At 44.7% G+C, this 65,068-nt stretch overlaps 1 protein-coding gene, 1 long non-coding RNA gene and 3 pseudogenes across 5 annotated transcripts; all 5 read right to left on the reverse strand.

Moving 5' to 3' along the window:
• Positions 1 to 2,639: 2,639 nt before the first annotated feature.
• On the reverse strand, positions 2,640 to 5,227 carry LOC145535402 (24-hydroxycholesterol 7-alpha-hydroxylase pseudogene; annotated as a pseudogene). Its single transcript, XR_014075399.1, has one exon. The product of XR_014075399.1 is annotated as a 24-hydroxycholesterol 7-alpha-hydroxylase pseudogene (transcript).
• A 4,285-nt stretch (positions 5,228 to 9,512) lies between these two features.
• On the reverse strand, positions 9,513 to 21,387 carry LOC145535403 (uncharacterized). Its single transcript, XR_014075400.1, has 6 exons — positions 21,212 to 21,387; positions 20,995 to 21,101; positions 14,728 to 14,885; positions 13,866 to 14,027; positions 13,297 to 13,549; positions 9,513 to 10,989 (listed from the first exon to the last, which is right to left on the reverse strand). It is a non-coding gene; the product is annotated as an uncharacterized LOC145535403 (long non-coding RNA).
• A 5,104-nt stretch (positions 21,388 to 26,491) lies between these two features.
• LOC145535700 (zinc finger protein 510-like) lies at positions 26,492 to 53,155 on the reverse strand (annotated as a pseudogene).
• On the reverse strand, positions 49,869 to 51,562 carry LOC145535409 (casein kinase I pseudogene; annotated as a pseudogene). Its single transcript, XR_014075404.1, has 2 exons — positions 51,352 to 51,562; positions 49,869 to 51,127 (listed from the first exon to the last, which is right to left on the reverse strand). The product of XR_014075404.1 is annotated as a casein kinase I pseudogene (transcript).
• Positions 53,052 to 56,228, reverse strand: LOC145535405 (Krueppel-like factor 5). 2 transcript variants are annotated; one of them, XM_081563835.1, is made up of 2 exons: positions 55,807 to 55,947; positions 53,052 to 55,725 (listed from the first exon to the last, which is right to left on the reverse strand). In XM_081563835.1, exons 1-2 carry the CDS (start codon positions 55,921 to 55,923, stop codon positions 54,559 to 54,561), a joined length of 1,284 nt encoding a protein of 427 aa, XP_081419961.1. In that variant the 5' UTR covers positions 55,924 to 55,947; the 3' UTR covers positions 53,052 to 54,558. The 2 variants fall into 2 exon arrangements, with proteins under 2 accessions (XP_081419961.1, XP_081419960.1); XM_081563834.1 differs by having other exon boundaries at positions 53,052 to 56,228.
• Positions 56,229 to 65,068: the final 8,840 nt, after the last annotated feature.

Raw genomic sequence — 65,068 nt, forward strand, 5'->3', positions numbered from 1 at the left:
CCACTGTGCCACCTGAGAACTAGCACAGTGTTAAAACTGAAAGAAAGTAAATGTGCATCTTCACTGAGTAAAGATTCAGTAAATAGGAGTAAGCCCATCCCTTGGTGGCTCAGTAATAAAGAACCCACGCGCCAATGCAGGAGACTCGGGTTCCATCTCTGATTCAGGAAGATCCCCTGGAGTAGGACAACCCATCCAGTATTCTTGCCTGGGAAATCCCACGAACAGAGGATCTTGACGGGCTACAATCCATAGTGTTGTAGAGTAGAACACAACTGAGTGACTAAACAACAAAACAATAAGAAATCAGAAGAAGTTGAGAATCTGTGTGAGGACATGATACATTGCTGTTCTTAACGGTATGCTCCAACCATGTGATTGTGGGTATTGCTTTTGACACTTTTTTAATTTGTGTGAGTCTCAGTTGCAGCACACAGGCTTTTATCTAATAGTTGTAGCGTGTGGGATCTAGTTGGCTCACCGGGACCTGAACCTGGCCCCCGTGCATTAGGAGTGTGGAGTCTTTGCCCCTGGACTTCAGGGGAAGTACCTGACATAAGTATTTTCTTTACTTGGAAAAATACTACTTTGCTCTATTCGATTAATGGGCTTCCCAAGTGGCACAGTGGTAAAGAATCTGCCTGCTAATGCAAGAGATGCAGTGTCAATCCCTAGGTCCAGATGATCCCTGGGAGAAGGAAATGGCAACCCACTGCAGTAATCTTGCTTGGGAAATCCATTGGACAGAGGAGCCTGGTGGGCTACAGTCCACAGGGTGGCCAGAGTTGGACATGCCTGAGTGACTAAAGCACTACCACCAACACATTATGTACAATAATTCTGATTTAAAAAGTAGGATTGTTGGGTCAAAAAGTAATCTCTCTTTAAAACGTTTTATACATGTTACCAAATTGCCCTCCAAAAAGGTTGCTTCGATTTGACTTCAACCGATTGGGCATGAAAGTGTCCATTTTCTTACTTCCTACCCTGTATTTGTCAGCTTCTTGCTTAGTCTCTAAGTTGTGCCCAACTCTTTTGCAACCCCTTGAACTGTAGCCCACCAGGCTCCTCTGCATATGTCCTTGGGGTTTTCCATGCAAGGATAATGGAGTGGGTTGCCATTTCTTTCTACAGGGGATCTTCCCGACCCAGGGATCACACTCGTATCTCCTGCTTGGCAGGCAGATTGTTTATTTTACCACTGAGCCACCTGGGAAGCTCATTAATCTAATAGAGCAGACGATTATTTTCCCAAATAAAGAAAATACTTAGGTCAGAGACTTCCCTCGTGGTCTAGTGGCTAAGATTCCACACTCCCAATACAGGGGGCCCAGGTTCAATTCCTGGTGAGCCAACTAGATGCCATATGGTGCAACCATTAAATAAGAGCCCGCATGCTGCATTGAAGATCCTGCATGCTGCAACTGAGACCCACACAAATTAAAAAAGTAATACCCACAGTCTCATGGTGGGAGCATACTCTTAAGAACAGGAATGTATCATATCCTCACACAGATTCTCAACTTCTTCTGATGTCTTTCTTATTGTTTTGTTGTTTAGTTGCTCAGTTGTATTCTAGTCCACAACAGTATGGATTGTAGCCCACCAGGATCCTCTGTCCATGGGATTTCCCAGGCAAGGATACTGGATGGGTTGTCCTTTCCGACTCCAGGGGATCTTCCTGAATCAGGGATGGAACCCGAGTCTCCTGCATTGGCACATGGGTTCTTTACCACTGAGCCACCAAGGGATGGGCTTACTCTGATTTATTGAATCTTTACTCAGTGAAGATGCACATTGACTTTCTTTCAATTTTAACACCGCGTCACTTCCCAGGTGGCACATTGGTAAAGAATCCGCCTGCCAATGCAGGAGATGTGGGTTCAATCCCTAGGTCAGGATGATCCCCTGGAGGATGGCAACCAACTTGAGTATTCCTACCTGGAAAATTTCATGGGCAGAGGAGCCTGGCAGGCTATATAATCTATGGGGTTGCAAAGAGTCGAACACAACTGAGTGACTGAGAACACCTTATCTGCAGATAACCTGATCGTACATGTAGAAAATACAGTGTAATTCACAGAACTACTAAAACGATGAGCAAATTTGGTGCGGTTGCAGGAAATACTAGACATTGGAGGGCGCTAACTCCTCCCCCAAAGACTTAACTAATTATCCCCAAACTTTCCACACTGAAATGAAACAAGGTCAGTAGGCCATAAAGTTATAGTTCTAGTGTTTCTGAGTTGTTTGATCTTCTGCAAGCTAAGCTTTTTACTTTGGGAGGAATCAGACCTACTAATAAAAGGTGGTGGGCAAACTAGAATTCTGGTGGGAGGGCACAGTTTTGAGTAGCAACCACCTACTATAGACCAATAGCCTTAAAAAATCCGTAGAAAAGTATATTTTTAACTCAGTACTTCTACCCTTTGGAATCTATCTTGAGGACATAACCAGTCAGGAAAAGACTTATAGAGAAGAATTGCACTGAATTATTATAAGGGGAAAATGGAAACATATTAAATGTTTAACACTTACATTACAGTACTTCTTTTGTGCATCCAAGTACATGTTTTTGAAGAAATTTTATTTTTATTTTTTTTATTTTTTCGCGAAGCTTATTTATTGTGCAACCAAGGAGGCAGACGGCATTTTATTGACTCTTAGAGGGCAAATCACGCTGTGATTGGGGTCAGATATTTCCCCCGAACATGATAGGATTTCTTTTCTGGATTTCATAGTAAATATTTCAGGCAAAGGTCTTAAGTAGTAGATTGAAATGTTATTTGACTTGACACGTCCCTTAGAGCTTCTATAAATTAGGAAAAATATTATCTCTTCAACTACAATTATAAACACCTTGAATCAAAAGGGTGCTTTCATCTTAGTTAAAATACAAATGAATAAATCAGTCAACATACATGTATTGAATATATCCTATAGAGAAGTGCTGTCCTAGGCAGAGTGGAGGATAGAAATGAGTGTCAGACATGATCCCTGACTTCACAGGTCTTAGAAAGTGATCATTTTATTCATATATTTGGCATTAGACATGTTTCTTAAATAATTAAATTAATAGTGGTTTAAGAATTCCAATTGCTAGTTAAGAATCATATTAAGAAAAAGAGCAACTTTCCAGAAATCATTATTTAATACTCTTTCAAGTCTAAGACTATTAGCCTTTTTCAAAATAGAAGTATGTTGTCTTCACAGTGAATTTAATGTATGAAAAATTTCATTCAAATGACATTATTTCTATTTAAAGTTTTGATATAATAATGCAGGGATCCCCAGTCACGAATCAGTATTGGGCCCTGGGCTGTTAGGAACCAGTCCACACAGCAGGAGGTGAGTGGTGGGAGAAACGGAAGACTCTGCCTCCCCCACTGATCTGTGGAAAAATTGTCTTTCATGAAACTGGTGTCTGGTCCCAAAGAGGTTGGGGACTGCTGCAGTAATGTACAAAACCAATGCCAACTTCTGAAGAATACCTCTTTTTGGATCACTGAAACATTTTACCCTGTATTGAGGCCTCAGTATCAATGAGAGTGATGTCAGATTCTTCGTCTACACTTCAAATACCAAATACACACGCCACCTGGACATTGTCTTGAACTAAATCCTAAAATAAAATTAAGTGACGTGTTCTTGTCAAACTCAGGTCTAGGTGCCTCCGGGCTACTGGATGGGGTTCAGTCATTCCTCCAGACGGCCCTGGCCCTCAGGCAGACATCATTTTCTTTGTTTAAACTGAATTCGGCATCGTCCTTCCGGCTGCTGGACACCCACCAAGTGGAGAGAACTCTGTTTTGGCAATGGGTCCAGAAGACTACAGTCATAATAATAAAATATTAAAATAATACATATTTGAATCTCCAATAGAGCCAGCCACCTTCCAGGACACTGGTACTTCCCGCTCCCAAATGCCATGAAGCAGTCCAAGAAAGCATGCTTCTCTAAATTTGCCTTTTTCCAACGTTCAGGCTTGAACAGGTCAGGTTCAGGAAAATACTTTGGATTTCGATGTAGCCAAAATGGAGACAACATCAATAAGTCACCAGAAGGAACAGTGTAATTCAAAATTTTAACTGGCTTCAGCACTTTTCGAGTGATGACACCAGGGGCTCGTAAACGAATGGTTTCCAAAATACACCATTTAATTAGAGGGAGTTTCTTCAAGTCATCCTCAGACACTTGAATCTTATCTTTACCTGCTGTGCCAAACACAGATGCTATGCCTTCCATAATGGTCCTGTGGATTTGGGGATGAGACAGGACAAATGCAAATGTCCAAAATGCAACAGGGACAGTATTGGACAGAGAAGCCCAAAGTAGTAAGAGCCCATAATTTGGACTCTTTTGTTCATTTGCTTCCATCTCTAGGAGATCCAGTACAGCCTGCATTACTGTCGGGGAATTATCTTTGGCAGATTTGTACGTTTTTATATCTGGGATGTTTTTCTCAAAAAGTGCCAGAAGCCATTTTTTGGATTTTGACCAGTTTCTGAAGAGGCATTCTGGCAACTGGGATCCATATTCAAAACCTTCATCATAAGCTTGAAAGTGCTGGTGAAACTCCCTGATTTTCCTCTCATCTGTGGGAAACAGACCTTTTTTAAAGAGTATGTTCACTGTGACTGGGTAAAGGAGGTGCCTCATAAACTTGTTCAGGTCTGTGGTCCCGTGAGTACCTAAATTCTGCAACTGTTCCTGTAATTCTTCAGTCAATTGTCCAGGGAATTTGTATAGGTTGAAAGTCCCCATTTTCCCTTTCACCGTGATATAAAGTTTCTCATGCAGTTTTAAAAAGATATTCTTTGCGATGGAGGCTGTACGATAGATGGGGTTTTGCACTGCTAGTTCAAAATTTACTTCTTTGGATTTTAGAAACACATTAATTCCCTCTTCTTCAGTAACAAAGGTCATTCGGGTGCCCATAACAATGACTGTAAATACTGGTCCATACTTGATTCTCGCTTTCTCTATAAATTCTAGAGGGGTTTTTCCAAACTCAAATCCAGCTCCAATCCAAGGAATCCAGCCCCCTATGCACGGCGGTCTACGCAAGTTCTTCCACTGAAGAAATAATAAAACAGCAACACAACCTAAGATTATAATCACTGCTGGGGAAATAAATTCCATGTTTTTGTCTAGCACCTTCCTGAGTCAGAGAAGGGAAAAGTCTTGCTTCTTCGCCCTGGAACAGGGCACTCACTGGACCACTCAACTTTTCCGCTGTTACTTTTGCAGTTTGTTGGACTTCTAAACTTTAGCCTCTTTTCCTCGCCCCAATTTTTAGGTAATTTTTGCATCATCTCTTCCTCCCACGTCCACGTCTTTCTCAAGTCCTGGCTATCCGGGACAGAATTGAAGAAATTTTAGAAAGAGGAAAAGCGTGTATGTTAAATTAATTCCAGGAAAAACTTAATCCTGAACTTTCAAATATTACATTATTGTTATTTATGAAGTGACAGTCGCTGATTCATGTCCAACACTGCGACCCCATGGACTATACAATCCATGGAATTCTCCAGGACAGAATACTGGAGTGGGTTGCCTTTCCCTTCTCAGGTGATCTTCCCAACCCAGGGATTGAATCCAGGTCTCCCACATTGCAGGTGGATTCTTTACCAGCTGAGCCAAATATTGCCACTGTAAAACTAAGAAAATATTCCAAAATACTGACAGCAGTTAATGCTGAATGACAAGACATAATACATTTTAATTTTCTTCCACTTCCTAAATTGTCTTCAATTACACTGTACTACTAGCCTATATAGGAGAAGGCAATGGCACCCCACTCCAGTACTCTTGCCTGGAAAATCCCATGGATGGAGGAGCCTGGTAGGCTGCAGTCCATGGGGTCACGAAGAGTCAGACACAGCTTAGCGACTTCCCTTTCCCTTTTCACTTTCATGCACTGGAGAAGGAAATGGCAACCCACTCCAGTATTCTTGCCTGGAGAATCCCAGGGACGGTGGAGCCTAGGATTGGGAGCCTGGGACACCAGCAGCCTGGTGGGCTGCTGTCTATGGGGTTGCACAGAGTCGGACACGACTGAAGCAACTCAGCAGCAACTAGCCTATATGAAGCCCCGAACCTTCCCTTGAAACCAAGGACAAAGGCAAGAAACTGTGGAGGTGCAGTATTTGAAAATATATTCAGACAGAGAATGATAGTTCAGCTTTATTTTTTGCTATAAGAAATATTGAAACACCCTTCTCCTCCAGCCAGAGGAAAACAACAGGGCCAAGAGTGCCCAAAGGCCAATATAAGCAAACTAACAGTTAGGCCCCCTTAATAAATCAGCAACCAGTGTAGGAATCAATGCCCTGGGGAAGGATGCACTGCCTAGGTTAATCTTAGGTGCTCTTTCTTGGCCTAGGATTAGGGATAACCAGGGGCACAAAGTACCCCGTAATTGGTTGGTTGATCCCAACCGATAGGAAAAGCTGCTTGACACAGGAGGTGATGGAAATACTGAGTTGGCCACCGTTTTTAGCAGTCAGCCAGCTAAAAAGGATGGAAAAAGAAACTCAAAGTAAATGTGGGAACTGTTCCTCTAATTCTCTCTGCCCCCTCAGCTGGTGACAGGCTCACTGCGCATGTCTACATCCTTAGACTTCACCTTTGCGGGGTCTCCAATTGACTATTAGAATGACCCCAGACACCTGCCACCCGCCCAGGCCCCTTTGCAAACTAACATCGTTGGCATGCTGCCATTCACTGTGAGCTCCTTCCCTACTGCCCTGTGGTAGGGCTGGATGCGTGGGCTCAGGGACTGGCTGGCCATCTCTGCCTCCATGGGTGGCGGGAGGAGCACTACGATGGAGCTGGTGGCAGCGAGGCTAAGGGACCCTCTCACACCAACCTTGCCTGTGCCTCAGGCCCACTCTTCATTCAGAGGCCTGTTTCCTTCTGGCTGTTATCACTTGTCTCCATCCCCACCCCAAGTCTGCTCCCCGGCCTTCCAGTCCCTCAGGCCATCTCCCCTCTCCATCTCTCCCTGCCACCCCTGACCCATACCCCCGAGGCCAGACCCGCCAGCCGTCTTCTTGTTCTCCCTCCCCGCAGCCCTTCCTATCCCCAGGCTGACCGTCTTCTCTCCATTCCAATGTCTAGAGTAGGCCCTTTCTTCCCTGCTCCATCCCCTCACCTCTGTTCCAATAAGATATAAATTGACAAGTTGGCTTCCTTGTGCTCCGGCCACAGGGGCACATGCCCACCAAGTCCCGATGCAGCACATACACCAGGCCCCGGGGCAGCGTGGCCACCGGGCTCTGGCATGGCTTGTCCCTCCAGCCAAGGCGAAGCATCTCCACCAGGTCCCGGAGCGTTAGATGCCTGCACCGGCTCTGGGGCTCCAGTTTCGGCCGCACCCGCCTCTCCCGCACTTCCGAGGCCCTGGTGCCCTTCAGGGCCATTTGGGTCACCAGGTTATCTGGGCCTCCCTGGCCTTCAGCACCTCCAACCACAACACCTCCACCGGCACCTGGGTCTGTGGCCTCCATGACCACACACGCTTCTCATCAGCCCACCACGGTCAGCCGGAGCATCTGAGGGGCTGAGGCACAAAAAGGAAACCATGCCCCTGAGCAGGTGATGTCATGATGGGCGCCGAGAACGCCTGTGCCATCAGGCCTTGACGCTGGCCCTGGATGTCCCTCTTAGGTGTTTATGAGCACTTCGCTGTTTCCCACCAAACGTGGAAACACCAAGTGAGCCCCTTCCCCTTACACCTCTGCTGCCACGTTCACATGTGACCAGCCTACTGACTTCAACTTCTGGAAGAGAGTCGAGCACCAGGGCCAAGCCCGGTCGGTCCCATTTGTCTCCCACACGTAGCTCAAGTCTGCGATCTTGTCTGGGCCTTAGGGCATGTGCAGGTGCATGCACATGGGGGTGCGCTGGGAACCAGCCCTGCAGTCCTGAGACCAAGAATGCGGAGTGGGCTGTGCCTATCCTGCCTGCCTGGGCAGGGAAGCAGGGACTGCTGTTGGACTCACTGGGGATGGCATGGGGCTGGGCTGACTGGGGGTCCAGGCTCAGAGACTGCAGGGACTGCAGGCTCTGGGCTTGCCCCGGGCCCCTCAGAAGCACTGGAGGAACCGGCTAGACTCAAGGGCTGGGGGAAGGGCCGTGTTCCCCTGGACACCCGCAGTCTCTTGCCCTCTGCTGGCACAACTCTCATGGCCTTTCCCTCCCCAGGAACAAAGTCTTGAGGCTCTCCGATGGCCTGTTCGTGCCGGGGCCCTCAACTGGGAGGTGACTCTGTGTCTGCTTGCTTGCTGGGTGCTGGTCTACTTCTGCGTCTGGAAGGCGGTGAAGACAACAAGCAAGGTACAGCCCGGAGTGACGACCGGGCTGAAGCAGCACTGCCTGGGCATGGGGTGCATCTGCCAGGGGCCATTGCTGCCATGGGAGGTGACTGCGTCAGGGGTTGTACTTCAGTCCGGCCCCTGAGCCCCACACCCTGGCCTGAGAGTCCTCTCGGCCCTCCAAATCCAAGGCCAGCAGACTTCCCCCACCCCCCTGTAGGAGGACAGGCACAAGCAGTGGCTGACCCTTCCCTGTGGGTGGGGCATTCCTGTCCCACCTTACCACCCTCCCACTTTCTCTCGATTCTGGCCCCCAGTCAGTTTTAGAGTGTGGGTAGACCCAGTCTATTGCCTGTGTCTGTCCCCTGCTCTGTGGCCAAGAGGACCCCAGCGGGGAGCCTGGACACATCTCGCCCTTAGGGGCCCACTGTCAGGTTGGGGGAACATTTGTAAGAATAGTCGTGCTGTAGAAGGGGGCTCACTAGACTACGATGGACTAGAGGGTGAGGGGCCAAGCCACACGACCCACTAGTGTGCCCCGTCTGTCCAGCCCACACCTGTACCTGTGCTCTTCCTTCGTAGTGAGAGCTAGCACTTGCTATGGTCCATGTGCTGTTGCAGGGGCTTTCCATGTGTTGGTCCACCAGGTCAGTTGTCAGACAGTATTGCCATGTCAGTCTCCTGTCTCCCATGATGCAGCTCTCCTCCAAACAAATCACATAAACCCACTCTCTCCCCAACACCAGCAGCTCCAAGTCTTGTGCATTTTGGTTTCTCCATTTCTCAAAACTGATGACTGCAGTGCTCCATCAGGCATGGGACTTAAGTTGGTTCTGAACTGTGAGATGTGCAAAGGAAAATGATAATGACAATGACAAATAATACGTGTGACAAGAGAGTGAGAGAGTATGAAGGAAAGACAGTGTATGATAGAATGAGTTCCTCAGAGATTTTACCACTGTGACAGGTGAATGGTTTTGAGTGAGTGTGACAGCCTGAATATGTGATTGGGACAGGAATTCAAAAGGACAGAATGTGGTGGGAAGAGACTAAGCTGCAGATGATAGTGATAGCAATAGTGAGCCCCCAAGATGATAGATGGTAACTTAACGTGCACGGTGAGTGGTGGAAGGTGCCACCGGATTTGTGGTCTGCAAAGGAGAAGATTTAATTCCAGGACCAGTCACTCAGAGATTTGTGCAGTAGGAATTTTATTAAAGTGATAGTGACAGAAAAAGCTTCTGACATAGACATCAGAAGGGGTTTGAAAGAGTACCCGCTTTGCTAGTTTAAGGAGAGCATTATATACTTTACTGCTAGCTGCTGAGAATAGGTTTAGATTAAAAAGATGCCTCAAGGCGGTGAAAATTTTGCCCAGGCCCTTTCTCGTAACATATATCCTGGGATGACATCTGCAGGATATTAACCAGAAGAAATGGTTTAACCTAGAGCTCAAGGCCATGGAAGTTTTACCCAGACCTTCTCCCATGACATAGGTTCCGAGCTCAAAAAAAGCATTTCATTGAGCAAGAGATTCTGCTGCCTACCAGGCCTCCATGTCTAAGGCAAAAGAATGTGAAAAAGAAAGAATGTTCACCTCTTCCTTAAAGAGCCTTGGTCCCGCTAGCAACCTGACTAAGTTAACTCTCTCACAGACACCATGACAGAGTGAGTGTGTGGCACAGAGTATCAGAGATAGAGTCTAGGGGAGACTGGGTGTGAGAGAGAATAAGTGTAGTGGAAAAAGCATTATAGAGTGACACAGGAATGTTACAGAAAGAGTGTGTGTGACAGATAATCTAACTCAGTATGAGAAAGCGAATCTCAGAGATAATATGTACTGAAGAAAATGGGTCTGCCACACAGGTCAGAGTGCGACAGGGAATGAAGCTGACCACGGGAGGCAGCAGCCTGGGAAGGTGGATCAATCCTCGGGGCCCATGGTTCCCTGAGGGTGGCCATCCCCAGGTCTCAGCCAGTCTGGAGGAAGTCAGCAAATTGACTTGGCTCAGATGCCCAATCACGGTCTGCCCAATCAGTTTCATCAGTAATAAAGCTGATCTATTTAGGTTGAAACCCATGTCAAGGGAGATGTGTCAAAGGCTGCAGATGCTAACCTGGACCTGTCTGGAAGGAGTGTGAAAGGACTCGCAGCAGGCATGAGTGGATGATGTCAGTGAACTTGTAGAGGAAATGATTCAGGTGGTCCAATTTGTAGAGCCGCACACTTTCATTCAGGCTTTCAAAAGACAGGTGGCGCTAGTGGTAAAGACTCTGCCTGCCAACATGAGAGACACAACAGACACAGGTCCCATGCCTGGGTGAGGGAGAGTCCCTGGAGAAGGAAATGGGAAGCCACTCCAGTATTCTTGCCTGGAAAATTCCGTGGAGAGAAGAGACTTGTGGGCTACAGTCCATGGGTCGCAAAGAGTCAGACACGATTCTCCCCCCTCCCCCACATATACACATGTAATTTTAATCCAGGAGAAAGCAGAGGTTAGAGAAGTAGTTACAGTTCAGGATGGAGCAAGACAAAACATGAGGAGGACTTCCCTGGGGGTTCAGTGGATGGGGATCCACCTGCCAACGCGAGGAACACTGCTTCAATGCCCGGTCCTGGAAGATCCAACATGCCACAGAGCAACTGAGTCTGTGCTCTAGAGCCCACGTTCTGCAATAAGAGAAGTGACGGCGATGAGAAGCCTGTGCTCAGCAACTAGAGTGTAGACACCACTCGCCACAACTAGAGAAAGCCCGTGTTCATCAATGAAGACAAGCACCGGCAAAAGTATACGAATAAAGTCAACATGATGAGAGCACAGCATCTAGAGTGTAGTCCCCAATCCCTTCAACTAGAGAAAGCCTGTTTGCAGAAAGGAAGACCCAGCATAGGCAAAAATAAATAAATAAAATCAACAGGAGGAGAGGGGAGCAGGCCAGCTTCTCCAAGTAAAGGGCAGTGCAGTGCTGGGCTAGGGACCCTGTAGGAAAGCCAAGTGGGAAGTAAAGCATTGCAGTTACTTACAGATGACTAAATGAGCTCTCTGTCCAAGCTCCCTGTGGGTGCTAAAAAGGGGGAGCCCTGAGCAGACGTTGTGATAGTTTTAGTTGTAGGTTTAGCAGATATTAATAGGTTTTCACCATCATCCCTGGAGAAAAACTGTGTCAGGCCAGAACCGGATTCTCATGGACATGTAGAGAGTAGGTGTGGACACTCTGGTCAGACATGTGGGAGGAAAGCCCAAAGATCGTACAGAGAGAGGGTCTAGCGTGTTGACTTCTGTCATCCATACACAAGTGGAAATTCATGAATTAAGCAGACCCACCTGAGGGTCTGACATTAGAGCAGAAAGACAGTCAGTGGGACGTCTAGGTGTCTCTGACTCACGCCTCCACAGTCGACACCATGAGGACACCCTCATACACCCCCACTGAGGGGACTGGTCACAGTTTCCCAGGAGCAGAAATGCTGGAGGTCAGGGATGTGCAGGCTTCACTGGATTCAGTCATGCCAGACTGCTCCCTGCTATGGCTGCCCCCATCTCCACTCCTACTGTATCCTGTGACCTTTGGGGGTTTCCTCCGCTGTAACTAGCCTGTTTGTATCCTGTCCCCATTTCCACAAATCGGAATTGCAGTTATCTTCTGGATTATCAGCAGAATATTTAAAATATCGGTATATTCTTGATATTAATCTGTTATGGGCTTAAAACAATATTTAGGAAGTAGTTCCCCATTCCTGGCTCAGAAGAATATTTTATTACATTTTCTACAGTAGCTTTATTTATTCGGTAACTCAAGGAACATTTTTTGCTGGACACTGTTCCAGGCCTCCATGGAGGTTCCAGTCTAGCCGGGACAGACTGTCAAGAAATGAAATAACAACTACACTAGATAGCCTTTGGGAATATGGTGACATCTCTGGCCGGAAGTGCAGCAGGAGAAAAGACAGGGAGCACTTGGAGGAGTGGTTTTCCCTTTTCAACTGGGTGGTCAGGGTCGGCTTTGTTGTCAAGCAGAGACGGAGTGAGGACTTGAGGGAGGTTTGGGAGCGTGAGGAGACCAGTGTGGCTGGAGCAGAGTGGGTGAAGAGGAGAGCAGCAGGACAGGGGGCCAAGACCTGACGGGGACTGGATGTGGAGGCCTCAGGGGACATGCTGAGGGCTTGTGCTCAGAGTGAAGTGGGAGGTGGTGGAGGGTGGCTGTGGGTTGGACTGTGTCCCCCAGAAAAAGATGTTGAAGCCCCACCCCCTGGAGCCTGTGGATGGGACTTGATTTGGAAATGGGGTTTTGCAGATATAATTAGTTAAGGTGAGGTCACAGTGTGTTACGGTGGCCCAAATCAAGTGACTGCTACGTTTATAAGAAAGCCATGTGAGCACACAGAGAGAGAGGCTGTGTGAAGACAGAGGAAGAGTTGGAGTGAAGTGTCTACAAGGCAGAGAAGGCCAGGTGCTGCAGGCCACCACCAGAACCTATGAGAGAGGCCTGGAACTGACTCTCCCTTGGCGCCATCAGAGGGAATCAGCCCTGCCAACATCCCAGTCTCAGACTCCTGGCCTCCAGAACTGTGAGAGAATAAATTTCTCTTGCCTGAAGGCATCTTCTTTGTGGTACTTTATGATGGAAGCCCTAGGAAACTCATACAGTTATCAACAGAGTGGTGATATAATCTGACTGATATTTTTGATTCGTGAAGTCTGGGTTCATATTGTTCTTTTTGTTTTTCATGCTTATCAATATTGACTTCATATGTGCAAGACTTGCCTGCTGAAAAGTCACAACGTTCTCATCTGAGTCCTTAACTTTTTATACTTTTAGCTTTTGCGTGTAGAGCTCTGAGCGTTTGACTGTAATCTTTGTGAATGATGGAAGGTAAGTACACAAGGCAATGGAGGTTTGCTTTCCCCATATGGATATTCCACAACCATTTGCTCAACAAAAGATTATCCACCCCCGCCCCCCCGCATTGAATTACCTAGACTCCTCTGCTGAATATCCATTGACCACATACATATGTCTGGAAATGCTTCTGGACTGTCAGTCCTGTCCCATGGATCCACAGCTCCATTACTGGACATGTACAGTAAGCTATGAAACTAGGCTGTGTTTGTCTTTTTATTTGTGCATAGTCACAAGTCTTCAGGCTATCATCGCGCTTCTGTTCTCACATAAATTTCAATATCAGCTCATCAGGGAGTTCTCTGGTTGTCCAGTGGTTGAGACTCTACCTGCCAATGCAGAGAACACGGTTTCGATCCCTGCTCCGGGAAGATCCCACAAGCTGAAAGGCCACTAAGCCTGAGCACCACAACTGCTGGGCCTGTGCTCTGGAGCATGACAGCTGCAACTACTGAAACTTGAGTGCCTAGAGCCTGTGCTCTGCAACAAGAGAAGTCACCGCAATGAGAAGCTTATCTGCTGCAACTAGAGCATAGCTCCCACTCATCATAACTAGAATAACCTGACGTGTGCAGCAACAAAGACCCAGCCAAGCCAAAATTACGTAAACAAGCAAACAAATGAATCTTTTAAAAAAGAACCTGCCTCACAATGCAGGGGACATCGCTTCAATCTCTGGTCAGGGAACGAAGATCCTATATGCAGTGGAGCAACTACTGAGCCTGGGCATCGTGACTGGAGTGCTTGTGCACTGCAACAAAAGATCCTGCGTGACACAATGAAGTTTCCACATTCCCCAAATAAGACCTGATGGAGCAAAAGAAAGAAATAAAGAATTTGTTTAAGAAATCAGCTCATCAATTTCTGCAAAAATCGTTGCTGGCATTTTGGAGGACTCTATCGAGGAGTTTGGGTGAAATTGATCCTTGAACAATATCAATTCTTCCCATCAGACATGATTGAAGAACATGCATATGATACATCGCTGCATTTTTAGGACTTCTTCAATTTTTCCCATGGTGGTGTGTGATAAATTTTCTGAAATGTTCCCTAATGTTTCATAAAGGGCAAGGAGCCCTTTGTGTCTGGATCTAACTAGGCAAAGGTGAAGGAAAGTTGCATGGCTCAAGGTAGCCTGGAGTTAAAACTCCCCTCCAGGTCCTCCCCACCGTTCTAAACAAAACAGAGAACTCTCTCACCCAAAGAAAAAATGGATATTAGGTTGATTACACCCAGCTCCAAGCTGGCCCAGCTTCTGGCCGAACTCCAGAACTCGTTGCCCCAGCCATTTAAGAGATAACTACTCCCAGCAACCTTGGAGAAGAACAGGCCCCCTTAAGACAGTAGCTTTCTACATACATGTCTATATATACTTACTCTTTTCTTAGATAAGTGCAGCAGCTCGCTAACCTGACTGCTGCCCCTTCTCACCTCATAAAAGGTGATCTGTTCCTGTAGAGTGCCAGTCTCATACTTTTTCAGAACCTCGCCTACTCTAACTCCGTACCTTACATTTTTGGTGCTGAGACGCAGGAGGTTGAGGTTCCTTCTCCTTCTCCACGGCTAGCTCTTCGGAGCGTGGAAGACTGTCGAGCTCACTTTCCTGCCCGGGCTTTCAAGACCTCCTCGAGAGGACGCCCTGTGCCTTCGTGAGCGGTACAGGTCCTGTGTAAGGGCTTTATTGGTTTTCCACGTACCCCGAGGAATACTGCCCCCCCTTCCTGGTTTCTCTACACTCTCTTTTTCTCGAGACCGACCAACTCCAGCAGAGAGGCCGTTTGCCATTCGACCGCTTTACATGCAACACTCCATTCAAGCCAGCCCCTAAATTAAGGTAAGATCCAATCTGGATGGTTTTTCTAGAGGCGCCCTAAAACTTAGCCCTCCCGGGTCCCGGGGACCTTTGGCCTATGGCCACTCCGTAGGCCAAAGTAGGGGATGCTCCACCTCGACACAGAGCTCTCTTCTCATAACTCCTATTTCAACTATGGTGACAACTCGAGCTCCCAATAGGAACCTCTGCTTGTCTTTCAATTATGGGGTCTAGCCAATCTGTCCTAAAGGATTCCCCTCTGGCCCGTGTTCTCAAAAATCTCAAGCCACTCTCTCTCACTGAACTCAAAGCTAACCGATTAAAACAACTCTGTATACAGATCTGGCCTCAATACCAATTAGACAACCAAGACCACTGGCCTGAGTTCGGGACTTTTGATTTCAATATTTTATCAGATCTCACTAACTTCCTCAAATGTAATGGCAAAGGGTCAGAGGTCCCATATGCCCAAACCTTTTGAGCCCTTCGGAGCAGGCCCTCCCTATGCAAGAACTGGTCCACCCACGAGGTCCTTCTATGCACCTTGCCTCCCAAACAAAAGGGCTCTTCTTCTTCAACTAACCACTGGTCATGACCTTCCGCACCCCCAGAATTTGACCCAGCGGACGAGCCCCCTCCCTATCTGCCACCCCGCCAACCCTCTCCTTCCCCCTCATCCAATTCACCTACTGACCCCAAAACCTCTCCTGACTCCCCCTCAACCCCGCCACCCCGTCTCCCTGACCACCCCTTCCCTCTTCCCTCCCCTCCTGCCACACGGTCACATACCCAACATATGTTTCCCCTGAGAGAGGGAGCAGGGCCAGAGGGCCCCACACGAGTCCACGTGCCATTTTCATTGTCAGATATCAGCCAGATAGAAGAAAAGTTAGGATCATTTTATGAAAATCCTACCAGATACAGAAAACAATTCCTGAAACTCTCCCAGGCCTATAACCTCACATGGAGTGACATATATTATATCCTAAATGCCTCTCTCACCCTAGATGAAAAAGAACGTATCCGGCAAGTGGCAAAAGCCCATGCCGATCACTTCCATAACCAAGACAGGGATAGCCCAGCTGCTGATGAGGCGGTGCCTCAATCAGATCCCCACTGGACTTACCAGCCCAGTGACCCAGGTATCAGGAGACTGAATCATATGATTACCTGCCTTCTAGAAGGAATGCAGAAAAATGCTCATATCCATGTCAATTTTGATAAAGTCAGAGAAATCACCCAAGGGGCAGACATAAATACAGCCTTATTTTTGGCATGCCTCACAGAGGCAGTCCAGAAGTTTACTAACTAAGATATCACCACCCTGCTGGATTACTCTACCTTCATCTTCAGTTCATCAGCCAGTCCGCCCCTGATATTAGACGCAAGCTTCGACAGCTAGACAAGGGTCCTGAGACCTCCCCCCAAAGAGACCTTCTAGAAGTAGCCTTCAAGGTGTTCAATAATAGAGAGGAGGAAGCTAAGAGAGAAAAAGACCGTGAGAGAAAAGCTAAATATGCCCTTTTGGCGGCAGCAATTAAGGGAAGAGATCAGCCCGGCCCAAGTCATCCCAGACTGGGACTTAAGACCTCCCCCCTGGACCCTGCTTCCGATGCAACCAGTCAGGACACTGGACAAAGGCATGCCCAAACCTGCGGCCCCCTACAAAAGCATGCCCAACCTATGGTCAGTGGAGACACTAAAAGGTGGACTGTCCCCAGGGACGCCCTGACAACACTGGGGAGGTCCCCACCTCCCAGACCTGGAGAGTGGAATGTTCATAGGGATGCCCTGGCACCCCTGGAGAGATTCCCGCTTCTCCCCAAAACCCCAGCCCAACCCTACGAGAGTTGTTCCAATGACGGGGCCTGGGTTCCAGCCTCCCCGTCCGTGTCCCAGACACGAGCTCAGAACTTAGGGTAGACGGGGTAATGGCCAGAAAAAAGACCTGTATTGTAATAGACACTGGAGCCGCTTTCTCTCTCTTAACTTCCTACTCTGGCCCAACTCAAGACTCAGAACTCACAATCAAGGGGGTCTCTGGAGTTCCCTTAAGGCCAAAACTCAGCCCTCCATTACTCTGTCAATTTGAAAAATCGACCTCATACGCTCATTCCTGATAATGCCTAAATGCCCAATGGCACTCCTAGAGAGACATTTGTTATCCAAATTGGGGGTCTTTATTACCATACCCCACCTCGATACAGTCTCTATATTCTGCATGAAGATGGCACCTGGACTGTCCCTCTCCCGCACCCCTGACTTTCTCTTAGATCTACCCGCCTTGGACCCCCACGTCTGGGACACTGATCACCCATCCATAGCCAAACATCATCCCCCAGTCCACATTACCCTAAAGGACCCCTCGAATATAATCACCCAACAAGAGTATTCTCTCACCCCCGAGGCCCACAGGAGACTTAAGCCTATCATAGACCGGTCTTCTTCAGGCCTTTATCTTAATGCCTACCCATTCACCACACAACACCCCTATTCTGGCAGTAAGGAAGGGACCAAACTCTTGGAGACTGGTCCAGGATAGGCAAAAAATCAATGAGGCCATCACGTCGACTTTCCCAGTAGCCCCTAACCCTTACACCCTTCTGTCTGCCATACCCCCGACTGCAACCCACTTCATGCTATTAGATCTCAAAGACACCTTTTTCACCATCCCCCTCCACCCCTTCTCTCAACCCCTTTTCGCCTTCACCTGGCAAGACCCCGAGACTCATGCTTCCCAACAACTAACAGTTCTTCCCCAGGGGTTCAGAGACAGCCCCCGCTTTTTTGGACAGGCTTTACAAAAGGACCTAGAGACACTCGACCTAGCCCAGAGTCATCTCCTCCAATACGTAGATGACCTCCTCCTTTGTAGCCCAACCCGAAAACTCTGCCTCCAACACACTGCCAAACTCCTTGGGGCCCTGGGATCCTAGGGTGATCGGGTGTTCCCATCCAAGACCCGGGTGTTCCCATCCAAGACCCAAGTAGTACAGACAAACGTCACCTATCTGGGGCTCTCCATGTCCCACCAACAAAAAATTATTCCCCCAGATATAATCCAGGCCTTAATTAACTGTCCACTTCCAAAAACCAAAAGAGAACTCCTGTCTATCCTCGGCCTCCTAAATTTTTTCCGTATCTGGATCCCTAACTTCTCCCTCTTTGCAAAGCTGCTCTATGAGACAACTGAAGGATGTCTGGATGAGTCCCTCTTTAACCCTTTCTCGCTGGCCAATCCTATTCGCCAGCTCACCCCGAGCCTCCTCCGAGTGCCAACTCTCCACCTGCCAGATCACACCAGACCATTCTTTCTCTTTGCCCATTCCAACCAAGGACAGGCCCTGGGGCTTCTATGTCAGCAGGCTGGAGACACCTGGGCTCCCATAGCCTATCTGTCAAAACAGCTTGACATGGTGACCAAGGGTGGCCTCCCGACATACAGGCCACGGCTCCTATCGCAGCCCTCGCACCCAAAGCAAATAAACTCTCTAGACATGCCCCTTTAACAGTCTGTTCTCCACACAGCTTCTGAGACTTACTATCACATCGGGCTTTCCTCTCCCTTCCCCCTTCCAGGGTACAGGTCCTATACGCCTTTCTCCTCAACCCTCGGCTCTCATTCTCCCCCTGCGCCCCCCTTAACCCCGCCAGCTTCTTACCCACATCCTCTACAACAGACCCTCTCCTACATAGCTGCAACCACCCTCTTAATACCTAAAGCCCCAAAACCAACCCAAAATGCTCCTCTAAATGTATGCTCACCTCATTCCTTCAAAGATTTACTCTCTCATCAGACTTTCCTTTCTCTGCCCCCTGCTCGACTACAAATCCTCCACACACACCTCCTCGACCCATCCCTTTCTTTTATGCCTTGTAAACCTCTTAATCCTGCTAGCTTACTCCCTACACCAGATCCAGAAGCAGAACACCTATTTCATGACTGTGTTCAGACCTTAGATATGACACTTAATCCCTTTGAACATATAACCGATCAGCCCCTTACTGACCCCAAAATCCCATCCTGGTTCATAGATGGCAATATGAACACTAATAGTCCAGAGACAGCCCGACAGAGTTATTCCCCCTTGCCTCATCAAGTTAGCCACACTCCCAGCTCACACATCCTCACAACAGGCTGAACTGATAACTCTTACACAAGCTTGGACCCTAGCCAAAGACCAAAAAAGAAACATTTACACTGACTCCAAATATGTCTATAACATATTACATTCTAACATTGTAATCTGGAAAGAGAGGAGATTGCTCGCTCAGAAGGACACACCTATTCTCAATGCTTCTTTTATTTCCGAACTCCTCCATGTGGCTCAGTTCCCCAAACAAGCTGCTGTAATACATTGCCGGAGACATCAGCAACATAGTCCTATCTCCTTTTATAACAATATACCAAATCACAAAACAAAATGACAAGCCGCCTCTGGTAGTCCTGTCTTTACTATAGCCAAAATTGGTGAGCCTAACATCCACACTTTACTTTCATATTTACATTCCCTTTTCCACCCCTCTACAAAAGTACTTAAGACTTGCCTTCAGAACTTGATTAAACTGACTAAAGACGATGTGACTTATTTCAATAATCTGACCCAAACTTCTACCATTTGTCAGCGGACAAATCCTAATTCTAACATTCGCCCCCCTCCTTCCCCCACCCACCGAATTTATAGATATCTTCCCACACAAGCCTGGCAGGTAGATTTCACCCACATGCCACCCGTAAAAAGGCTGAAATTTCTCCTAGTCTTTGTAGATACATTTTCTAGATAGATTGAAGCTTTCCCGACTACTAACAAATGAGCCCCTACTGTGGGTCAGGTTATTCTTACTGAAACTCTCTCAAGGTTTGAAATGCCTTCCTCCCCCCAGGCTGACAATGGACCCGAATTCACATCCCAAATCACCCAAAATATTGCACGAGCCCTTCAAGTTCCTTAGAGGTTTCACATTCCTTATCATCCCCCATCTTCTGATAGGGTTGAGAGAGCCAACCAAGTCCTAAAAAAAAACTCTGACCAAATTAACGATCAAACTTCATCAAGACTGAACGAAACTCCTCCCTTTAGCCCTCTTAAAGGTCCGGCCTTACCAAAAAAACCCTTAAATATCAGTCCATTCGAGGCCATGTATGGGAGGCCCACAATACCTTTGGCTCTTCCCCCCTCCCAAGACAGTCCCAAACTGCTTTCCCACCTTCCTTTTCCTTTACTTGCCCAGACACGAGATGCCCTTTGACAACATATGGATAACTTACTCCCCCGACCACATCCCAATCTTCCATACCCATCCCTTCAAATAAGAGACAAAGTCTATATGACAGTTCAGTCCCACTCAGATCTAACTCCAAAATGACAAGGACCCTACACAGTAATTCTGCTGACCCCTACTGCTCCAAAACTAACAACAAAATCACCCCTTGGGTACACATTACCCGGTTAAAAAAGGTTATGCAGCCCATTGATGAAAATGCTTACCAGACTAATACCTATTAAGTTTCTCACACAGGCCCTACAACTCTAAAGTCCTCACCGCTTCCACCGCCCCAAACTGGCAACAGATGAGCCTGTCGGTTTCATGGCTACAATTATTCCTGAGACAACTTCTTTTTTTTTTTTTTTTATAAATTTATTTATTTTAGTTGGGGGCTAATTACTTTACAATATTGTAATAGTTTTTGCCATACATTGACATGAATCAGCCATGGGTTTACAGGTGTTCCCCTTCCTGGACCCCCCACCCACCTCCCTCCCCATCCCATCCCTCTGGGTCATCCCATTGCCCCGGCCCTGAGCCTGAGACAACTTCTAGCAGAAAGCTGGGTCTGGAGTCCTCAAGGAGCCACGCTGGAACACATTGAAGATTACATCGCCACCCTGTGGCTACAGGAAGCCTTTTCTAACCTTTACCCCTTCTCAGACCATTCATTTTTATCATCCTCTTACTCACCTTTGGGCCTTGTTTGTTTAATCTTTTCCAGAGATTCCTCCAAGACTGAATCCGAGCCTTTTCCTGAGACCAAGTCAAGACTGTTGTTTTGCTTGAGACCCTGACGGCTAAAATAAAAAATCAACACTACAGGCCTTAGACTTCCTTCCTCCCGTACCACCAACCCCTGACCCTCATTTATCAGCACGAAGAAGCCCTGAACATTAAGGGCACCCACCTCTCTTTCTCTTTTTGTATATATTCCTTAGGGTCTGGAATGAAGGAAAGTTGCACGGCTGGAGGTAGCCTGGAGTTAAAACTCCCCTCCGCGTCCTTCCCACCATTCTATGCAAAACAAAGAACTCTCTCACCGGAAGAAAAACATGGACATTAGGTTGATTACACCCAGCTCCCAGCCGGTCCAGCCTCTGGCCCATCTCCAAAATTCCTTGCCCCAGCTGTTGAAGAGATAACTACTCTGAACAACCTTGGAGAAGAACAGGCCCCCTTAAGACAGTAACTTTCCACATACATGCCTATACATCTTTACTCTTTTCTTAGGTTAGTGCAGCAGCTGGCTAACCTGACTGCTGCCCCTTCTCGCCTCACTAAAGGTGATCTGTTCCTGTAAAGTGCCGGTCTCATTCTTTTTCTGAACCTCACCTTCTCTAACTCCCTTACCTTACAAGCAGTAAGTCTATTTCTCTTTCTTATCATTTATGTGCTCACTGGAGCATCACTTTTAATTTCCTACAAGAACTTTCCCTTTGCATTCATAACTTCAGTAACTGGTGTAAGAGGCCTAGCTTTCAGCCTGCCTCAAATTCTGATGCACCTTCCTCACTCAGCGTAACCATTTCTAGATGTTGATTTGAGCTGAGAGACTCTTCCTTTCACTTGAACACTTAGAGGCAAATTGTAAGTTTATCAACCGGCCTAATTTTCAATATTATTATGTCTCAGGGAAAGAGAGGCCTGAGGAGGACAGGAAGCAAGGCAGTTTGAACACATACATTTATCATCTAAGTTTGCCAACCTAGAGTCATGGATTAGTAGTAACATCAAAGATCACTGATCATAGATCAAGATAACAAGTATAATAATAATGAAAAAGTGAGAAATATTGCAAAAATTACTGTAATGAGTCACAGAGACAGGCAGTGAGCAAATGCTATTGGAAAAATGAATGGTGCCAACAGATCTGCGGAATGCCCGGTTGCCCACGAACTGTCAATTTGGTTTTTTTTGTAAAAACCCACAGTACAGAAGCAGACTCATAGACACAGAAAACAAACTTAATCGTTACCAAAGTAGGAGGTGTTAATTTGGAGTATGGAATTATCAGATGTACATTACCATATATAAAATAGATAAACAACAAGCACCTACTATATAGCACAGGGAACTATGTTCAATATCTTGTAATAAAGTATAATGGAAAAAAATTGAAAAAAAGAAAAAAAAACTCATGATATCTGTAAAGCACAATAAAGCAAGGCACAAGTAAAATGAGCGAAGTCTGTACTAGGAGCTGGGGGAGGGCAGATGTGGCTCGCAACATTTCTTCAGACAATAGTTTCAGAGGTGAGCAGCTACACTCAGGGAAAAAGGAGAGAAACTCATGACCAGCATGGACAGAAGCCAGGCACATGGTGACAGCTTTCGCTGGTTGGTTGAGCAAGGAGCAGGAGGGGATGTGAAACTTGTTGCAAAAGAAGCTGAAATGTCTTATGGCTCAGTCCATCTACAGTCTACCATGCCTACCTCAGATGCATTGAGAAACCACAGCCAAAGGACTCAGAGGTTTCTGTAGTAGATCCTTCCTGCTGTGGTACAGCTTCTTGGGGAGATTTCACCAAGACAAACTTCCGTAGGAAACCACAGATGAGGCAATGACTGGCATCCGGGCTCTACTGCCCCATACTGGATCTATAATGCTGATGAAGACGACATACTGCCAAGAGAGAAATTGACCCCCAAAATTCTAGATACATTCTTGAGATCAGCTCCACTGCCCTGAAAAATTTCCCTAGCCTTTATCTTAAGAGTGAGTAAAAACGGAAGTTATAGAGGTATAGATGGACTTCAAGATGTGCTATCCCCAAACATGGCACCTTGGTGTATAGAATACTCTAAGCGGAAAGACTCTGAGAAAACAGCTGAAACAGTGCGTTCCCTCCAACCTTCCCCCCTGCCCTTCTTCCCTGAAGCAGGTCATTGAACCCTCAGGTGAGTGGTTCCCTGGCTATACCCAGACTAAAAGAGCATCCTTACTTATCTCAGAAAACAAAGGGACCCTAAGAAACAGTTTGTGCTAAGTCTCTCCCAGTTACTAAACTTACTCTCTGACTTATCATATTCCTCCACAACCATCCAGTCTTCCTCTAACCCAGCACAGAACTCCTCAGGTCAAACTGTTGCTTCGTGTCTTCATTCCCTTATCAAGGCTCCCACATCATGTAAAACTTATGTGTATGCTTTTCTTCTGTTAATCTTTCTCTGTCAGCTTAAATTTCCCATTCAGCCAGGGACCCTAAGAAGTCAAGAAAACCTTTTTGCTCCCCCACTATAAATAAAAAGGGTAGCACATGCCCTGAATCAAAGTGGACATCTTTAAAAGTTGCTACTGCTCTAGTCTTCCCTTCAGGGATCACACACCATATTGAGAGTCCCTTGGACTGCAAGGAACTCAAACTAGTCAATGTTTAAACAGATCAACCCTAAATACTCATTGGGAAGACTGATGCTGAAGCTGAAGCTCCAATACTTTGGCAACCTGATGCGAAGAGCTGACTCATTGGAGAAGACCCTGATGCTGGGAAAGACTGAAGAAAAAAGGAGAAGGGGGCAGCAGAGCATGAGATGAATAGATAGCACCACTGACTCAATGAACATGAATTTGAGCAAAGCCTGGGCGATAGTGAAGGACAGAGGAGCCTGGCATGCTGCAGTCCATGGGGTCACAAAGAGTTGGATACAACTTAGTGACAGAACAACTGCACTAGTAATACCTCAGCTAGCCAATGGGCACAACTAGAAAGCCACATGGCCATGGCTGCAGAATCAAGGCATCCTCAAATTTGAAAGAGATGGCATCAGTCACAAGGAACGTGCTGCCCGATACAGAGCTCTGGGCATACTGAAAACATGAGATCCTTTGGTTGAGGCCCAAGCAGCTGCTGCGTTGTTCAAAACTAAACATAACGGTAAAGACTTGCCTTCTGGCATGGAGCCACACTCTCACTCTACACGCTGTCCCTTCCTTCCCTTGTATTCTGCAATTGGCCATTTTGAAGCAGTTATTGGGTTGGAGTGGGGCTTCCTGTTCCCAAGAGGGACCAAAGGCCATACACCCCCCTCTGAGTATTCTGGAGAACTTTGGTGAAGGGAGAGACTTGGACTTTTAAGGATCTGTTGGCGACATGCACCTCGACCGTTCTATCTGATCTCGAGGGGTGAGAGAGCACCCAGATCCAACTGATGGGGGTTAGGCCTGGAGAAGGGAAAAGGACCATAAAGTCGCCCTGTTAAGTCAATTCAATGTACACCTGACCCCTGAACAACATGGTTCTGAGCTGTATGGGTCCAATCATGCATACATTTTTTTCAAAATATCTACTGAAAACATTCTTTGGAGTTTTAACAACTTATTTGAAAAATTTGCAGATGAATCGTGTAACCTAGAAATATTGAAAAATTAAGAAAATAGCGGGTACATCCTGAATTCATAAAGTATGTGTAGATAACAGTCTCTTTTGGCATTTACTACCATAAAATATACACAAATCTATTATAAAAAGTTAAAATTTATCAAAACTTCAAGCACACGTTTATAATCCATGGCGCGGTTCACAGTCAAGAGAAATGTAAGCAATGGAAAAAGTCAGGAATACATTCTAACTGCATAAATTGAACCGTAGTCCATACCTACTACTGTAATCATTTCATAGCCAGCTCCTTTTGCACCTGCCATGAGCTCAAGACATGCAGGTATCCACTTAAACACCATGTGATAGTAATCATCTCTGTGTGAGCAGTTTGTTTTTCCAAAAAATTGTGTGTTGAAGTAATAAGCCATCTCCTGTGGTTCTCAAGTAGTTTTCATCATGCTTAGTGCAATATTGTAAACCTTGAATGACACCATGAACCAGACCAAACCACTAGTGATGCTGGAAGTGCTCCCAAGAAGCAGAGAAAAGCCACAGCATTACAACAAAAAATTGAACTGCTTGATATTTGCTATAGGTTGAGGTCTGCAGCTGTGGTTTCCCACCATTTCAAGACAAATGAACCCATCGTAAGGCCTATTGCTTTTGAAAAAAGCAAATTGGTGAAGCTGCCATTGCAGCTATACCAACAGGCCTGAAAACCTTGCACTTTTTGTGAAACGCTGTATCTGATTTTGAAAATGCAGCTGTAATGTAGATGCAGGATTGCTCTGAGAAAGGCATACCAAAAGCCTCTATATGATTCAAGGAAAAGCCAAGTCTTTCAACAACAACCTAAAGCAAAGGAAGGTGAAGAATCTGAAGCTGGGGAATGCAATGTCAGCAAAGAAAGGTCTGATAATTTTAAGAAAGAAGTTTGTTTGGCTTTTAAAATGTCAAGATGAGAGGAGAAGCAGCTTGCACCCACTAGGGGGCAGCAGATGCGTTCCAGATACCAGGCAGAAAAACCGCTGAGGAGAGGGATATCTGCCTGAAGAGGTTTTGAATACAGATAAAAGTGCCCTATTCTGCCGGAACCATGTGGAAAAAGACATTTACGAGTAAGTAAGAGAAGCAAGCACCGAGATTGAAGGCAGGGACGTCAGGACTGACTGACGGACGCTCCGTCGTGTCCGACTCTTTGCTTCCCCGTGGACTTTATAGTCCGTGGAATTCTCCAGGCCAGAATATCGGAGTGGGTAGACTTTCACTTCTCCAGGGGATCTTCCCCACCCGAGGATCATACCCACGTATCTTGCTCGTCTCCTGCCCTGGCGGTCGAATTCTTTACCACTAGCGCCCAGGTAATGGATATAACATACAAAATATGTGTTAATCAACTGTTTATGTTAACCGTAAGGCTTCCAGTCAACAGTAGACTATTAGTAGTTAAGTTTTGGAAGAGTCTAAAGTTATACTTGGATTCTTGCCTCAGAGGGGGGTTGGTGCCCCTAACCCCTACGTTGTTCAAGGGTCAACAGAACTGTCATTGTTGCTTCCATGACCCAATACATCACCGGGACAGTGTTTTGCATGCTTGTTCTAGGAATGCTGGATAAAGACCAAAGGGAATTCTCTGGTTCAGGGGCTGCCACGTGTAGAGAGATGACAGCAGAGTGTGCAGTGCATTCCCCAACCCATCTCCCTATCCTCTCCCAGGTGTCCGAAGAGAAACAGCAGAGAATCCCTGGAGGACAAAGAGAAGTTACGGCCTTGATTAAGACTAAGATGCGGCAGGTAGATTAGGACAGTAAAGCATCAATACAATGGCCCAGTCTGGCCAGTGGGAAAAACCAGCGCGGGGTGCAGGCTCACTGTGGATTACCGCCAGCGGAATGTATGTTGCTCCGGTGGCCCTGGCCATTTGAGACTTTGTGGCTGTAAACAAATGTACAGCACAGACTGATGGCACTGGGAGTGCTGTGTCACCGCCTAGGCCTTCTTTTCTGTCCCACTGGACTTGGAAGACACTCCTCCATGGGTCTCTTGCGCTCCTACACATCTTGCTGAGTGTGACAGGAAAGCAAGGCCCCGAGTGCTCTTTCCCTGGCATTTCTCAGGTTTGTGCTTACAGCAAATGACTCCAAGGCTGGTTTCCAGGCTTCTCTTAGGGAGCAGGTTGCCCAGGCTCAGGGTCCTTTCCTGTAAGGCAACTCAGTGCACAGGCAGGCATTTGTCAAGGATGATCTGCGTCACCTCTGCGGGAACTCAGGCTTAGGAAACTCACAGCCTTTTAAAACTCACAGCCGTTTTTAAAAAACGGAATCTTCCCTGTTGCTAGAAGAGAAAGAGACCTTTTCCTCCTTCCCTTTTCTTAGAACATTTCCTTGAGAAAACTGGTATTTATAAACCCTTCCTCTGCCCCTTGGGTACATATGTAAATCTGAAAAGGGTTCATAAGCCTTCTGTCAGCAAAACAACCCGGGAATAATTTTCTTTTGGGCCTAGGAGCCATCTCCTTGAACTATAAACACCAAAGCAGACAGTGCTCTGTCTCTCTGTCATCCTGGCACCTTAGCCTCAGGCCCTGGCTCTAAGCTGGAACACAGTTCAGTTCAGTTCAGTCCCTCAGTCCTGTCTGACTCCTTGTAACCCCATGGGCTGCACCACGCCAGGCTTCCCTGTCCATCACCAACTCCCAGGGCTTGCTCTAACTCATGTCTGTCGAGTCAGTGATGCCATGCAACCATCTCATCCTCTGTGTCCCTTTCGCCTACAGCCTTCAAACTTTCCCAGCAACAGGGTCTTTTCTAATGAGTCAGTTATTCACATCAGGTGGCCAAAGTATTGAAGCTTCAGCTGCAGCATCAGTCCTTCCAATGAATATTCAGGACTCATTTCCTTTAGGATTGACAGGTTGGATATCCTGGCAGTCCAAGGGACTCGCAAGAGTCTTCTCCAGCACCAAAATTCAAAAGCATCAATTCTCTGCCTCTCAGCTCTCTTTATGGTCCAACTCTCACATCCATACATGACTACTGGAAAAACCATAGCTTTGACTAGACGGACCTTTGTGGGCAAAGTAATGTCTCTGATTTTTATCACACTCTCTTGGATTGTCATAGCTTTTCTTTCAAGGAGCAAGCATCTTTGCATTTTGTGGCTGCAGTCACAATCTGCAGTGATTCTGGAGCCCAAGAAAATAAAGTCTCTCACTGTTTCCACTGTTTCCCCATCTATTTGCCATGAAGTGATGGGACAGGATGCCATCATCTTTGTTTTTTGAATGTTGAGTTTTAAGCCAGCTTTTTCACTCTCCTTTTCCACTTTCATCATGAGGCTCTTTAGTTTCTCTTTGGTTTCTGCCTTAAGGGTGGTGTAATTTGCTCATGTGAAGTTATTGATATTTCTCCCGACAATCTTGATTCCAGTTTGTGCTTCATGCAGCCAGGCATTTCCCATGAGGTACTCTGCATAGAAGTTAAATAAGCAGGGTGACAATATACAGGCTTGACGTATCCTTTCTCAATTTCGAACCAGTCTGTTCCTCCATGTCCAGTTCTAACTGTTGCTTCTTGACCTGCATACAGGCTTCTCAGGAGGCAGCTTAGGTGGTGTGGTATTCCCATCTCGTGAAGAATTTTCCATAGTTTGTTGAGATCCACAGAGTCGACGGCTTTAGCATAGTCAATAAGGCAGAAATGCATGTTTTTCTGGAATCCTCTTGCTTGTTTTATGATCCAACGGATGTTGGCAATTTGATCTCTGGTTCCTCTGCCTTTTCTAAAAGCAGCTTGAACATCTGGAAATTCTCGGCTCACGTACTGTTGAAGCCTAGCTTGGAGAATTTGGAGCATTAATTTGCTAGTGTTTGAGATGAGTACAATTGTGTGGTAGTTTGAGCATTCTTTGCCATTGCCTTTCTTTGGGATTGGAATGAAAACTGACCTTTGCCAGTCCTCTGGCCACTGCTGAGTTTTCCAGATTTGCTGGCATTTGAGCGCAGCACTTTCACAGCATCATCTTTTAGGATTTGAAATAGCTCAGCTGGAATTCCATCACCTCCACTAACTTTGTTCATAATGGTGCTTCCTAAGACCCACTTGACTTCAGGATATCTGACTTCAGGATATCTTGACTTCCAGGATATCTGACTCTAGGTGAGTGATCACACCATCGTGGTTATCTGGGTCATTAACATCTGTTTTGTGTAGTTCTTCTGTGTACTCTTGCCACCCCTTCTTAATATCTTCTGCTTCTGTTAGGTCCATGCCATTCCTGTCTTTATTGTGCGCAATTTTGCATGAAATGTACCCTTGGTATCTCTAATGTTCTTGAAGGCATCTCTAGTCTTTCCCTTTCTATTGTTTCCCTCTGTTTCTTTGCATTGATCACTTAGGAAGGCTTGCTTATCTTTCCTTGATACCTGCTTGTCATAAGAGACAGGAGAAGTCTGACTCTGCCTTCGGATAAAGACAATTAACTGGCACAGATGCCACTACCATGACCAGCTGAGCTTAGGATGAACTACAAGAGAATGTAGAGAAAATGGTGGTCTCAGGTCCTCTTGCAGGACCACTAGTTGTCGTTCTTCTTAAGAACATTCAGGTACTGGACTGTGTATGCTCAGTTAAGCAAAAGGTTGATTTCTTGCTACCTTTGCAGTCTGATTAGCAGATTGCGCATGATGCCAAGCACAGTCTGGTTTAATACTCAGTAATGAAATCATTCTGTCTCTATTCTCCATTTGTGGAGAAGATCTCCTGCGTTTTCAGGAGACTGTATTTTTAATTTTCCCAGTTTGCTGATGAGGCTGGGATGGCCTGAAATTTCCCGAACTGAGCAGACCAGTGAAGATGAATTATAAAATGCCTCCCCCTTAGCTCTTTGCTCTTTTCCAATACTACCTGCATGGATCTCACTGTCCAAATTCTAGATTTTTTTTTGAGTAAGCATGCATAATACAGGACCTAAAAATCCATCAGGGTCACCATCAGCTTTAATGGTGGGAAAGATGGGAAGCCCAGATGTTGCCTGCAGATCTCTCTTGAATGGCCACTAGAGCTCTAGATGACATTTGGAAGGGAATCCATTTGAAAGGAAAATGCAGGCTTATGTTGGCCTGAGGATGCTTCCATTAATTTGGATGAATTAACACATGCGGTGGTTTTTAGAAGAACCTCTTGCCCAGGTTTCCCTGGTGGCTCAGACGGTAAAGAATCTGCTAGCAATGCAGGATACCTGGGTTCAATCCCTGGGTCAGGAAGATCCCCTGGAGAAGGGAATGGCAACCCACTCCAGTATTCTTGCCTGGAGAATCCCACGGACAGAGGAGCCTGGCAGGCTACTGTCCATGGTGTTGCAAAGAGGTGGACACGACTGATCGACTAACACTTGCACTTTCATCCCCAGCAAAGGAATTACTTGTGTTTACAGGATGAGTATCATCCTAGGAAGAAGGTTAAACATTATTTGGGAAGATGTAGGAAAATGGAAGAGGAAATGGGAGAATTAAAGTCACTTTCTCTTTCTGCAAATCCTCCTCCTCCTTTCTCTGCTGTCTCCCCTCATTTTGGTCCCTTTCCATAGCATCTCTTTATCTTCACACCTCGATCAGACTTCTAGTGAAGGCAAAACTATGATCTTCAAGATGGGCAGTTAAATAGATTTCCCTGCAAAGAAGGCCAAGGAGACAGTAATGAATTATCGGCCCTATGTGAGGTGTGTGAGTCTCATGCCCCAGCTCTGACTCCATTTCGGGCTTAGCCTAGATCTCGGCCTTCAAGAGTATTTTCTTATCTACAAACTATATAGCTAGAAAAGCAGAGATGAGAAAGCAATACTGTTAAGGAGTAAGTGGGAACTTTAATAAAAGATGGTGTCCCCACCCCACCTCCCATGGTGGCTACAGGATGGGGATTTGTCACTTGGAAGACCAGCAAAAATGGTGCTAGGCTGAAAAATACAATATGGGAAAGGAAACCCAAGAGTCATCTAATTCTACATTTTTCCTGACTCAATGACAAGACAGTTAGCCTTCCCTAACCACTTTGCCAATGAAACTGATGCCATTAAGTGGCTACCCAGACTTGAAACAGTACAAATCTACATGCTGTTCAACTTCCCTACATTATTCACTGAGGGATTCTTTTTGTGGGCCCAGGAAAGACCCACAGAAGTTTGCACAAGTACCTGGCAGTGTGTTTTCAATTTACAGCCCCAAACATTGGGATGTGCCCTGGTAGCTGCACAGAATTCTGCAAGCAGCAGGCTGTGGTTGGTTGATGGAGCAGGCATGTCAGGACCGAAAAGCAACCCAGCATATCAGGGGGAAAGGTGGCCAAAAGACTCAGACTATATGCCACCTCCCACAACCATGGAAGAACTAATGACTTGAGGGACCCACTGAGAGGCCTGCAGATAGCCATACTTGAAGTCCTTCTACGAAAAGTGAGCTGGGAGAAATCACCCCACAACTTACCGGCCTGGATCCAGAGGCAGTTCAAAATCACCCACTAGTCCTAGCAACGTTTGCTTCAACCTAGAACAGACAATTGCATAAAACTTAGCAGCAGCTGCTCAATTTGGGGGCATGCTAGAGAAAAAGGAAGGAGAAAAGAAGCAGTTAAACATCACTGTGTTAGCCACTTGGTTACAGCTATTTTCTAAGGGAAGAACCCCTACTCTGGACAACACGTGAAGGGAGCCAAGTTAGGTGGGAAAACTGTATGTCATTATTACATTATGCCAAGACACTGGATGAGGGACTGGAGAAAGAGACTCCTGAGAATGCAGAACCTGCCGGAACAAGGGAATCAGGAAAGCCCAGGACGAAACCCTCAGCCAGGGAATACTAGGGAAAAGTCTCAAAGTCAACTGATTGAGGGAACCTTGGAGGTGGAACCCAGTGAACTACAGGTTTCAATAACTTTCCCTGAGGCTAATCTATGCTTGCCTTTTCTGGTAAATATTCATGCTGCAGAAGACTCTTGAGAGTCCCTTGGTCTACAAGGAGATCAAACCAGTGAATCCTGAAGGAAATCATCCCTGAATATTCATTGGAAGGACTGATGATGAAGCTGAAGCTTCCAAGGCATGATGTGGACAGGAGCAGGAGCAGGGTGGGCAAGATCAAGGGCAGGATGTGGGTGGGCTCAGAGGCAAAAGTGGGTGAATTGGGGGGCAGGGTTTGTGTGAGGAGCCACCAGGGAAGCCCACTTGGGTGGGATTGGGAGAAAGTGTGGCCTGGGTTCAGGGTGAAACCACCCTCCTCTTCATCTTTAGCACCTCACTTTCAATCTCTCCCCAGAGCCACAAGGCTCTTCTAAGATGTTTACAACCCACAGAGTAAGAGGTCCCAAGCCCTCAGTGGACCCCAAGGTGAGACTTTTCCTTCTCTATTTCATGACCTTCCATTTCTCCCCTTCTCCCTACCTGACCACCTTCTTCTTCTGGTTCTCCATGCTTGAAGTGCCTCCTATTCCTTCTTCCCTCTGCCTGACTGCTTTCATACCTACTGACCAATCTCGATGGGTCCCCTCCTCTCTTCCTGACCTCCCCTACACTCCCCCGCCCTACTGCTCAGGCATCTTCTAGTCTCACTTTTCTCTCTGCCTGGTTGCTGTTTCTTTATTGATAAGCTCCTTGCCTGACCACACCCCTCCAAACATTTCTCTTTCTGCCTGTCTCTCTCTTTCTGCCTGTCTAGCCTCCATTCCTCTCCTGCTCAGTAAAACCATCTCCTGTTCCTCCTGTCTCCTTGCGTGCCCAGCTACTTTCTTTTCCTAGCCCCTGCCCGACATTCCACCCCAACCATCCCTGAAAAGCCACCCTCAATTCTTCTCTTTTGAATTTCGGACTTCCCTTCATTTATGTTTTTGTTCTTGCTGCCTCACTTGTCCAGTCACCTTCTCCCTGCTTCTCATCTCCAAAATCCCTTCTTCTTTGCTTGATCAGCCCTCATCCCTCCACACTCCTGACCCCATTCCTCACCTCCTCTGTGTTTTACCAACCTCCATTCATCTACTGTGGTCCAGCTAGTAAAGAATCCGCCTGAAATGCGGAAGACCCGGGTTCAATCCCTGGTTTGGGAAGATCCCCTGGAGAAGACAAAGGCTACCCACTGCAGTATTCTGGCCTAGAGAATTCCATGGGTCCATGGGGTCGCAAAGAGTTGGACATGACTGGGCGGCTGTCACTCACATTCATCTACTTCTCCCTGTCAGACTTCCCCTCCATCCTTCCTCTCCTTCCTGTTTGATCTCTTTCTACTCTTCCATCCATCCTACCCATCACACCCTTTCCTACATCCCAGCTTAGCTTCTTCCTCCATCCTCCGTGCTTGATCATACCCGCTTTGCCCCCTTCTTCTTTACCTAGTAATCACTGAATTCCTCTCTTCCTTCCTGCTAGGTCACTTCCCGGCCCTCTCCTTCTGCCCGACTGCCCTCCAATCCCCCTCTTCCTCTCATTTACCTGCCTGATCACCCTCCATAGCCACCCCCCTCCATACCTCATCATTATTCTTTCTGCCCTCAGGCTCCAGATGATCAGGTGTGTGGTTGTCCACTAGTGCACAATGTCTTTGAGGTCACTGATGATTTCTGTCATCTCCCCAAATGCCTTTGCAACCTCCACTATTGCTGGGAGAAGCTGAGGCGTGCCGAGGTGGACCTAGAGCATGTTTGTGTGGTAGGTTACGAGGCTGAGTGTGGCTGAGGGGCAGCATGGGATCCTAGAAGCCCCTTCTCACACTTACCCCCCGCAGTTGCACGAGCTGGTTGAGCAGGAACACAAGGAGCGCACAGCCATGATGAATCGGACAGGGTTGCCGGCCCTGATGCTTCACCAAGCAATCCAGCATGATCCACTCACCACTGACCTTCGCTCCAGAATAGACAGCTGAGCTCTGCTCAACTGAGGTCCTATGCCCGATACCTGGCCCAAGGGAGACACTACAAATTTCTCACACACCTGTTCCTATAACCATGTCTTTCTCAGGGCATCTCAAAGTTTCTCTGTGCTTCTCTGTTCCCCATTTAGTATCCTGTCTCTACGCCTCCTTAAGGTGGACTGGTCTTTAAAATTTCCCCATTTCAGTCCTTTCTCTTATCCCCCGTCTCTCTCTTTCCTGAATCTGGGCGGGGCCAAAGGGTCTGCCCTGTGCTCATCTCCCACTGGCCAGAGTTTTGTTTAGAAACTTGAGATTAGCAAGACATTTTAATATCTCCTGGTGGCCCCTAATCCAGTCTCTGTGCCCACAAACTCAATTCCACACCTCCGATGGTGGTGGGTCACAGTGCAGCTTTACTTGGGTGGCAGGCTCATTTGGAGTTGGCTGAGAAGTGCTGCACACTCAGCTCAGTTTGTCCTTTTCTGTCAAGGGAGAGGTGAGGCTACAAAGTGGGCACCAGTGACCCTGAGTCCCCCATCCCAGGCCATCAGTTCTGTCATTGTCACCTGATCAGTGCACTTTGACCAACTTCTGTATAATTCTTGGCATTCCCCAGGCCAGAGGTGCTGGAAAAATGTTGCAATGGAGGGAAAAGGTGATGATTCCGCTTTGGGACACTGAGGAGAGTTCAAGGTGTCAATGCGATCGTGCCCTTGCCCCTGCCCATCTTGTTCCACCCCTCACCATACCATGAGATCCCAGCCCTTCTGTCAGCCTTGGCCCCTGTCAGTAGAGTCCTGGTCTATGCACACCCCCACTCCCAGACCTCTGATCCTGTCTTGTTCTCCTCTTCCCACTACCCTGCTCTGGGTCTACTCTTTCCAGCTGACTCTGTCTACCTAATGCCTGTAGGGTTGCCAGAAGAGGATTGGGACCTCTGCCACATCTGCCTTTGCCAGGCCCTGCCAGGCCAGTGGAGGTGTGTCCAGTAACGCTGCCTGTGGGGACTGGTATGCCTCCAATGAGAGACTTCAACTACTCTTCCTGTTCTTTTTATATTCACTTGACCCTCAGAGATTTTGGGGGGGCAAGTAATTTTCACTATTGTTTCTTCTGCATGGACTCAGATATTTCATCTAAATATTTCGGGATGTTGCTCTAGACTTACACCTCGTATTCCACCATCACGAGTATATTAGTTATCTAATGCACTCCCTATCTGGTGCCATATCTCCTTTTTTTATTCCCAGTATTGTATTTTTTTCTTTCTTGATCATATTTTCCAGGAGCTAATCCCTTTAAATAATTATAAGATTAGATGTTAGTTTTATTTATACTCCCTAAGTTTATATTTATTTATGTAAACTTTCATTTGATTAATTGCCACCTTGATTGTTTGTTTTGTGTTTCATTTGTATGTGTTTGCTTCATTTTGTTCTTTCTTGAATTGAATTCCTAACTTTATTATTTTTTGTTTTCCAGTCTATTATAGTAGTAAAGGATTTGAAACTACACACGTTTTTCTAATGCAGCTGTACCTCATAAACTCTGGTCTGAAAAGTGCAACTTCAGAATTGATTTCTCACTCTGATTCTACCTTTTGAGGAATGTTTCTTAGTTTCTAACTGCTTAAGCAGTTTTGGCTATCTTTCCTTTCTATATTTGTAATTATGCTTTTACTGTGATGAGAGAATGTAGCATGTTGAATATGAATACTCAAAATATGACTCAAGATTTTCTTTGTGGCCCAGATTACTCAAGTGAGTTTTGTAAGACTTTTCATGGATGTAAGAAAACATATTTTCTGTTAGGTTCAGATTACTCATTAGGACTTTTCTATCTAGTTTGACAGTTACTGCTTCTTTACTCTGACTTTTGTCTTTTTGTCTGTTCCAACTCTTCTGTTATCAAAAGATAGAATAAATGTTGTAATATTTTAAGACAAATTTCTCTTTGTAGTTGTGTTTTTGGCAGGTAGAGGTGGGAAACCCTAAAGTTTTGCACAATCTTAGGCTCTTTTGCACAACACCACTATAGGTTTTCTCTGTTTTGCTTGTTGAGTCCTTTTGACCTTGAATTTACTTTGCCAAGCACATCATCACTGCTTCTTTTATTTTGCAGCCACTAACCTTGTGTGTGGGTTTCCCAGGTGACTCAGTGGTAAAGAATCCACCCGCAATGCAGGAGAGATGGGTTCTATCCCTGGGTCGGGAAGATCCCCTGGAGTAGGAAGTGGCGCTCCACTCCAGTATTCCTGCCTGAAAAATTCCATGGACAGAAGAGCCTGGGGGCTACAGTCCAGGACTTGCAACGAGTCAGACACGACTGAGCAACTGAGCATGCACAACCTTGTGTATCTTTGCCTAAACCTTATTTTTCTCACTGTTTAAGGTATGCTTCTTTTCAACTGTATGCATTTGTTGCTCTCATCGCACACTTGTGTCTTCGGCTTTAGTCCATTTAAATACGTGTAAGTACGATAATCTTGTCTTTTCTATTATACCATCCTTATTATCAATTTTACTGTTTCCTAAATGCAACGTTTTTCTTTCCTTCTTCCTAATACTTTGATGCTTCTGTTCATTTTTGTCCCTCCCCCTTACCGCATTAATGCTTTTTATGTTTACTAATTGTACAATTATATATTGGGTCACTTCTAACAGGCATGATTTATGTGTTCTCTATTATTTGATCAGAATATAATCAGCCTTTCCTTGTAGAGAAGGATATTTATCACCCGTATTTGCCTCAGGAAGATGAACAGTATTATTTTTGGGTTTTTCTAGCAATATTTATACTGATCTTTGGAAGACTGTATTTTTCTTAGGGTAAGTCAATTCTGCTTCAAGAAAACTTACTTAGTATTTGTACCTCAAGGTCCCAATCACTTTATTTACCATAATTTAACTCTAGTTACATGAATGTGCAAATGTTTTACCACAACAGTTGTTGCTAACCATTGTTTTGCTCTCTTATTTTGAGGTCTATCTTCTCATTCCGTATTCATTTATTTAGAATACTTCCTTTAGTGTTTTCATCAAATAGAGTAAACTGGTGGAAGAGTCTTCAAATTATTTAGTGTCTGAACCTGTTGTTCTTTTGCTTTAAGGAGTGTTTTCTTGGGAGTGGGTATAGGATCTCTGCACTAGAGTCCTTCTTTTTAAGTACACTTTTTATTTTTGTATTGGAGTGTAGCAGATTAACAATGTTGTGATAGTTTCAGGTGGCAAACAAAGGGACTCAGCCATACACATATAGGTATCCAAGAGTCCTTCTTTATTGATGGCCTATGAGAAGTGGCTTCTAAGATGGCTCCCAGTGATCCCAGACTCCTGGTAGTCAAGACTTTGTGTAATTCCCTCCATTTGTGTGACTCACTTCTAAGCAGTAGCATACCTTTAACACTAAGGAGATGCCACCTTCGTGATTTGCTTACAAGAGATTGTAGCTTGTGTCTTGCTAACAGACTCTCTTCCTTGTGGACTTAGTGAACCAACTTGCCGTGTTGGGGAGGCCTAGATAGCAGGGAACTCAGGATTGCCTTTGACGAATAGTATGAAACTGAGGCTCTCAGTCCAACAGCCCAGATGAACTGGATCCTGCAAAAAACCACATAAATGAGCTTGGAAAAACATCCTTCCCCAGGTGAGCCTTCGCATGAGGCCCCAAGCCCTGCTGAGACCTTGATGGCAGCCACACGAGAGACCCTGAAACAGACAATCGAGCTACGCCGTGCCTAGGATCTTGACCCACAGAAACTATGAGATAATCAGTATGTGTTGTTTTCGACAACTCAGTTTATGGGGATGTGGAGACAGACAGGTAGGGACTGGAGGGTCAGTGATTTTGTGAAAGATACTAGGTGGGTTTCTGAAATGAAAACCATAGCATCCATCAGGAAAGTTCAGTGTTTGGCTGCTCCATGAGGCAGTTTTCAAAACTACGTGGGTCATTAATTGGTAGTCTGGGGAGACAGATAATTGGAAACCTGCGTGGGATGGGGCACTGCTGCACTTGTGTTGGTTATTATTCAGTGTTGTCATAGTCATCACTGTGGATTAGTAATATGAGGAGCCTGGCCATTCAAGTGACTTTGAAGTGTCCTCTGGCAGTCCCTGTAGTGCATCCATGGGTGGATTCTGCTGGTCAGTGAGTGATTGGCAGCGAGAGGAATCAGGGGTATAGTGCCAGGGACGTGAGGTGAGCAGAGACCAACATTTTTGAGTTGGTCAGTCACAGGGGGACTTGGTGCACACCTGGTTTCCAGGGTCTAAGAAAGGAGGGAGGATGAGTTTGAGTTTTGGCCTCTGTCAGAAAAGGGAAATTCAAGCAGGTTGCTGTGGATGTGCACAGAAATATGCAGAAGCTCAGTTTATGCCCACAAGATGTCCTCCTTCAGCCGGAGCATCTTGAAGACGATGGATAATAGGAGTATTGTTTATTGGGAGCCGACCCGGTATGGGGTTCAGAATCACAGACTGACTTTGGAGTCGGCTGACCTTGGCTTCAGTATTTCCTGGTCTTTCTACTTGCTAGTAGTGTGACCTTGGGATAACTGACTTAGCCTCATTGTGCTTCAACAGCTTCTGCTGCCAAATGGTTTTAATGATCATCATTGTCATGTAGCTGGCAAGGTTACAGTGAAAATTAAATGAGGTACCTGATATTGATCAGCAGGGCCTCAGGGCAGAGCAAGTGTGTCACAGGAGGGGCAGATTCCAGACTTGCTGCCCCTGAGATGAATCACCATCCCACTGCTGAGCGTGAGTACCACGTGGCTGGTGTCCCACATCCAGAGCCCTGCCTGTTTCAGTGAAAAATGTGATGTAGTTGATGGAGGAAAGGTGGGATGAAGGGTGAGCCCCAGAGCCGGGGAGAGGGGGAGGTCCAGGGTGTCTGCAGGCAGCAATGTTCAGGTAGGGTGACCACCAGCCCCAGCCTGGGAGACATTGCCCCCTGATGTCCAGCACGCCCCACTGGCTCTGTGGCAAAGGCTCAGCTGATCACCACCCGAACTTCTGTTTTCCTGATCCTTGGGGATTTGCTAATTTCCCCTCTACCCTGATCTAGGGCAGAAAATTCCTTTTTTTTTTTTTTGGAACCTAGAGGATGGCCAGGTAGTAGGGTGAACACAGTCTCTAGGGCCCTTCTAGTTCTTCCTCTTCTTCTCAAAGATGAATAAAGTGGCCTGAGAAGGTACATGAGTTGCCCAGGTCCCTGGGGTTGTGACTGTAATGAACTGGAGCCAGGTCTCCTGACTGTGTCCTCCACCCTCCCCACACTCCAGCCAAGACCAGCTTTCCCACTAAAAGTTCCCCTTGAAATTTTGCAAACAGAGGAGAATGAGGGAGCCAGACATTGCCCCACAGCTCCCTTCTTCTGACACTCCCGAGTCTGCTGTCAACTTCGGGGACAGGCTGGTTGTCACAGGAGCTCAGTAAGACAGTATGTGTTATAAAACTGCATTACTTTAGTTTTGTTGATTATATGGATTTGAAATAGTTAAATGTATTTTATATTATTATATAGATTCATATATGTTTATAAATGTGTAAAAATGTATATTAATATATATGATTATATAAAAATAGTTTCATTTTTGTAACAGGAAGTGACACAATCTAAGTAGAAAGAAGAAAATTAAAATGACCTCTAACTCTATTATCACCTAACTATCAATTCTATTAACGTTTTGATGTTTATGGTTTCAGACATTTTTTCTGTGTATGTGCATGTGTGTCTGTTCCTGAGTGTTTAATATATTAGTAATATATGCACACTTAGTTTATATGAAAATTAGAATTGTTTGTTTACCTTCATTTTTTGCTCTTTACACTAACTTAAACATTTCTCCATGTCGGCAAATATTTTTGTATGCAAATTTAACAGTTGCATAATATTGAGTTTTTGCATGTATCATCATTTTTATAACCAATATACTGTCAATCTAGGAATCATTTTAGGAATCAGTGACCTAAAATAGACTGGAATGGGTGAATTTAACTCAGATGACCGTTATATCTAACACTGTGGGCAAGAATCCCTTAGAAGAAATCGAGTAGCCCTCACAGTCAGTGAAAGAGTCTGATGTGCAAGAGTCTGATACTTGGGTGCAATCTCAAAAATGACAGAATAATCTCTGCTCGTTTCAAGGCAAACCATTCAGTAGCACAGTAAACCAAGTCTATGCCCCAACCAGTAGTGCTGAAGAAGCGGAAGTTGAACAGTTCTATGAAGACCTACAAAACTTTCTAGAACTAACACGCAAAACAGATGTCCTTTTCATTATAGGCAATTGGAATGCAAAAGCAGGAAGTCAAGAGATACCTGGAGTAACAGGCAAATTTGGCCTGGAAGGACAAAACAAAGCAGGGCAAAGGCTAACAGGGTTTTGCCAAGAAAACGCACTGCTCATAGCAACACCCTCTTCCAACAACACAAGAGAAGACTCTACACATGGACATCACCAGATGGTCAATACCAAAATCAGGTTGATTATATTCTCTGCAGCCAAAGATGGAGAAGCTCTATATGGTCAGCAAACACAAGACCGGGAGCTGACTGTGGCTCAGATCATGAACTCCTTATTGCCAAATTCTGACTTTAACTGAAGAAAGTAGGGAAAACCGCTAGACCATTCAGGTATGACCTAAATCAAATCCCTTACGATTATGAGTGGAAGTGACAAATAGACTCAAGGGATTAGATCCAAAGGACACAGTGCCTGAAGAATTATGGACAGAGGTTCATTGTACAGGAGGCACTGATCCAGAGCATCCCCAAGTAAAAAAAATGCAAAAAGGCAAAATGGTAGTCTGAGGAGGCCTTACAAATAGCTGAGAAAAGAAAAGAAGCTAAAGGTAAAGGAGGAAAGGAAAGATATACCCATTTGAATGCAGAGTTCCAAAGACTAGCAAGGAGAGATAAGAAAGCCTTCTTCAGTGATCGATGCAAAGAAATAGAGGAAAACAACACAATGGGAAAGACTAGAGATCTCTTCAGGAAAATTAGAAACACCAAGGGAACATTTCATGCCAAGATGGGCACAATAAAGGACAGAAATGTTATGGACTCAACAGAAGCAGGAGATATTAAGAAGAGGTGGCAAGAATACAGAGAACTATACAAAAAAGATCTTCATGAACCAGATAACCATGATGGTCTGATCACTCACCTAGAGCCAGACAACCTGGAGTGTGAACTCAAGTGGGCCTTAGGAAGCACCACTATGAACAAAGCTAGTGGAGGTGATGGAATTCCAGTAGAACTATTTCAAATCCTAAAAGATGATGCTCTGAAAGTGCTGTGCTCAAATGCTAGCAGATTTGGAAAACTCAGCAGTGGCCACAGGACTGGCAAAGGTAAGTTTTCATTCCAATCCCAAAGAAAGGCAATGCCGAAGAATGTTCAAACTACTGCACAATTGCAATCACCTCACACGCTACCGAAGTAATGGTCAAAATTCTCCAAGCCAGGCTTCTTCAACTGTACGTGGACCGTGAACTTCCAGATGTTCAAGCTGCTTTTAGAAAAGGCAGACGAACCAGAGATCAAATTGCAACATCCGTTGAATCATCGAAAAAGCAAGAGAGTTCCAGAAAAACATCCACTTCTGCTTTATTGACTATGCTAAAGCCTTTGACTGTGTGCATCACAACAAATTGGAAAATTCTTCAAGAGATGGGAATAGCAGACCACCTGACCTGCTTCCTGAGAAATCTGTATGCAGGTCAAGAAGCAACAGTTAGAACTGGACGTGGTAGAACAGACTGGTTCCAAACCGGGAAAGGAGTACGTCGAGGTTGTATACTGTCACCCAGCTTGTTTAACCTCTATGCAGAGTACATCATGGGAAATGCCTGGCTGGATGAAGCACAAACTGGAATCAAGATTGCCGGGAGAAATATCAATAACTTCACAGGTGCAAATTTCAGCACCCTTAAGGCAGAAACCAAAGAGAAACTAAAGAGCCTCGTGATGAAAGTGGAAAAGGAGAGTGAAAAAGCTGGCTTAAAACTCAACATTCAAAAACCGAAGATGATGGCACCCGGTCCCATCACTTCATGGCAAATAGATGGGGAAACAATGGAAACAGTGAGAGACTTTATTTTCTTGGGCTCCAAATCACTGCAGATGGTGACTGAAGCCATGAAATTCAAAGACACTTGCTTCTTGGAAGAAAAGCTATGACAATCCAAGAGAGCATGAAAAACATCAGAGACATTACTTTGCCCACAAAGGTCCGTCTAGTCAAAGCTATGGTTTTTCCAGTAGTCATGTGTGGATGTGAGAGTTGGACCATAAAGAGAGCTGACGGGCAGAGAATTGATGCGTTTGAACTTTGGTGTTGGAGAAGACTCTTGCGAGTCCCTTGGACTGCCAGGAGATCCAACCAGTCAATCTGAAAGGAAATGAGTCCTGAATATTATTGGAAGGACTGATGATGCAGCTGAAGCTCCAATACTTTGGCCACCTGTTGTGAGTAACTGACTCATTAGAAAAGACCCCGTTGCTGGGAAAGATGGAAGGCTGTAGGAGAAGGGGACAACAGAGTATGAGATGGTTGGATGGCATCACCAACTCGATGGGCATGGGTTTTAGCATGCTACGGCAGTTGGTGATGGAAAGGGAAGCCTGGCGTGCTGCAGTCCCTGGGGTCGCAAAATTTGGACACAACTGAGCGAATGAACTGTACTGATACTGTTAGTAAACATGCATGAAGGATAGTTTGGGTTTTGACAATTAATACCACTGTAGTTACATTTATGCACTTAAATCTTTCTTCATATACGTGACTGATTTCTAGAAATTGAAGTCTTGGATCAGGGTGTAAGGAAAAATATTTAACGACTTAGGAGGGGATAGTCGGTACACTTAGTCCCAGTGAGAAACCTGCCTTTTCTAAGTGTCACACAATCATATCAGTTACAGATACACAGCTTGTGGCCATAGAAATATGGTGCTCCTTGGGTCTCCCACAGGGTGCGACCCCCAGCTGAAGTGTGGGTGTTTTCAGACGGGTGGATCTGATCTCTACAACACTTATGACTTCACAGACCAAGCTCCTTCCCAAAAAAGCAGGAAGTAACCAAGTTTTTAATGAGCTATCATTAATTCATGTATTTGTTTTTTTGCATCCATTGCTTTCCCAGTGTCTTTAGGGGGCCTTTAAGAATCCCTGAAGCATAGCCAAAGCAATCTTGAGAAAGAAGAATGGAACTGGAGGAATCAACCTGCCTGACTTCAGGCTCTACTACAAAGCCACAGTCATCAAGACAGTATGGTACTGGCACAAAGATAGAAATATAGATCAATGGAACAAAACAGAAAGCCCAGAGATAAACCCACACACCTATGGACACCTTATCTTCAACAAAGGAGGCAAGAATATACAATGGAGAAAAGACAATCTCTTTACCAAGTGGTGCTGGGAAAACTGGTCAACCACTTGTAAAAGAATGAAACTAGAACACTTCCTAACACCATACACAAAAATAAACTCAAAATGGATCAAAGATCTAAACGTAAGACCAGAAACTATACAACTCCTAGAGGAAAACATAGGCAAAACACTCTCCGACATAAATCACAGCAGGATCCTCCATGACCCACCTCCCAGAATATTGGAAATAAAAGCAAAACTAAACAAATGGGACCTAATTAAAATTAAAAGCTTTTGCACAACAAAGGAAACTATAAGCAAGGTGAAAAGACAGCCTTCAGAATGGGAGAAAATAATAGCAAACGAAGCAACAGACAAACAATTAGTCTCAAAAATATACAAGCAACTCCTGCAGCTGAATTCCAGAAAAATAAACGACCCAATCAAAAAATGGGCCAAAGAACTAAACAGACATTTCTCCAAAGAAGACATACAGATGGCTAACAAACACATGAAAAGATGCTCAACATCACTCGTTATCAGAGAAATGCAAATCAAAACCACAATGAGGTACCATTTCACACCAGTCAGAATGGCTGCTATCCAAAAGTCTACAAGCAATAAATGCTGGAGAGGGTGTGGAGAAAAGGGAACCCTCTTACACTGTTGGTGGGAATGCAAACTAGTACAGCCCCTATGGAGAACAGTGTGGAGATTCCTTAAAAAACTGGGAATAGAACTGCCATATGACCCAGCAATCCCACTGCTGGGCATACACACTGAGGAAACCAGAATTGAAAGAGACGCGTGTACCCCAATGTTCGTCGCAGCACTGTTTACAATAGCCAGGACATGGAAGCAACCTAGATGTCCATCAGCAGACGACTGGATAAGGAAGCTGTGGTACATATACACAATGGAATATTACTCAGCCATTAAAAAAATACATTTGAATCGGTTCTATTGAGATGGATGAAACTGGAGCCCATTATACAGAGTGAAGTAAGCCAGAAAGAAAAACACCAATACAGTATACTAATGCATATATATGGAATTTGAAAAATGGTAATGATAACCCTATATGCGAGACAGAATAAGAGAACACAGATGCATAGAACAGTCTTATGGACTCTGAGGGAGAAGGTGAGGGTGGGACGTTCTGGGAGAATAGCATGGAAACATGTATAATATCATATGTGAAACAGAACCCCATTCCATGTTTGCTGCATGAGACAAATACTCAGGGCTGGGGCAATGGGATGGCCCAGAGGGATGGGGTGGGGAGGGAGGTGGGAGGGGGGTCCAGGACGGGGAACACATGTAAACCCATGGCTGATTCATGTCAATGTATGGCAAAAACTACTACAATACTGTAAAGTAATTAGCCCCCAACTAAAATAAATAAATTTATTTGAAAAAAAAAAAGAATCCCTGAAGCAAAATGTCCAGCTATGACTCTATAAATTTAGGTCAGAGGAGATATAGAGAGAATGAACAAAGTCAGCACCAAGATCTATCTTGAGTGTAGACAGTTGTGCCTGATAGTCCTGCAAAGTAAATAAAATTGAGCTATAAGTTTCTTTCTTACCTTCCTATTAGATGCAGCTGGAAAAGAAATGCAGTCATTTGCAAGATTTACATTGGTCACAGGTAGAAAATATGCCAATTCTTCCAGGGTAAATGTTTCCTGATAATTGAATTTCAAAAACAAGTTTGATCTCCTTATGGAGTGTAGATGAGTTAAACTTGTACTTTATCATCTAAATCAGGGCACTTTAGAATGGGGAAGGGGCATTGTTAATAATTATGGTGGGGGACTTCCTTCCTGGCAGTCCAGTAATTAGGACTCTGTGGTCTCACTGCTGAGGATCTGGGTTCAATCCCTGGTCAGGGAACTAAGACCTCACAAGCTGTGCAATGCAGCCATTAAGAATAGTAATAGTGGTTATACCAAACAACAGGTGTAAACTGGAAAAGGGGTCGGCCTAAGGAAAAAGAGTGTTATCGACAGTAATCTTGTCGTTAAGTGTATTGTAGTAGGGTCTGCCACATGTTTAAGGGGTTGTTCTTATGAACTAACTATGGGCTCACGTAAGTTATTATTCCAGTGTACTTACATTCACAATCTCTATACTTATTCAATCTGTTCTTATTGATGAAAGCAACATGACACAAAGGTGTATCTTAGTTTCCCTTATATTTATCTGGTCATTGTATTGTCACAGTTTTTGTTTAAAATGAATGCTGCTGCTGCTGCTGCGAAGTTGCTTCAGTCATGTCTGACTCTGTGTGACCCCATAGATGGCAACCCACCAGGCTCCACCGTCTCTAGGATTCTCCAGGCAAGAGTACTGAAGTGGGTCGCCATTGCCTTCTCCGTTAAAATGAATAATCATTTTAATTAAAAAGAAACAATGAATAATTCCTCTTGAATTCATCCAGTTTCTCATTGTGAAATGAAGCTTTTACGGTAATCTACTCTATGATTTCAGTCTCAGGTGTCTTTATTAAAAGGAGAAAAAGAAGGCAAAATTCAAACTTAGAACAGTTAGCCAAATATAGAGGAGCTACATGCAAGTGATCCAGGTTGGACACAGGGAAAGCAGATGAGGATGAGGATGATGATGATAGAGAACACTCCTATTGCTCTCTGTTTATGCTATGTACTTATAGTTTTTAGGACATGCCAGGCACTGTCCTATGTGACACAGAAGTAGGTACACACATATAAACTCATTTAATTCTCTCAGAAACCATATGAGCTGGATACTATTATACATTATTTAAAAAGGAAACTAAAGGCCAGAACAAGTAAATACTTTTCTCAAGATGGCATGGGTCATATGCAGGAGAGATTAAAACAATGCAGCACGTCTCCACTTACATAGTCTATCTGGTACCCATTTGGGGGCTTCCCTGGTGGCTCAGATGATAAAGAATCCACCTGTTAGTGCAGGAGACACAAGAGACACGGGTTCCATCCCTGGGTCGGAAGATCCCCTGGAGAAGGGAATGGAAACCCACTCCAGCATTGCTGCCTGGGAAATCCCATGGACAGAGGAGCCAGGTGGGCTACAGTCCACGGGGTCGCAAAGAGTCGGACACGACTGAGTGACTAAACATGCACCTACATAGTACCCATTTAGTTCTTCCAGCAGCTCAGCTTTACCCTAAGTAACGTACCAACTCAGCTGGAAGGGAAAATCACTGATGCTTTGTACAGAAGATGAAATACAATAGGTTTTAATATTAAATAGAATGAATAAGTTATGCTATTATCCCATTATACTAAATTTTGAAATATTGAGCCTGATCAGATCATGAAATCCAGTCTGTTTTCCTCTTTTAGTTAGGCTAAAATAGTGAAATCTAGAACTTTGTCTTATCCCTGCCAAGCTTCACTATTCTTTCACTCCTATGCTGTACTCTTTTTATCCACAAGCCTCATTTCATTTATTCTAGAGATCTTATGCATCCCGATTCACAGGCATGGATTGAGACTTCTTCCAACTTTCTACTTCATTTAGTATATATGTACAAAATTCACTAGAGCCAATAATATTTAGTTACAGCTAACACTATTCAATGTAAAATGTTGATGCCTGTGCTGAAAATAATTATCTTTAACATTCTGAGCCCATAGACTTCCTTATCAGCACATAAATAGAGTCATCAGTCTGGAAACATAGCTATGAATGTGAGTTTGTATTCTGCCAGTTGCCAAAGTGAAAGTCGCTCAGTCGTGTCCAACTCTTTGCAACTCCATGGACTGAACAGTCCCATGGAATTTTCCAGGCTTGAATACTGGAGTGGGTTGCCTTTCCCTTCTCCAGGGGATCTTCCAAACCAAGGGATCGAACCCAGGTCTCCCACATTGCAGACAGACTCTTTACCAGCTGAGCCACAAGGGAAGCCCAGAAATACTGGAGTGGGTAGCCTATCCGTTCTTCAGAGGATCTTCCTGACCCAGGAATCAAGCCGGTGTCCCCTGTGTTGCAGGCGGATTCCTTAACAACCAAGCTATGAGGGAAGCCGCGAGTCATGAACGTGTCCTCAAAACATCCAGCTTATTCCCCACTCCAATAATTATTCACATACACGTCTTCCATTCATTTGGCTCTTTCTGCTCTTTGTGCCAGTTCAAAATACATATGTGATTCATAGACCAGTTAAGAGCACTATGCTCTGAAAATTAGTCCACAGTCTCACCACAACTTTAGGGAGACATAATTTTCTCTGAATGTTAAAAGCAGACTTTATCTATGCTGCCCGCCTTGATGCTTTTTGAGGGAGAGCTGTCTCCTTCACTAGAGTGATTAATGCACAAGGCTGAATTCTTTTTTGTTTTCAAGCCATTTCCCCCTTCCTACTAACGAACTCTTTTTGACACACTTTAAAAATAAAAACCCACTGAAACATCTCCAAAACACTATTAATGTCAGTACTTGAACTGTTTGCTCCATTTTTCCACTAGAAAATTTAAGGATAAAATATTATTAATTGTTTAAAGTTTCCTCATAGGTATAGGATGGAATACAATCATGTACCACACAATCGAAAAACATTATCTTTAAAGATATATTTCTGGAAAGAAAGCAAAAAAATGATTAACATGGGTAGTCCCCGGGGAAGAGAACCGGAGCGTAGAGGTGAGAGTGAGATGTTTTAGTGTCTACTCTTTCACACATCTGAATTTCAAAGTTTGTGAATGTGTCATCTCTACAAACAAACAAACTCTGACATCAGATTGTATACTCTTGCTCATCACCCTATACCTCATCCTCAGCTGCTAACTTTGTGGTGTTTCAATTTCTCTTATAATCTGCTACTTTGAATGTTAATTGGATTTCTTATACATGTGGGGTTCCATTCCGTGAAGTGCTTGTTCTTATTGTTCTATCCATTTGTAACTGTAGATATTTTGCATTTTCCTTCTTGATGAGTACCTTCTTTTCTTTATCCAAACTTTTTCCTTCCAATTAAATTAAAAATTAAATAGAGGGGGGAAAGTTTTCATTTGCTCTGAGTTCTATGGGATGGTGGGGGTGAGAAAAGGAAAAAAATATATTAGATACTGGAGTGATTAAGGGCCCAATTTTATGGAACAGGTGAAGCCTGTATCTAAATAGAGCCCTAAATAATCAATAGCCCAGGCACAGAGAGAAATTTCCTATGTAGGAAGCATTAAGAAAACTGGAGTTAAACATGAGTTGTGGAAGATATACAGATACAAGTTTGAGTTAGAAATAAGGGGCCTGCTGTCATTAAGAGCAAAGTTTCATTATCATGTGCTACATAATAGGGAGTAACTGCAATTTTATTTCATAAGGCTAGCACAAGATAAATGTCATGGTTTAGGTAATGATATCTGTCAGTAGCACTTAAAATAAACTTGTCAAAAAATGGAATTAGTTATCCCACTAAGAACAGAATGATTCAACCAGGATACAATATGGACTTGTGTTGTGGTGACAGAGATGGGACTTAAAAGGGGGGGGCATTTAAATAACACTTTCAAAAAGAGAAAAAAAGAGGAATTGCAGAGTGAAGAATATTGGAGAACAATATCTGATTTGGGCAATGATGATTCCAGTTAATAATATATTTAGAGTGAAAGAACTGCACAGTGAGGAATGTCACTCCACATAGGTAAATTTTGGTACTAAGGTACAGACATAATGCAAGGACTAAGGGTATCACTATATGAGTCAGTAGAACAGGAAAATAAAACGTGTTCAGAATGGATGGAAGATTCCATTAAGCAAGGGAGGAGCAGAGGACAGGAGACAGCGCCTTTCAGTTAAAGGGAATGGAAGGAAAAAAGTTTGTAAAAAGAAAACAAGGTACTCATCAACAAGGAAAACGCAAAATATCTACAGTTACAAATGGATAGAACAATAAGAACAAGCACTTCACAGAATGGAACCCCACATGGATAACAAATCCAATTAACATTCAAAGTAGCAGATTATAAGAGAAATTGAAACACCACAAAGTTAGCAGCTGAGGATGAGGTATAGGGTGATGAGCAAGAGTATACAATCTGATGTCAGAGTTGACATATATAAAACAAAATGAGGTTGGTTTTAGATGACATTGAGAAGCTGGAGAGGAAATGGAAAGGGATTGGCAGGAGCAAGGGCAGGAATTGGTTCTTTTGAAAGGAAGCAGAGCCATGAAATCCGAACACATAAGGACAAACACTATGGTGGGGAGGGGGGCAGGACAAAAGAAGCACCAAGTAGTAGGGAAGGAAAAAAATAACTAGGAAAGCAAGGTGCCTGAGATGGTAGCGTGGCATGTGATCTAGAGTACAGGGGTAGGGGGAGAAGGGCAGATAGCTCTCCTGCCAAAAAGCCAAGCAAAGAAGACAATGGATATTCCCAAGGGTCATACTAGGACATGGCATTTAAGTATTAAAGGGGCTTCTGTCAACTCTGCCTAAGCAACCCTAAAAGTTTAGAGACTTTATTTTTTTACAGAAACAGTTTACAGTTTTTAGTGAATCTGTAAACCAAAAAGCTCTCGTTTCCAAGTAAAAACAAGTTCCAGATCATGTAGATGTTTATAGTGACTAGTTTACCTAAACATATATCCATGTTCAGTTGTAAGATGTTAACTAAAATTCTGTGACAAATATGCTTTTTCTTAAATACCAAGAACATTAGAGAATTAATGCAGTCCTAAGGGTAATCTAGTGGTCACTAAGTTTTTCTTAAGCCTTCACTTAAGATGCTGTTATTTCTAGCACAGGTAAGCAGGCACAGTCTTTCATATGATCAAACACTGGAATCTTGGATTGCTACCATAACAGCTGGCTTGCAAACAAGTAGCCAACCATTTAAAGAATGTTTTAAGTGAACAACTTGCAAACCCCAGGGTTGGATAAACCCTCAGAATGCATTTACAGCCATAGCAACTGTGCTTAAAGACTGTACGGGTTGTTCTTCTGAAATGAGATCTCTCAAAGCAGTCGAGTTCAAAATAAACGATTTTAATTAAAACTGGCATAGGCACAATTTTCCCACCAATTTGTGTGTGTCAAGCATTTAGTGAACTTTTCCACTTGAAAAAGTGATATAGAAAACCAGATACCATGTTTCACTAATTACAGAGCCTTCAGGAGACACCACATCTCTGCTGACCAAAGCGTTTATAGGGAAATTAATTTCCTGCTCCAATCTCCTGCTCTGCGTCTTCTGTTCCTTGATTCATGCTTGAGAAGTTTTCACTTTACTTTTGGTTTTGTCACTTGGCTTGCCTGTCCGGGTTTGGGCCTGCTGACCCTGCCCACTTGAAGAGGCAGCCTGCTGTGCTGCTTTCTGCTTTAACACTATCCAATCAAATGCATAGTCATGTTGGTAATTCAGGGTCCTGAAAAGAGTGCGGAATAGCCGCCTCAGGTACGTATAATCTGGGGCTTCCTCAAAGGACAGCCCACGACAGTGCTTTAAGTACATGGCAAATGCTACAGGAAATCCGTCACATAAGACTTCAGCAGGCGTGGTCGTCTTAATTTTGCTAATCATTTTACATTTTTGCTTCATTGTTGGAGCCTTTAGTCCCTGCCATGGCAGGCTGCCTCTACAAAAATACATCAAAAGATATCCTAACGATTCCATGTCATCTCGGCGACTTTGTTCACCCCCAAGATGTGTGTTGAGGCTGACAAAGTCGGGCGTTCCAGTCAGATGTTTACCGTCTCTATAGGGTATGTGTTGCCCTGTCCTGCTGTCTCTGTACTTCTTGGCCAAACCAAAATCAATAAGGAACAACCTATTCCACTGCTGCCCAGTCCCGATTACAAAATTTTCTGGTTTAATATCTCTATGTATCATATTCATCGTATGGACATATTCGAGTCTACTTATCATCTGATTAGCTAGCATCAGTATAGTTTTCATTGTGAACCTTCTTGAACAGAAATTGAAGAGGTCTTCGAGGCTGGGTCCCAGAAGATCCATCACTAGCACATTGTATACTGTTTCCTGACCACACCACCGTATCTGGGGGATGCCAACCCCACCCTCAAGGATGCTGTAGAGTTCCTTTTCATGTATCAAGAGCGGCTGCCTCACCTTCCGTGATTCTAATTTTACAGCCACTTCTTCGTGGTTGGTGAGGTCAATTGCCAAATAAACGTCCCCGAAAGAGCCAGAGCCGATGTGCCGTACCAGTTTATATCTCCCTCCGACAATGAAATCAGCCTTGTATCCGCTGCTGCTCGCCATCCTGAGAGACAAAGATGGCGTTAGGGTTAAGCCCCAGCACCTCTAAGGGGACGATGGACGCCCGTAGGGCTCGTCCACGGAGCAAGGCTGTGAAGGCAGGCTAGGAACAGAAAACGCTGGCTGTTTCTCAGCGTTACAGGGCCCAGAATCGGCCAAGGGGAACCTGACCACCGCTACTGTCAGGTTTCTTTTCACCAGCCCTCAGATTGTTAACGGGGTTCTCACCTTTAGCAGGCTGAGCCACTTGTTTCTGGCGGCGGCCGCGGCCTCGCTTTCGCGGCGAATTCGGGGGCTGGGGAGCCGTGAAGTTACGGTGGCGATACCGCTGCCACCACGGCCGCCGGCTCCGGTCAGGCCAGGCGAGATCCCTCGTCACCCTGCCGACGCTGCCATCTTGGTACAACGGCTGCAGCCAACACAAACTGCCCCGAGTTCCAGGAGGGCGCTTCGTGGCGCAGAGAACTCTGGGAAAGGGATCACGGGCGCTCTTAGAACCTTCAAGCCAGATTCTCTTCAGAGCCTTTCAAAGGCATCAGCCTCTCCTAGAAAAACAGATCTACTCCACGTCCCCCATCTCCTCAGCTCACACATCTGAGCAGCTGTGATGTGGGGTTTCCTCCTGCAATGTCCATGGGCCCTCTCCTTGCTCCAGCTTGAAGATGACCTCTGGTTTGGGAACTTGGTTCCCTGTGAACAGGACACGATACAGGATTGGGTCCGGGTCATTGGGTTTCAGGGCCTTTCAACCACACTTCTATCTGCTCTTCAGGAAAGGGATCCCATTTCCCTGGGAATAGAGTAATATTCAAAGAAGTGCAAAAGGACGGAAGTACCTCGGGCAAATCAAGGATGACACCATTACACACTTCGGATGCCCCAGAGCATTCAGCAGCTGAGAATGGAAGCAGCCTCTCTGAGGCCCCTGGCAGGTGCACAGGGCAGCTGTGCTTACTTACCCACCGCGCACAGGTGGCTGTAGGTCTCCAGTGTCACATCCCGGTACAGGCACCTCTGTACAGGGGCCAAGTGCTGCCACTCCTCCCTGCTGAAGCCCACAGTGACGTCCTCGAATGACCCCTGTTACAATACAGTCCCATTCAAGGTGACATGGTCAGCACTGGGGGTTGGATGGAAGAGATCTAGGAAGTTAGTTGTCTTGAATGATTTTCGCCATGATATGCTATGCTTATTAAATACCTAGTTATACCTAACACTGTGCAGGGTAAAAATAGCTAAAGCTATTAATTTCTCGTATTCAACATGTGTTAAATTCAATCAGTAAAGAATTATTCAGAAATTAAGATTAAATTAGCTTTTCTAAATCTTCTAGTTCTTTTAGGAAATACCTAGAATTCATTTTTTAAACAGGTAGGTACCAGACACGCTAGGTTCCTTGGCCAGTGCTGTGTGCTAATTCGCTTCAGTCGGGTCCGACTCTTTGTAACCCCATGAACTGTAGCCCGCCAGGCTCCTCTGTCCGTGAGATTCTCCAGGCAAGAAAACTGGAGTGGGTTGCCCTTTCCTTCTCTGGGGGTTCTTCGTGACCCGGGGATGGAACCCGAGTCTCCAGCATCGGCAGGAGCCTTCCTGCCATCCCAGCGTCACCTGGGAAGCCTATCTGAGACCTCAGCAAAAACACAGTTATTCCTATTTCTCCCACCAGTTTCTTTGAGGCAACCTAGCCTTTTCCATCAAGCACCTACAAATTTTTCCAGCCTCTACCCGCTGCCCAATTCCAAAGCCACTGCCATGTCTTTTTAGGTGTTTCTTTTTTTTTTTTTTTTCTTTTAGGCACTTTTTATTTTCAAAAAAAAAAATTGTCGTTTATATATATAAACAATTTCATTCTCTCAAAAAATTCTACAACTATACAGCTGTTTGCTCCATTATTTGCATAGGAAATGACCACAATACAAAAATAAGAGGGAAAAAGAAGCCAAACAGCAACCAATTTATGCTTTTCCTGTAAGTATGTTTCCACGTATAAACATTTTGAAGCCTCTTACAAAATATTTACACCATTTGTCATCTATGTACACGTTTTTAAGAGAAACTTTTCTAACAAACAAAACTATAATTTATCAAGTTATGAAAATTTTCTAAAAAAATTTACTATATTACCACAAAATAAATAAAGATAAACAATATTTTAAAAACAAAATTAAATTTTCATTTCAATTAAGACCCCTTTTGGCATTTTGCTTATTTATTCTGCCCTTTGGTTAACAGCATCAGTGTCACATTACTATTTTATATTGCATATATGTAGCACTTACTTCCTTAAGTTTTCAACATGTCATTTATAATTAAAGGCAGACACTGAGTCAGTGTTAACAATAGATTAACTAAACTGCACTGTAATTTAGGTAAAATTACTGTGTCTCACTGTATATTACATGCAAAGTCCACATAAATTGGCATTTAAACCAATTGTACTGCACAAGCAAACATCTCAGTATATGAAAACTGCATCATAAATTCAACGTTTCCGTATATGAAAACTGCATCATAAATTCAACATTCCCAAGTGAAAACTACATATGTCCTTCTTTTTCAAAAATGATACTGTTTAGCTTATTGTAAGATGTTTTAACTTTTGAATATTCTATCTTTAAGCTCTTGAGTTCACAATTTATATAAAATGTAGCTTGTATTTAAAATAAACAATCCGATTTTAATCAGTGCATGAAATCTGCTTTTGAAGTTCATTTGAGTCATTTATTTCTACCTACCACAGAAATGAATTTGGTAAGGTTTTACGAGGTATCTTACCACAAGTTCTAACTGTAAATGTATTCATGGTTATTTTCAAAAGAATTATTTATGATTTTTTCCCCAAAAGAATCTTAGAAAACGTGTGATAAACTATAAAGCTGATTTGCATATTTACAAAATTTTGAATAGCAAATATAGGCAACTCATATAAAAAACAAAACAAAACAACACATTTGTTCAATGGCTATTTGTGAATTGCCAGGTATGCTGCGTACCTCTAGAGAATTATCTTAGTATTTAAAAAAAACTCCTCTGATGTCAAGCAAAATCTTGACACACAATCCAGCTGTCTTCTTGTGCCCAATGGACTCGTTTGCTAAACACTGTCACATTAAATGGTGGTGCTTTGGGAAGAACACTGCAAACATACCCTACACGCCCAGCCCACGCTGAGATGGGGCTACCTGTCTGAGATGACAGCATCTGCCTGGGTCAGGCCAGCATATAGCAAGCATTCCCGATTCGGACAAGGACCAAACACTTTGGTATTAACACAATGTATTCCCTGTTTTCTCAAATATACAAAATATACATTTCCAGTTTTGTGTTTTCATTTTCTTTTATATATATATAGAATTAATTGTGTAGTTTAAAATTTTGCCAAGTGAGCTGTGTGGGGCAGGCGGCGGAGGATGCACGGGCGGCGGCGCTGGCAGCTCAGTTCTGGTGCCTCTTCATGTGCAGCGCCAGGTGGTCGGAGCGCGAGAAGCTGCGGTTGCACACGCCGCACTGGAAGGGCTTGGCCCCGGTGTGCTTGCGGTAGTGGCGGGTCAGCTCGTCCGAGCGCGCGAACCTCCAGTCGCAGCCTTCCCAGGTGCACTTGTAAGGCTTCTCACCAGTATGAGTCCTCAGGTGAGCTTTTAAATGAGAAGACTTTGTATAAACTTTTGTGCAGCCCGGGTAATCGCAGTAGTGGATGCGCCGTTTCTCCAAATCGGGGTTACTCCTTCTATTGTATCTGACAGGCTGCATGTTTTGCGAAGTAACTGGCAGGGTGGCAGGTAAATTTGGATTATGAATTGCCAGTTTAGAAGCAATAGTAGCAGCATAGGATGGAGGTGGGGTTAAATTCTGGAGCATCTCTGCTTGTCTATCTGGACTTCCAGGCTCTGAGCTTGGTGGTGACGGGGGGAAGTAAGTGGCCTGCTGGGGAAGAAACTGACTTGGCATGGTGTATGTGCAAGGGGGCATGCTCTGGAACTGCTTCATGGCGGTCGGCGGGACAGCGGACGCGTGAGTGTTAAGGCCTGCCATGGCGGCCGACATTGAGACGTGAAGAGTGTCCATTACTGCTGTCTGGTTGGTAGAACTGGGCATATCTAGATCCGGTGTATTCAGGAGCTGGTACAGATGGCCCTGCTGGGGAGGGACAGAAAGATGAAGGTCTGGTGTAGGAAGTTCTTGTTTGATGAAAATATTGTTCACCTCTGGAGCTGCGGTCTGGTGGGAGCTGAATATGCTGGTGAACTCGGGGAGGGCCTGGGTTGGGGCCGGAGGAGGGGCTGTCGTCTCACTCTGGTGGCTGAAAATGGTAACAGGTTCTGTCTTGATGTGTGTTACGCACGGTCTCTGGGATTTGTAGAGGCCAGTTCTCAGGTGAGTGATGTCAGGGAGGAAGACGTTCATGTTGATACTGTAAGGTAACCCTTCACTGTCAGTGAAGAACTGGTCTACGACTGAGGCACTGTCTCGTCTATACTTTTTATGTTCTGGAATTATAGAAACTGGAGGAAGCTGAGGTGTCAGGTACTTCTCCATTTCACATCTTGTCTGGACCAGCTCCTCGGCCGGCAGCCGCGGGCCCGCGGCGGGCGGCGGCGCGGGCTGCGGCGGCGCGGGCTGCGCCTGCGGGTGGTGGTGCGGGTGCTTCAGCTCGTCGCCGGCGAAGAGCGCCGCGTCGCGGGCCGGGTTCGCGGCGCCCAGCACGGGCTTGAGCTGCGCGAACACGGGCTCATCCTGCGGGGCCGGCGGCTGGGGCACGGGTCCCAGGCGGGCGCTCATGGTCAGCACCCGCGTAGCCATGGGCACTCGGGGGTGGGGGGGCGGTTCCGGGCGAGGGGCGCGAGTCGAGCGCGCTTCCCACGTCGCCCACGCTGCTCGGGGCGGCGAGCTTGGCTCCAGACGGACCCCTCAGCTCACAAGCAGGCGCGGTTTTCAAAGGCGCGCACGAAAAACCAAACTCTTCCGCTCCGCCACGCGTAAACGCCGACGTCCACCCGGCGACCACTTTCTCCCGTCCCGCCCCACCGCGCTCCCTAGCTCCCCGGAGTCCGCTCCCGCCACTGCCTGTCTCCGAGAGCGAGCTGCTAGCGCGCGTACCTGCCCCGCGACTCGGTGTTTCTTATAATAGCACTCCACTCCCAAGTACAGAAAGCTGTAGTTTCCTAGGACTGTCGTAACAAAGTACCACAAACCGTGTGGCTCAGAACAACAAGAATCTCTTGTCTTGCAGTTCTGGGGGCCAGAAGTCTAAAATCAAGGTGTCAGCCAGGTCATACTCTTGTTGAAGGTGCTAGGGAGGGTTGTGTTCCATGCCTCTCTCCTGGTTTCTGGTGGCCTCAGGCATGTCTTGTCCTATAGAGGCATCACTCCAATCACACGGTCATCTATTCCTTGTGTGCCTCCACAAGGTCTCTCTTGTGTGTTTGTGTGTCTTTGTGTCTACACTTCCCTTTTTTGTAAGAATGCCAGGCATATTGGATTGGGGCCCACCTAATGACCTCATTCTAGCTTGATTACTTCTGGAAAGACCTGATAGGTTACTGCTGTGAGCCGTGTGCTACGCCAGGATTCGTGGCCTCGGGAGGAGAGGAATTCGATCCAGGGCAGAGATGAGGCTTGGCCACTGGAATTTTTTGTGTAGCAGAATTTTATTAAAGTATAAGAGAGACAGAGAAAGCTTCTGACATGGACATCAGAAAAGGGCAGAAAGAATGCCCCCTTGCTAGTTTTTTAGCAAAGTGTTTTATGTCTGTTAGCAAGCTTATTAATCAGATAAGAGAGACACCTCAAGGCTGAGGGAGTTTCACCAGGCCCCTCTCCCACAATAAGCATTTTTGAGATAGGAGGGCCCAAGGTGTGTCATCCCCCAGCCATAAAACAACTGACATGAATACTGGTTTGTTGAGCCATTATCAGCCCAAGGGTTGAGTAAAGAAAAACAAGTTAGTCGTAGGCAGAACCATTTTCAAGGAAGGCAGATTCCAAATCAAATACATGGTTTCATTAACATAGCTTAAGAAAAACTTTTCCATAGGAAACATATTGGTTAGCTCAATTCTGAACCAGGTGTCGTCAACACAGAATTAAAAGCAGAGAAGGAAAACTAATGTCTGCCACTTGCAGTTTATTTTCTCCTGCCGCTCTGGGACTTCTGTGCTTCCTACCTGTTACCCTCTCAGACCCTATTTCTACTTAGGTCACATTCAGAAATAGTGGGGGTTAGGACATCCACATATTTTCTTGGATGGACACAATTTTACTCATAACAGGGTCCTCATACATTCACAGGGTAGATGCACATACCCAGTGAGAGGAGGTGGCTGTAGTTTTCAGCATCATGTCCTGGTACAGGATCCTGTGAGCAGAGTCCAGGTGCTGCCACTCCTCTCTGCTGAAGTCCGCGGTCATGTCCTCAAAGGACACTGACACCTGTAAACACAGCCCCATTGGGGGTGACCAGGTCAGTGCAGGGGGATCAGGGGAAGATAAGAAATTGCTTTTAGTGAGTTTTATCATAATACCTCATGGGCTATGATTTTTCTATTGTCACTCTGCTTATTTGACTTATATGCAGAATACGTCATGAGAAATGCTGGGCTGAAGGAAGCACAAGCTGGAATCAAGATTGCCGGGAGAAATATCAATAACCTCAGATACGCAGATGACACCACCCTTATGGCAGAAAGTGAAGAAGAACTAAAGAGCCTCTTGATGAAAGTGAAAGAGGAGAGTGAAAAAGTTGGTTTAAACTCAACATTCAGAAAACTAAGATCATGGCATCCGGTCCCATCACTTGATGGCAAATAGATGGGGAAACAGTGGAAACGGTGACATGCTTAATTATTTTGGGCTCCAAAATCACTGCAGATGGTGACTGCAGCCGTGAAATTAAAAGATGCTTACTCCTTGGAAGAAAAGTTCTGACCAACCTAGACAGCATAGACATCACTTTGTCCACAAAGGTCCGTCTAGTCAAGGCTAAGGTTTTTCCGGTGGTCATGGATGGATGTGAGAGTTGGACTATCAAGAACACTGAGTGCCAAAGAATTGATGCTTTTGAACTGTGGTGCTGGAGAAGACTCTTGAGAGTCCCTTAGACTGCAAGGAGATCCAACCCGTCCATCCTACAGGAGATCAGTCCTGGGTGTTCTTTGGAAGGACTGATGTTGAAGCTGAAATTCCAATACTTTGGCCACCTGATGCGAAGAGCTGACTCATTTGAAAAGACCCTGATGCTGGGAAGGATTGAGGGCAGGAGGAGAAGGGGACGACAGAGGATGAGATGGTTGGATGGCATCACTGACTCAATGGACATGGGTTTGGGTAGACTCCGGCAGTTGGTGATGGACAGGGAGGCCTGGCGTGCTGCGGTTCACAGGGTCACAAAGAGTCGGACACAACTGAGTGACTGAATTGAACTGAACACATAATGTATAGAATAAAAATATCTAGTCATAAATTTCTGCCATCTATTGTACGTAGCAGTCTTTCATTTAAAAAATAATAATTTTCATTAGTTATCTATTTTGTACATAGTATACACAGTATACCTGATTCAGTATGCTATACAGCAGAAACCAACACAGCAGTGCAAAGCAACTATACTCCAATAATAAATAAATAAATAATGTGATTGAAAGGGGAAAAATAATGTTGTCCAGGATTTGAAGTTTATTCTATTGTGTTGCTCACGTTAAAGGGGAAGTTGTGTTTTATTCTGTTTTGAAGGAGGCATGTACACTGTATAAAAATTTATTTACTGATTTATCATTGGCTGTGGTGGGGTCTTTGTTCCTGTGCATGGGCTTTCTCTAGTTGTGGCAAGCGGGGGCTACCATCCAGGTGCAATGTGAGCGCGTCTCATTGCAGTGGCCTCTCTTGTTGCAGAGCACAGGCTCTGGAGTACACGGGCTTCAGCGGCTGGTGTGCATGGGCTCTGAGGTGGGCTCCTGGGTTCTAAAGTGCAGCCTCCGTAGTTTTAGTGCACAGGGTCACTTGAACGGGAGGCCTTTGTCTTGACAAGTGGACTCTTAACTGTTGGACCAGAGGAAAGCCCAGCATCAACCCTTTTTTCTCAATTTACATAGCTCCCACTACTGCTGCTTTCATTTAGTCTTCAAAAATACAGGCATTTTCTCTTGATGCCTTTTTTCTGAGTCAATTTTCACTTAATTCCCTAGTTGTCAGAAAATGTTCAGTTCAGTTCAGTCGCTCAGTCGTGCCCAACTCTTTTGTGACCCCATGGACTGCAGCACACCAGGCTTCCCTGTCCATCACCAGCTCCTGAAATTTGCTCAAAGTCATGTCCATCGAGTCGGTGATGCAATCTAACCATCTCATCCTCTGTCAGCCCCTTCTCCTTCTGCCCTCAATCTTTCCCAGCATTAGGGTCTTTCCCAGTGAGTCAGTTCTTTGCAGCAGGTGGTGAAAGTATTGGAGTTTCAGCTTCAGCATCAGTCCTTCCAATGAATAGTCAGGACTGATTTCCTTTCGGATGGACTGGTTGGATCTCCTTGCAGTCCAAGGGACCTCAAGAGTCTTCTCCAACACCACGGTTCTAAAGCATCATTTCTTCGGTGCTCTGCTTTCTTTATAGTCCCAACTCTCACATCCGTCCATGACTACTGGAAAAACCATAGCTTTGACTAGATGGACCTTTGTAGGCAAAGTAATGTCTCTGCTTTTCAGTATGTTGTCTAGGTTTGTCATAGCTTTTCTTCCAAAGAGCAAGTGTCTTTTAATTTCATGGCTTCAGTCACCATCTGCAGTGATTTTGGAGCACAATAAAATAAAGCCTCTCACTGTTTCCATTGTTTCCCCATCTATTTGCCTTGACGTAATGGGACTGGATGCCATGGTTTTAGCTTTCTGAATGTTGAGTTTTAAGCCAGCTTTTTCACTCCCCTCTTTCACTTTTATCAAGAGGCTCTTAGTTCTTCACTTTCTGCCATAAGGCTAGTGTCATCTGCCTATCTGAGGTTATTGATATTTCTCCCAGCATTGTCGGTTCCAGCTTGTGCTTCATCCAGTCCAGCATTTCTCATGATGTACTCTGCATATAAGTTAAAGAAGCAGGGTGATATTATACAGCCTTGTCGTAGTCCTTTCGCGATTTGGGACCAGTCTGTTGTTCCATGTCCAGTTCTAACTGTTGCTGCTTGACCTGCATACAGATGTCTCAGGAGGCACGTTAGGTGGTCTGGTATCCCAGTCTCTTGAAGAATTTTCCGCCGTTCGTTGTGATCCACACAGTCAAAGGCTTTGATGTTGTCAATAAAGCAGAAGTAGATATTTTTCTGGAACTCTCTTGCTTTCTCAATGATCCAATGGTTGTTGACAAGTTGATCTCTGGTTCCTCTGCCTTTTCTAAAACCAGCTTGAACATCTCGAAGTTCACGGCTCACGTACAGTTGAAGCCTGACTTGGAGAATTTTGAGCATTACTTTGCTAGTGCGTGAGATGAGTACAATTGTGCGGCAGTTTGAACACTCTTTGGCTTTGCCTTTCTTTGGGAAAGGAATGACATCTGACCTTTTCCAGTCTTGTGGCGATTGCTGAGTTTTCCAAATGTGCTGGCATACTGAGTGAAGCACTTTCACAGCATCATCTTTTAGGATTTGAAATAGCTCAACCAGAAGTCCATCATCTCCACTAGCTTTGTTCGTGATGATGCTTCCGAAGGCCCACTTGACTTCACTTTCCAGGATGTCTGACTCTAGGTAAGTGATCACACCATCGTGGTTATCTGGGTCACTAAGTCTTTTTCGTATAGTTCTTCTGTGTATTCTTGCCACTTCTTCTTAATAGCTTTTGCTTTCGTTAGGTCCCTAATATTTTTGTCCTTTATTGTGCTCAGCTTTGCATGAAATGTTCCCTTGGTAGCTCTAATTTTCTTGAAGAGATCTCTAGTCTCTCCCATGCTATTGCTTTCCTCTAGTTCTTTGCATTGATCACTGAGGAAGGCTTTCTTATCTCTCTTTGCTATTCTTTGCAATTGTGGATTCAAATGGGTATATCTTTCCTTTTCTCCTTTGCCTTTGGCATCTCTTCTTTTCTCAGCTATTTGTAAGGCCTCCTCAGATAACCGTGTTGCCCTTTTTACATTTCTTTTCCTTGGGAATGGTCTTGATCACTGCCTCCTGTACAATGTCATGAACCTCCATCCATAGTGTTTCAGGCACTCTGTCTATCAGATCTAATCCTTTGAATCTGTTTGTCACTTCCACTGTATAATCATAAGGAATTTGATTTAGGTCATAACCGAATGGTCTAGTGGTTTTCCCTACTTTCTTCAATTTAAGTCTGAATTTGGCAATCAGCAGTTTTGATCTCAGTCACAGTCAGCTCCCAGTCTTATCTTTGCTGACCGTGTAGAGCTTCTCCATCCTTGGCTGCAAAGAATATAATCAATCTAATTTCTGTATTGACCATCTGGTGATATCCATGTGGAGTCATCTCTTCTTTTGTTGGAAGAGGGTGTTTGCTATGACAAGTGTGTTCTCTTGGCAAAACTCTATGAGCCTTTGCCCTGCTTCATTTTGTGCTCCAAAGCCAAATTTGCCTGTTACTCCAGGTATCTCTTGACTTCCTACTTTTGCATTCCAGTTCCCTATGATGAAAAGGACATCTTTCTTGGGTGTTAGTTCTAGAAGGTCTTGTAGGTCTTCATAGAACTGTTCAACTTCAGCTTCTTCAGCATTACTGGTTGGTGACTAGACTTGGATTACTGTGATATTGAACGGTTGGCCTTTGAAACAAACAGAGATCATTCTGTTGCTTTTGAGGTTGCACCCAAGTGCTGCATTTCGGACACTTTTGTTGACTATGAAGCCTATGAACAGTTGGAAAACGTACTCTGTCCTATATCAACCCATGGTCTATCTAGAAGAAAGTTTCAGGTGTCCCAAGAAAAGAATGCATATTCAGCCAAGGATGGGTGCCGTGTTCTCTAATATATGTCAAGTTGATTGAGTGTTGTTGAAATTTTATAACGCTTTACTCATTTGTCTTCTACCTGTTCAATCAATTATTTGTCATCTTTTTGGTGAAAACTGAAATGGAGATGTTAGAAATTTATACTTCTACGCAAAGGAACTAGAATACACAAAGCAGGGACTAGCATGGAGGATTTCTATTATGTACTGTTAAGACTTACCCTAAATCTACAATAATTCAGACAGTGTGTTACGGATGCAAGTAAGTACAGACACATATATTAATGAAACAGAATAGAGGTTCAGAAACAGATTTGCACACATATAGACAACCAATTTATGAAAAAAGTGACAAAGTACTTCAATGGGGAAAAGCAAAGCCTTTTTATTTATTTATTTTTTGGGTTTTTTTTTAATAAATTTATTTATTTTAGTTGGAGGCTAATTACTTTACAATATTGTAGTAGTTTTTGCCATACATTGACATGAATCAGCCATGGGTTTACATGTGTTCCCCATCCTGAACCCCCCTCCCACCTCCCTCCCCATCCCCTCCCTCTGGGTCATTCCATTGCCCCAGCCCTGAGCATTTGTCTCATGCATCGAACATGGAGTGGAGTTCTGTTTCACATATGATAATATGCATGTTTCCATGCTATTGTCCTAGAACGTCCCACCCTCACCTTCTCCCTCAGAGTCCATAAGACTGTTCTATGCATCTGTGTCTCTTATTCTGTCTCACATATAGGGTTATCGTTACCATCTTTCAAATTCCATATATATGCAATAGTATACTGTATTGGTTTTTTTCTATCTGGCTTACTTCACTCTGTATAATGGGCTCCAGTTTCATCCATCTCAATAGAACCGATTCAAATGTATTTTTTTAATGGCTGAGTAATATTCCATTGTGTATATGTACCACAGCTTCCTTATCCAGTCGTCTGCTGATGGACATCTAGGTTGCTTCCATGTCCTGGCTATTGTAAACAGTGCTGCGATGAACATTGGGGTACACGCGTCTCTTTCAATTCTGGTTTCCTCAGTGTGTATGCCCAGCAGTGGGATTGCTGGGTCATATGGCAGTTCTATTCCCAGTTTTTTAAGGAATCTCCACACTATTCTCCATAGTGGCTGTACTAATTTGCATTCCCACCAACAGTGTAAGAGGGTTCCCTTTTCTCCACACCCTCTCCAGCATTTATTGCTTGTAGACTTTTGGATAGCAGCCATTCTGACTGGTGTGAAATGGTACCTCATTGTGGTTTTGATTTGCATTTCTCTAATAATGAGTGATGTTGAGCATCTTTTCATGTGTTTGTTAGCCATCTGTATGTCTTATTTGGAGAAATGTCTGTTTAGTTCTTTGGCCCATTTTTTGATTGGGTTGTTTATTTTTCTGGAATTCAGCTGCAGGAGTTGCTTGTATATTTTTGAGACTAATTGTTTGTCTGTTGCTTCGTTTGCTATTATTTTCTCCCATTCTGAAGGCTGTCTTTTCACCTTGCTTATAGTTTCCTTTGTTGTGCAAAAGCTTTTAATTTTAATTAGGTCCCATTTGTTTAGTTTTGCTTTTATTTCCAATATTCTGGGAGGTGGGTCATGGAGGATCCTGCTGTGATTTATGTCGGAGAGTGTTTTGCCTATGTTTTCCTCTAGGAGTTGTATAGTTTCTGGTCTTACGTTTAGATCTTTAATCCATTTTGAGTTTATTTTTGTGTATGGTGTTAGGAAGTGTTCTAGTTTCATTCTTTTACAAGTGGTTGACCAGTTTTCCCAGCACCACTTGGTAAAGAGATTGTCTTTTCTCCATTGCATATTCTTGCCTCCTTTGTCGAAGATAAGGTGTCCATAGGTGCGTGGGTTTATCTCTGGGCTTTCTATTTTGTTCCATTGATCTATATTTCTATCTTTGTGCCAGTACCATACTGTCTTGATGACTGTGGCTTTGTAGTAGAGCCTGAAGTCAGGCAGGTTGATTCCTCCAGTTCCATTCTTCTTTCTCAAGATTGCTTTGGCTATTCGAGGTTTCTTATATTTCCATACAAATTGTGAAATGATTTGCTCTAGTTCTGTGGAAAGCCTTTTTAAAAAACTCTGCTGGAACAAGTAGATAAACACTTTGGAAGAGAACACAAACTGTGATCCACACTGCACACCATACACAAAAATTAACTTCAGTGTTCACACCACACACACAAACACACAGACACACAAACTAACTCTGTGAGGTGATGAGTGTGCTGATGAACTTGATTGTGCTATGAAAAAGGACATACAGATCAACGGGACAGATGAGAAAATCTAGAAATAAACCCACACATTGATGGTCAATTGCTTTATGCCAAAGGAGCCAAGAAAATGAAAAGGGAAGGTCAGTCTCTTCAATTACTGGTCCGGGAAAACTGAACAGCCACATGCAATAGAATGAAACTGGAGCACTCTCTTACAGCACACATCAAAGTGAACTCAAAATGGTTAAAGACTTGACCATAAGACCTGAAACCATACAACTTGTGTTGAAATCATAGGTGGTAAGCTCCTTGACATAACGCATGGAGATAAATTCTTGGACTTGACACCAAAATCAAAGGCAACAAAAACAAAAATAAACAAGTGGGAATATACCAAACTGAAAATTTTATGCATAGCAAGTGAAACCTTCCACAAAATGACAAGGCAGCATACTGAATGGGAAAAATTATTTGCAAATTGTATGTCTTATAAGCGGTTAATATCCAAAATATGTGGGGCTTCCCTGATGGTTCAGATGATAAAAGAATCTGCCCACAATGCAGGACACCCTGCTTAGATCCCTGGGTCGGGAAGATCCCCTGGAGAAGGAAATGGATTTAAGGAAATAGAATTCAAATCCATAGATGTAAAATCTGTGGATTGGGTTGACAACACTTCAACACAGCAAGAGAGATAACCAGACATTATGTGCCATCTGGAGGGATGAATTAACAAGCGTTCAGTACCACTTCTGAAGTACTTGTGCCTAAAAATCG

This window comes from Giraffa tippelskirchi, chromosome X (assembly GCF_054371585.1).
Source record: "Giraffa tippelskirchi isolate mGirTip1 chromosome X, T2T-mGirTip1v1.2.pri, whole genome shotgun sequence".
In the NCBI taxonomy this organism is placed as follows: Eukaryota; Metazoa; Chordata; class Mammalia; order Artiodactyla; family Giraffidae; genus Giraffa; species Giraffa tippelskirchi.

What these genes read in the sequence shown, in the direction of transcription:
- LOC145535405 (XM_081563834.1), bottom strand. Translation starts at nt 55,923, where the DNA reads ATGGCTACGCGGGTGCTGACCATGAGCGCCCGCCTGGGACCCGTGCCC.